Source organism: Anopheles gambiae, chromosome X (genome assembly GCF_943734735.2).
Source record: "Anopheles gambiae chromosome X, idAnoGambNW_F1_1, whole genome shotgun sequence".
Classification (NCBI taxonomy): Eukaryota; Metazoa; Arthropoda; class Insecta; order Diptera; family Culicidae; genus Anopheles; species Anopheles gambiae.
The window spans coordinates 5,630,508-5,691,455 of NC_064600.1; the positions used below are offsets into that span (position 1 = coordinate 5,630,508).

At 50.2% G+C, this 60,948-nt stretch overlaps 1 protein-coding gene across 1 annotated transcript; it reads right to left on the reverse strand.

Annotated features, from left to right (window-relative positions):
* Positions 1-37,617: 37,617 nt before the first annotated feature.
* Positions 37,618-46,296, reverse strand: LOC1271945 (protein big brother). Its single transcript, XM_310806.4, has 3 exons — positions 45,308-46,296; positions 42,705-42,935; positions 37,618-39,041 (listed from the first exon to the last, which is right to left on the reverse strand). The coding sequence occupies exons 1-3, from the start codon at positions 45,470-45,472 to the stop codon at positions 38,745-38,747; spliced, it is 693 nt and encodes a 230-aa protein (XP_310806.3). The 5' UTR covers positions 45,473-46,296; the 3' UTR covers positions 37,618-38,744.
* Positions 46,297-60,948: the final 14,652 nt, after the last annotated feature.

Sequence of the window (60,948 nt, forward strand, 5' to 3'; positions counted from 1 at the left end):
TTTGGTTGTGCGCATTGAACGATTGGTAAAAATGGTTATTTTTGGTCCTTCGAACCGGATTTTTTTTCTCAAAATGTTCAACATTGTTCGCATTGCGTTGGAAATTCGATAAAAAAAACACTAAAGACATAACACATTAATCCAAACACTTTAAAGCCGCATGTATCACTAATACAAAACCGCAAACTGAAACACAGCTGTGATAAAAATCTACAGCTATAACAGCTCGAATCTAATCACAGGGTTTTATGGTTAAACGCGTCAAAAAAAAACCATACCACCCCGTTCAAAACGACGCATTTCAAGCAGATGCTTATTTCGAAAATAAAATCAACAACAATAACAAAAAATACACACTCCAAGACGCATTTCCCAACACACCTTATTCCCGGCTATTTTTTCCGCAGGTGTGTCCTGGCCTGGCCGCAAAGTGAATGCTAATGCGAGCTGCGGTTTGGCTGTGGCGCGCATCTCTCACGCGGGAATGCGGGCAATAACCGGTGCACTCCGGCAACGGTGCCCTCCCTCTTGCTCTCTCTCTCTCACTCACAAAAATAATAACCCTTCCTCCTCGCTGCAGCTAATATTCTTCGCATTTAGTTTTATAGTAGTTTGCGTCGAGCGTGGTGCGTGCATTGTGGTTTTCCCGCAGCAAGAAAAAAAACTCCTTCACGGAACGTTGTTGTTCTGCTGCCGCATTTGTTCCGGAGCGTTCGTCACGATTTTGCCGTGTGTGTGTGTGTTTTTTTTGCCACCTAGCCAATCCAATCCGGCACCACCGGCCAACGGGGGGAGCCTCGTTAGATTATCCTCTTCCGGCCGGTGGTTAGGCTGGCTTTTTTTTTTTTGCAAGTTAGTTCCCGTCCTGGGAGCGTCTTGGGAGCGCTGTTTTTAGCGCTTTTTGTGTTTGTCATGTGTGCCTGTGGTTCCTATTATTGTGGTCACTGCTCTACCATGGGGATGTTTTTGGTCTCCCCCAAAAGACTTGCCCCGCTCATCTGGCAGCATGACATCTTTCGGAGCAGTATGGAGAGCATTATGGCGGGCCAGCAAACAAAACAAACCGCCGACGCTGCAAAGATGTTACCAATCCAACCAGAGCACATTGTAATTTACCTGTCGAGGGAAGATTTGTTTCTTTTCTTACCGCGTCATACTGTACACACAACAACAGCAACAAAAAAAAAAAACCAGTCCTCATCATACCGACTCAAAAGCTGAAGTTGGAGATCCGGACGTCTTGACACCTGGGAGACGCGCTCATGACCCGCATGCCAGTGGCATTAGCTAAGAAGCGCGGCATCCCTTCCCTTCCCCCGCGGAGAGGAGAGTTCCTTCACCTTGCGGCTAACCGCAAAAAGGCAATATATGTGACGTTGTACATCACATCCATGCGTCGGTCGGAATGTAGATGGCGCGGTCGGTATACCGTCGAGCCCGAATGTCACCCGACGTCGCCATCGGGTGCTCCGATGGCTGGCGAAGTGCCGGGCACGAGAGCTCCTCCAGAGTGCTCCCGTCCCCCAGCGGGGCTTACCAACAATGTAAGCCTCCAAGGCTGTGTGTGTGTGAGTACAACGAAACCCACGTCAATCTACATCCCTACATAAGATGCTGCTAAGCGGTAAACGTACACTTGGAGGGCAACTTCTAGAAGTACTACTGGAAACCTTGGAAACTGTCTGGAGAGCGTTCTCGTACGGGGGAGTTTCGGAATTTCGCCTGATTAATTTATAAGCAGTGTGCCCTTTGTTGCTTCATCTTGCTCTTCTTCTTCGACTGTTCCCTTTTTATCTCTAGCAACAACAAAAAAAATGCCCCGTTTTGGTTTGGGTCAGTCATTTTCTAAGCCTTTCTTCTTTTTTGTTGGGACTTTTCGCTCGGTTTGGTTTGGAGCAGCAGATCAAGCAGCGGATGCGGTTGCCAGCGCCTGGAACGTGGTCCCGTTTTTGCTGCAACTCGCTGCAAGGCGCACGGGAAATGCAATGCCAGTGTATCTCTCTCTGTCTCTTTCTCTCTCTCTCTCTCGTTCTCTCTCCCTCTCTTGCATTTGCGCCCTATATTTGGTATTGTGGTGGGAGGGTTGTCGAGGTGGATAGCCAGGGTGGACACCGCTGGGTGCGCATTTTTCTTTCCGTCTTCCAGCGGAACCTCCCGGGAGACGGCAAGGGCAGCACCCGGGAAAACCTGTCCGGTTTGGTGAAGGTTTTTGGGGTTAGGTTTTCGCTGCGGGGAGATCCGAACTCCGACGGCGACGACCAAGAAGAACAGGGGTAGTTGGGGGTAGAGCGAGAGAGCAAGAGTGCTGGAGCGAGTGAGAATGCGCAACATTATAAATAGGTGATGGAGAAGATTCCAACCTCCCAAAAAAGAAAAAAAAGAAAAAAAGCAAAACTGAAATAAATAACAGGGACTTTTGGAGATGTTCGGAGACGAGCGAGAATGTACGAGATCTTCACCACCGGAGAGTAATAGAGAGAGAGAGAGAGAGAGAGAGAGAGAGAGAGAGAGAGAGAGAGCAAGCAAACAGACGTTTTCACCCGACGAGAGCAAAGAAAAGTGTGCTTCCCCTGCAGGAAAATCTTTCCATCTCCAAGAGCTCCCCCGTAGTGTGTGTGTGTGTGTGTGTGTGTGTGTGCTTGGCAGACGATCGCGCGCGCGCTTGCAAGACAGAGAGTGCTATAGTGGTCGGCCCAAAAACCAAAAGAATGGGCGGTCTGAAAATGAGATTTCCGTCGGGCGAAGGGAAAACTCTTCCACACTGTGTGTGTGTGTGTGTGTGTGCAAGCCATCGGCTGATGATTCGGTCGGCGATGGTGGTGTAGTAAGACAATTTTCTTCTCCCTCTCCCCCCCCATCGCTTCACAATATTGAGGGCTGTGTGGGTGTGCATGGGTGTGGTTAAGCCCTTTCCCCTAAAACCGAACCGAACCAGCAAACCCGACCGGCCAGCCCAGCCCATAGGCAGTGTGTGTGTGTGTGTGTGTTTGTGTGTGTGGCTGGGAAGTGGTGGCCGGTGTGACACCTTCATGGGCTACCACGACGTTGGTTGGTTTGCGTTCGGCTTGTTGCTGGGAAAACTGGCCTGGTAAAGGTATATCTTACTACGCTCTTTGTGGTGAACGGCGCGACCACCCAAACCATGGGTTTTGGGGTGCAAGAAGTGTGGAATGTTAAAACAGACTTCCCGCGTCTCCCCCATCTCTAGAAACAAAAAAAAAAAAACAAAAAACCCGGTGCTTTCCGGTGCTTTGGATCGCAAATGATAACGAGCGTCCGGGCGGCCACCAGAGGGCCTCCCAGCTTGCTGGAGCAATTTGGGAAATGCGAAGAGAAGCCGTTTTTAGTGCGAGCCTCCGGATGGCGGCGAGCGGCAGGGTGGCAAGTCATCAGATGGTATTAACATTATGCTGCTGTCGAAAACTGCCACACAAGCATGAGCCGTTGAGCTCACGATTGCACACAACGAAGACTAACCCCGGGCCGGTGCGTCCGCACTTCAAGAAATTCTTCCGAAGCGAAGCTCCAGAGATTAGCGCTTTTAATTGTGCACAGTTTGTTGCACGCTTTGCTTGAAACTGAGCGAGCCCACATCTTTCCCGCCTGCTAGCTAGCTAATCCCGAGGCCGCTTCCCGCTTAAGCCGCTTTTCGCGGAGCCGGCACGGTTGGAAAGACCTCCCAGCTCGAGCTGCGCGCAACCCACACCCCAATTTGTTGCCGATAGTTGTTGAGCCGTCGGGCCGTCATAAAAGCACATCATAGGCATCCCGCTTCAGCCGTGTTCATCCATCTTCATAACCGCCGTCGATTGCCGCCCAAAGCCTGTTCGCGCTCCGCAGATGGGAAGCTCTCGCCCGGTCCCAAAATCGCGTCTATAAATCTCGCCCGGCAAGAGTCGCGGGGCTGGGCGGTGCACCGGGGGCGCTGATACACAGAAGCGTAAAGACATTATGAGCTGGCAGGAGCAACACACCAACAAGACAGAAAAAAAAAAACAGGGAACATCACACGTCGCAGCATTTTTGTGAAGCAGCTTACGGAACTGCCCGTGGCGGTATGGGAAATTGATCGCTCAATAAATAAAGCGGGCTTCGATGTTGGGAGCAGTTTCCTGCCAACTTTGTTGCTGCTGCGAAGTTGTGCGATGTGTGCCCCGTCGATGAAAACCTGTCCGTGTGTGTGTGTGTCAATCCTTTCCCATCACCATCAGTACCGGGCGACGTTAGAAGTCGGGCGTTTGGGGGTTTTGTGTGAACTTAATTTATGGTTGCGCTCATGCCGGCCTGTCATTCAGTGCCGCGCCCCGCCCGAACACCGGCAACTGACAGGCGGTGGCGGTGGCATGTTCGTCTGGCTGGCAAGTGACAATGTATTGACAATGATGGAGATGCCGAAACCGGGTTCGACTTCATCCTAGCGCAAGTTGGTTGTTCGTTGGGCCAGGCGTACCTTAAGCTCTTCAGAAATCGGATCAGCAAACTGCCCCTCGCCGCCTGGATTGGAGATGTTGCAGAGTTGGGCAAAGAAGAAGAAGAAGAAGAAGGAAAAAAGGGCGATTTGAAGTTCATTTCCCATAATGAAGACATGAAGAAGCGGGAGAAATTACATCACTTCTAGCTTCTAGCGTGGTTGACCCCCCCGGTCCGATAAACTTTATCACCGCAGCGTCCCCCGCCGACCGTTGCGGTCCGCACGGAGCACTGCAAAACCCGCGCCCACAACCAACTCGGTTTGGTCGGTTTGATAAGTCGCAGGGGCATCGGAGGCACAGCCACAAATGCCCAGCGCCTAAAGTCAAGAGCAGGCAAAGAAGACTTGCACCCGTTGGTCGTACGGAAGTTGATCAGCTAATCAGCTTACCCCCGGCGCCCGGCGCGCAAACCCTTTGCCTTTGGCAGGACCCGATAAAACGGGGGCACGATATGGCATATCTTCCAGCGTGAGAACGGCCCAGAAACCCCTTTTTTCAGCTCGCTTTTGGGCTGCTTGTGAGTGTTCCGGGACTAATATTTCGTTGCAAGGTTTGATTCGGAGCGACCAGAAGGCGCGCACGTGACCGGTCGGCCGCGATACAATCGAGCCCTGTATCTCGCAATATCTCTCGCGTCGGCTGGACCTTCAATAATAATGGCGCAAGGGTTTTGTGTGTGTGTGTGTGTGGACGTTCTAGGAGCTAACACGTCACTTTAATTAGTATGATTTCGGTAGCATAGCAATGGCTGCTGCTCGGTCGCTCGCGGTCGCTGCAAAATGCGCTAACCACTCTGCCCCTCTGCCGGATGGATGCAAATATCCGTCCCTCTTGTGCTCCAGTTTTTTTTTGTTGCGTTTTTTTTTGCCGTTTGCTGCTCTCCTCCTCCCCAACGGGTTTTGTTTTGCAATAGAAAAGGGAAGGAAGGGTGGTGGGGAGGAGGGGGGAGGGCGGGAAAAAAGAGACACGACCGTTGGCAACCGAATAGCTCGAAACCAATTCCGATAAACCCGATACCCCCCCCCCCCCCCCCCCCCCCCAGTTGCGAAACCCCAAGCGCAGCAAGCGCGCGGCCCTCCTCGCCCTATGGTTCCTGTCCCGGCTGATAACTATAACAATTTTAAATTAATTTTCTACCTGGGTGGCACGGCATGTCAATTAATTCGCCTCGGTGAGTGTGACGTGCACAACGTGGATGTGGTGGGATGTGGGGCAGCTCTTCACCTTTCGCGCCGCCAGGTGTCAGCATCCCCGAGCGCTTGCACTGGTGCGGATTCCTTCGACCCAGGCCTTTCGTACCTTCTCGTCGGCGGTCGTCTAATTGTACCCGCTCCACACGACAGGAGGGGGGTATGTTGCGGCTAGTTCTCCCCTCCATCCCCCCCCCCACCCCACACCGTCATTTGGACCGGAGTTTGGATCATAGTTCGGGAGCGGGAACCGCTTGCTGCGTTGAAATTCAAGCCGTTTTCTTCGAGCTAGACTCTACCCCGTGTGTGTGTGTGGTGTAAAGGTGTATGTATCCCTGTTAGCCGGAGCTAATGGAGGTCCCGGGGTGGAGGTTAAATGCAATATGTGATATGTGTGCAGAAAAAAAGGCCCAGGGGGGAAAAAAACGAGAGAAAAAAAACACCAATAGGAAGGTAAACCCTCTCGTGTTAGTAAGTGTCACACGTGAAGGCGAGGGATCTCGGCAAAGGGGGCTGTAGGAGGCAAAAGGAGGCAACAACAGCAAAAAAAAGAAGGCGGGGGGGGGGGTTTGCTGGAGGGTGCAGAAAATTGATGAAACGAACCGTGCGGGACCGTACAAAGAGGCGAATAAAAAACACACTCACACTCAGAACTCACTCTAGGAACGGGTTTAGGTTAATAGCCGGCAGTACAGTGCGCCCCTTGCTGACTGCTTTTTGTGCAGTGGAGGACGCTGCCAGGGTCCTGCGAGGTTAAAAGATATGGCAAAGAATCACTGCCAGTGACAATGGCGATGGGAGCAGCAGCAGCAGCAGCAGCAGCAAAAAACCTTTTGCACCGTTAGCTCCAGCTGGCAAAAAAAAAACACGCCTGAAGTCCTTCGGAATGGAGGACCTCGGTATATTACGCCGGTAACGGATAGCTGTGCGCTGGCCGTACCTGATACGTCAACTCGATACGCCCGAACCGGATGGGCGACTGCACTCGGGGTGGTGGTGATCCTGCTTGCTGTTGTTGTTGCTGTTTCGCCGTGTTATCGTCGAACCGACGACCCCGGGGTGGCGTGAAGGCTGCCATGACGGGACGATCCCGGGGATATCGATGATACCGATACAGGGCCGGCGCTGTCACCGCAATCCTTGCCCGCGCCGAAATGGGCGCGGGAGAAGAATGAAAAACAAAAACAACAACAACAAAAAAAACAGGATACAATAACGATCCTGTTGCGACGTTGCTGGTTTGCCTTTGGTGTAATTCCTAGTACGCGCGCTTGGGAGACATACACACACGGCAAAGGTGAAGAGTTTGTCAAGCGTTTCCGCAACGCGCTATCGTTTTTGCCTGACGAGATGCGGGCGCCTGGGGGGGGGGGGGGGGGGGGGGGGGCACGATAAGAGGCAGCGATGAACACTGATCTGCTCTTGGCGCTTTTTGTGTGTGTCTGTGTGTGTTGTCTGCTCCTTTCCCACAGTCCCGTTTGGGGAGTGGAGTGGAAAACAAAACCGCCGAGAGTTTTTTGTTTTTTTTTTGGGGGAGGAAGATTGTAGGCATCAATATCTCTCTCCCCACCCGAAAGATTGCTTCTTCGCTTCGGTGTGGATTACGCTGCACTTGGGAAAGGGCTATCACAAACAAACGGAAAAAATGCCACACCGACCCACTACAGGTGAGCTAGGACGAGCGCGTACCCCCGAAGATCCCTAAATCTGATACCTCGGACCTAAAATTCCTCCGGATTTTTGCTCCGGGTTGTTCCACTTGTCCGTTTGCGCTTACTGACTCCGTTCCGAGTATCACGGTACGTCAGTTACTGCTTTAGATGGATGTTAGTTTTTTGTGGACTGTTCGTTGGGCATAGATATCTCATGATGCTGTTTGAAATTTGCTGTTTGGAAATCGAAGGAGAGAAAAAAAGAAAACGCATAGCGCGTGAACGTTTTGGAGCAAAGTCATTTCGCTTCGGTGATGGCGTTTACACGCTTCGGTCGTATTCTTTGGTTGGTTGCAGCTTGGCCTGAAGTTCTGAGCAGATATCCTCACCGACACTGTAGAGCGATGGTTGGACTTTACCAGGCTCCGGTAACATTTAATCCCGGTAATGGTGATGGCGTTTGGAAGCAACTCCAACGCTTTGGAGTTCACCGTTTGCTTACGAACCACGTTCCGTAAATGAAGATATATTCCGGTCTAGCCTGTTCATTAGAATATCATTTCAGGGCTCAAGATCGTATTTTGCTATCCAGGTCCGGTGTCCGGGTGCACTGTGACACCTTCAACAATGCGCGGTTCAGGGTTTTGTAAGCTGCCCCCGGCTCGCCTCCAATTTCCACCACCCCTTCGGGGGCGCACTGCCAATTAAGAAGCTGCACAATTCAATGCGCACCGAAAACGATAATTGGTGAAGTTAGTTGCGCTCGAGCAGTGGGGCAGACCGTAAACACCGGACCCGCCAGCGGTCCAGCCAGCCGAGCGGACAAATCGAGCCTCGCTCTGCTTTCCCCCTTCCCCCCCCCCCCCCCCAGAAATAACCCTAGCAACCCGGGAAGCGAAGCCCGGTCATGCGTGGTCATGCCGTGACCGAAAAACCGGTTGGGAAAACCCGGGGATTTTGCGCCCGTTTACCGCATGGCTGCTCCCGGGCGCTGCCAAATGAACGTGCAGTAAAATTAAATCACAATGCAATGCCGGATGCTCCTGCCCGCCTGCCTTGACCTGCCTTCCCCTTGGTAACCCTTCCACTGGCTGTGGGGACATTTTGCGCTCGTCACTGGACGGGTGTGCAGGTGCGCTAAGGTTTTGCACCTGGCCAGCGCCACCGAGGCACGGTTTTTATTCTCCCCTTCGTCCCACGGCGCACTAGCGGCGGAGGCAATGGTGGCAAATAATTGCTGTTGTGTTTCGTAATGATTAACAAACATTTACACTGAAAATGACATCGACGCGAAACACCCACCTCATGCTTTTTGATGCGCTAGCGTTGATGCTGAGTTGCAGCAGAGTGCGCTCAGGAGACTGTGTGAGGGTTTTTGCTTTTATCTTTTTGTTCGGCGTCCCTGCCGGAGGTTCTGCAGATGTCCGGGACCTGCCAAAATCCCAACGTCCAGTAATGTCCCAACGTCGGGAATTTGATGTCTAACGAATTGGAGGACTTGATTGGTAGAATTCAATATCCTTAAATCCTAGCTCTAATTACCTTCCTTTGCTCCGCTTCACTCATCTATAAAGCACAGGTGTGTATTTGTGTGTCTATGTGCGTCCACAAAAATACAAAACCAGTTGTACCTCATCGGTAGCATTTCACAGGCTTGTTAAACCTCTCAATATACATATATATCTCTCTCTCTTCAATACGCCAGGATTTTGGGTCATTGTTTTGTGCACTGCTATTAGGAACCTTTTCGCTTCTGCCGTCAGCATCCCTTCGCCGTGTTCGCCGTGCAGTACGCAGTGCCGAGTTGACTTTTGCGGTACAATCCGGGCTTCCAAGGGCTTCCAAGCCCTGAGGGAGTTGCGCCCCCGCGCCGTCGAAAACCCCGACGGTTCAATGGTTTTCGATGGATTATTTTCCAAAACACTTTTCACGGGGCTGCTCCGCAGCCCCCGTCGAACCTACCCGGTTGGCCTGCTTTGATTGGTTGGACGTTAAATTGGCACATATTATGATTTGTTAATTTCCGGTGTTATTTTCTCGTTTTCATTCACCTTTTGTACGCAGTGCGGCTCCTGCACCGGCACCCGCGCCCAGCAGTGTTCGAACGTTCCACTCTCTTTTCCAACCGTTTTGCTGTGTCGCCTTCGCCCCGCTAGGTTTTTTGCACCGGGCACTCCGGGCCCAGAGTCTCAGGGTGCAGCGCTGCCGTACCGTCGGATTGATTTTACCGTGCTCCGTTCTTTCGCGTGTTTCTGCCTTCTGCGTTTTTGGGCTGTAATTTCTTTTTGCCCTCGTGCTTTATGCCCGGTGCTGAGTTTAACAAAACATACACACACACACACAATGGGTCCTGGTATCGTGACGGGTGTGTTTCGGCCCACTGACAACTTGATTTCGACTTCGATTTGAATGGGTTTTTGATCCTCGGCTGCAACGCCGCGCTACCTCTCGCAGCTGAGGATAATAATGATGATGATGATGATGATGCTGCTGCTGCCGCTGCCGCTGCTGCTGCTGATGATAGGCTCGCTGGTTAAATCGGTAGCGCGCCCCCGAACCGCAAGGTGTAGACATCGAATGGCCGGTTTGATGTTGGCGATGCGAAAGGGCACGGCCAAAAAGGGGCATCGAATCAAAACAGAACCGAGCAGCGGACCCCGGAGGTCGCCGAGCCGGGGTTGAAATCCAATTAGGAGCGAGCGAGCGCTAGGCGGTGGAAGCTGCGGCGGGTGGGTACGGGCGGGGATCAAGGATCCTGCGGGGTCATACGGCACAACCGGCTCGTGTTACAGAGCTCGGCCGCTCGTCTGCTCGTGCTGATCGATTTCCCATTTGACTTCTGTCAGCAGTTCGCTGGTGCGTTACTGTGAGGAGCACGAACCTTTGCAGGGGGCGTCTACGCGAATGAGTCAAAAGACAGAGGTAATAAGTCAAGTTCGAACTACAGCTTATGTTTATAATACATAGTTATAGCGTATTTTTGTAACGATCAGATGCATGCATTAGTGGTGTGAAAATTGACTCATTTGACTCATTAGTGGTGTAACTCTTTGTTACCTTTGATTCTAGTAAGTCAGCAACGATGAACGATTCCTCATCTTAATATCTCTTTTCAAAGTTTTGGAGCTCTCTCTGAGTTTGAACCCTGTATGTCAACATTGATGTTGATAACTCTTGAAGAGTGAGTTATAGATCCAACCCATCATTATAACTCTTCCGTTCAGAGTTAACTTGCGCTGCTGATTGAATTGAATCAAGCAAAATTGAGTTAATTCTACTAAGGAGTTCTGGATAATTAGTCAGATCTTTGCTGAGAATCATGAGTCTTAGACTTGAAGAGTCATGACCTACAAGGACCAATGCATCGTTGTAATTACTTTGTAATAATACATGTTTGAGAACGATGAATTCTAGACATAAAAAAAAATCATAAATGAAAAAAAAGGCTGATGAATCTTTAAGAGCAGATAAATAAAGGGTCATGATTCTTTCTGAACTGTCAACAAGGCATACGCGATGTAGCGCCACCTATACATCCGGAAGCGAGCTGGTATGTATATACATTAGGAGAACATATTTTGACTGTACACAACATATGCATATAACATTTCTACGAGCATTAGACAGATAGTCGACGAGCATCAAAATCATCGTACGAACCATGTGCCCAGAGAAATCGCACAAACGCGCGCATCGTAAAAGCGGACATGGGGAAAGGTAAAGATTTCCCAAACGCAAAGAAAGCAATCGCAACACTTCCGACCAACGCTGTTCGACAAGATAAGCGGGAAGCAATGGTTTACAAATCACCAGGCAAACTCTCGAGCCCGAGTGCGGCAAACAAGCCGCGATGGCAAGCGCGCAACGAACCGAAACCGAACTCGGTCTATTTACACATCGATTCGATTGATTCGAGCGAACGTTTTTGGGGGGGGGGGCAAAACCTTGTTTGGCTTTCTAATTATCTCGATGCGTTCGTTGTCTTTCGAGCAGACCCTTCGCTCCAGTTTTTGCGCTGCGGAAGCTCACCGATTCCACCGTACCGGGTTGTGCGTGTTGATGCGTTCCTTAGACGCGCCGGCGAAAGCGGCGAACCCGACGGTGCAAAATCAGATTAGAGCCTCGAAATCCCTCACCTCCCATGCCAAAGGGGCTTCCGTGTGTGTACGTGTGGATTGGTGCCTGCGGGGCCTGAACCAAACCGAACCTGGCGTTAAATTGATATTCATTTGAATCGGATTAATGGCTCGGACTCGGGACGGTGGTACGTGCGGCCGTTCGAAACCTGTGTTCGGTGGCCGGGTTTCCGGGGCCAACCAAAAAAAAAAAAAGGGTACACCCCAACCCGATTGGGTGCGAAGGAAGAAGGCCTTGCGGAAGAGTGAATACCACACACACACACACACACACACACACACACACACACACACACACACACACACACACGCAGTTACATTCGCCTTAAGGAGTGAAAAGCAAAGCGAGCGGGGAAAGGAGTCGTCGAGAATCCTGCCCGAAGGGTTTTTCAGGCCGATACTATTGAGCAGCGCGGTCAGATTACTCGGTGGAGTAGCAACAGGGGTAAGAGCAGGGAATGTGTAATCTGAGAAGGAGGGAAGGGACCGGGGAGGGGGAAGTAATAAAATATGTTTTTGAGATTAATCCAAATAGCATTTAATTCGGAAAGCAAACATATGATGTTTCGGGCCACGGACGAGCGGCAGTGTTGAATGAATAAAAAAAAAAAAACGCAGCAAAGGGGTTCACCCCTAACCCTCGTAAGGACGGCAGGCGTCACTCACTCGCATTCAGTCATTCAGCGATCAAATTGCTGTTTTGGCTCTAGTGCATCGGTGAATGAGTTCGTTTTGCCGTTGTTTAAACTCATTCATTCGAGGCTGCCGGGGGATCTTGAACCCTGAAGTTGTGTAGCCAAAAATAACACTGCAGAGGGAGAGCGATACAGACAGACAGAGAGAGAGAGAAATAGAGAGAGAGAGAGAGGTATAAGAAGGTTGACACAAAGGGATCTAATCGGCGGATAAATGGTTGCAAGATGCTTAAGCTTAAGACGAGTCCAAATCCAGACGATGGATTTTCCGAATTTTTTTGTTGTTGCTCTACAGCTTTGAAAATGACCTAACAAACGAACGAAGAAAAAAACTCGCAGCCAACAATTAACACTTTTTTTTTTTGCAACATCCACCCATCCAGGCCGATAGTTCAATTAATTTTACAGCTTATCCCCAGCCTAACCCTTTCCGTTATTTGTTTTGGCGAGCGCTAGCAACTGCAGAAAAAGGGTTCCTCGCCACACACGCGCAAAACCTGGCAGTCCAAAGAACCTTAGCGCCCGGTTGTAAAACTGCAACTTTTCAAAAAATTTAAAACACAAACCCCTCCCAGAGGCTGGGCGCAGCCGAGCAGTGTATTTGCCGTGTCACTGTGTGACGTATTTGCAAGGTTCACTGGCATAAGCTAGACAGCTCCTGCTGGCTGGCTGGCTGCTCCTTTGTCTGCCACCTTGACACGCATTTCGTTTGTTTTTAATACGGTGCGAGCGGTTCCCGGGCGCTAAGCTGTATGTATGTAAAAAAGCCCTCGCGCTGTTGTGCGTGTTTGCCGTTCGGATTGAGCGACAGAGCAGGCGAGAGTGAATGTGCGATTAATCGAGCGTTTAAGAAAGGGGCAAACAAAGATTCCCGTTTCCCGGGCCGGGCTGGAAAAGAACCCAGGAGCAGCGTAATGTTGTCATTAATTACAATCGTGCCTGTGTTGTGTCTCCTGTTTTACTTTTATTTCGTCGGTGTTGTGAAATGCCAGCGATGGTGGTTTTTTTTTGCCAATGGGAAATGCACAATCTGTGTTAGTTTTTCCGGGGCACTGTGGCACCGCGTTTTAATCACTCTAATGCTGGCTCACCCAAAACGGCAGGGAAAGGTTTGGTGTTCTTTGTTGTTGTTAGTATTGTTGTTGCCGTTTTTCCAATATTTGAATTTGATATTGGGATGCTCATTTTACTAATAAGTATTCGTTAAAATGGCACAATACGAGCGCCAAGTAACTATGGTTGGGTGGATGCAAATCTCGGCGCTTTCGTCCCACGTCATTATCCTTGTCTGCTTGCCTTGATTAATCCTGCCTCTGCCCTTTTCGATATATTCAATCGGCTCTTAGGCACTGCACTTGATTATATCCTTTGATCATTTGTTATTCCCTCAGATCTAGTCTCGTGTTCCCGGCTCCGGCACTGTAGTCTAGTATCATCGTTTGCTGCTATTCTTCCCTTTTCCCATTCATTAGCTCGATACCAGATTCCAGAATTTCCAGATTCTGTTATCTTTTATCCCACGACCGGTATATTCTGCATCTTTTATTCGGTTCTTTCACCGTTTGGAGGGAAATATGCGCATATGTTCCCGAACATGATGTATCAAATTCGTACCGAAGCATGTATCGGTATTTTCACACAATTCTTTGAGTTTGTAACTCCACTGTGTATTGCAGCGTGGGTTCTTGGAGCATCAAAGGATATGCTCAATTTGACTAACCATTCGTTCGAACCTAATCACGTGAAATAATGGTGCAGTCCTATTGCAGTTTCCAATCGGTTTCAAATAGGGTTTGATTACATCCGACGTATTATTGAACTAATCTCACGAAATAAACAAAGAATCTAAGCCATACATAGTAAAACAGGTATTAAAATAGAAAACAGTTCAAACAACTCTGAGATAGTGCCGCAATATCTTGAGAAACCATCATCAAGCTTGTCAACGAGCAGATATAGCAGATGATGTCTGAGGCATTGGATCTAAAGATGTGTTGTAGCTTCTGAAAATTATCTCAGGATCCTTTGGTAACGATAAGTTCTTGCTGAAGTAAAGTTATTGCTATACATATACAACTCAAAATTGTTTCCAACAAATAAATCCAACCACCGTATGATGCTCAAGCAACGGTACAAGTATTTGTGACATATTTTGGATATTGGTATCTGCTCTACTGATGTATATCTTCAAAACATTGTACTTCTATCTTCTACCAAAGATTGTTTTCCATTCTGCTACGTTTACTTCATTTCAAGGTCCTCATCGATGCCCTTATTTCCAGTGCCTCTTCCAAGTTATCTATGCTTTTGTTAATTCCAATCGGAAGCCTATTCCAGAATGTTTCCTTGTCTCGGGCACTTTGTCTTAGGTACTTGGTCTATAAGAGTCTAAATCTGCGGTACAACTTGCTATTAGTGTAGCTGTAGTTCATAATATCTTCACGTCTTGGTCTCATTCCTCCAGCACTGATTGCCTCTAGCTTGTAAGATCAGCTTCTTCGCAAATGTATATCTAAATACATTCAGTATCACATTTCTGAAACTTACGCGAACTTTCGTATCCAAATAAGTGTAAATAACAGAAAAAACGTTAAAAAGTCTGAATTCAAAGGAATCTCAAAGACAATGCAAAGTCAGCGTAATATATTAAAAGTTGCTCTCTGCAGACACGAACACTCAGACGGTCCCGCGGGGAAGATTTCGTTGAGAAAACCGCACCTATATCCCGTGCCGCACCAAAGCGGCACACTTACACACGGCTCTAGTAAACCGCGCGCTATCACTCAACGCTCCAAGCAGACTTTTATCTTCCGCTCTGCCTGCCTTTGCTAGATGGTGCTCTGCACCGAACCAGAGTTGTGAAAAATTTCAAAACAAACTTTGCCCTAGCGCTTGCAAATCTTCCACACCCCTCCATCGTCCCGTGTCTTGTCCAAACAGTTTATCTTTCTTTTTTTTCCCCCTCCCTCTGCTCCCCACTTTCACCTAATTGATTGCTCATTACGATCCGACGTGGGGGGCAAAAGTCACTTGTGGATTACATGGAGAATTATGACCTTCTTTGCGCTACTTACCTCGTCGGGCAGCTTATCCTACATTACGAACTTACTTAGCCCACACACACACACACACACACGGGCGGGTTGGTGCGCGTCAGTTCATTTTGTTGGGCCGGTCACACTGGAGACAAAACTTTTGCCATCCCAACAAGAAAAAAAAAACGCTGCTTTGATGTTCGCCAATCATTTGCTGCCCTGCCATGACAGCATAGGAGCGAAACTTCAAACGAACGACGAAGACGAGGAAGAGGAACAGCAGAAGCAGATTCCTCCGCAACTGCAAGTGTAATCCAAACCAGCCCCGCGGGGTCTTTCAGAAGCTAACCTTTTTCAGAAGCGATCCATATCGCTTTCCAATTTACATCCTTTTTCCCTTTTGCCGTTGCTTTTTTTATTCTTTCCCTCTCTCTCGTTGGTGTTTACTTTCGTCTTCTGCTCTGCTCGCCGTTGTCTGCTGACCATGTTGTTGCGCCCCGAAGAAGCGTAACGAATAAAGGGTCAAATTAAGTTACAACTTCTCCACCATCCCGGGGCCCCTGCTTTGTTGGGCGGGAGGAGGAAAGAAGGCTGCGTGCGAGCTCGAAAGCGGGGTAGTGAGTGATTTCCATGCTTTGCACACCGGCTCTGGTAGCAGCCCAACCTTCCTCCTGCCATCAATGCCAGGGGCTACACTGCGCATGACACGCAAATTCGCTGTGTTTGATTTCGATTGTGCAAACCTGCCTGGTTTTTATTTTGTGGAGCACAAAGGCAGGCTCGCAGGTGAAAACATGGGCAGCAGCAATGAACAGCAAAAAAAAAAAGAGGCACAATAAAACAACAACAGAACGGAAGAGGCATGTGTGAGGCATGCATTGCATTGTTCCGCAGCGCAGCTCATTTGCTGCAAATTGTCCCGGGTTCGCGCGCGAAAGCGTGTTGCGTGTTTTGACGCTGCTAATGGCGCTAAATGGTCAGTTCCGCCCCCTCCTGGGGGAGGGGAGAGGGGAGGTGGGAGGAAGGGGCCGGTTTGCAAATGGCCGAGCGGAAGCGGCCGAACGTGTTTGCCCAATCGCGCTGCAATCGGCGGCACGCAAACCTACTGGCATCTGTTCGCAAATTGGTCCTTCGAACCGGATAGCGCACCGCTGCAAACCCCCTCGCTGTCGATGAATAGCTTGCGGAAGCGAAGCGGTAAGGGGATCGGGAGCGGGTGGGGGGTCGAATGCAGAGCAGTATGCAGCCAGTGTAAGTTATAATTGGAGGTCGAGGTTAAGTTTCGTTAGCAAGCTTTTGCCCAAAAAGGCCCTTTTGTTCCGCCACCATCAGGGCATTGTTGCGCTGAACGCTGCCGAGCGCAAATGGTCATGACCTTGCCGAGGTGTTGGACTTTGCTGGCCATGGCGAAGCGGTGGCAAGTGGTTCGGGGATGTGGAAAACAGATTTAAGACGCAATGATTGCCAGGTTAGTCGCACAGCAGTTGTCGGGACGGGCACCATTGGCAAGGCGAAATGGCCGAAACCCGAGCCCGGACCTCCTGCTCGACCTGCTCCGGGCAACGGTCCAGAGCAATGTGGCCCCGTGACCAATCGGGGCCCATCATCAAGTGTACCCGCACCCGCTGGGACACATGGCCGGCGGTACATGATCCGCATGGCATGAGCAAACGATCGGCACACACGCAGTGGGAGTCCTGCCGGCATGTGTGGACGGTCTCTGGGTCGGCTTTTCGTCGAACTTTCACCCCGGCCCAAAACCCCCGGCAAGTGGTCCTGCATTGCTCAATATCCTTTGCGAACCTTGCGGCCTCCCTGCTGGGTCACTAGATGAAGCTATCGCTCCAAGGGCTCCAAGGACAACGGCGCGCTCATCTGTGGTCAAGCTGTCAAGGGTTTGTTCTGCGGCACCAAAAAGGCCTTTGCTGTTGCATTTGTCGCACAAATCTGGAATCAATTTCCAGCAGTGCCAAGCGAAGGGAAGAAGCGTGTGTTCGGCAGCTGTAGTCAGCAATTCTTCCAATTCGGTTTGATGTTTTGGGAAAGAATTCGGGGCCAGAAAAACACCGCCACTTCCGGAGCGCGTGGATCATCATCTTCATTATCGCGATCGTTTCCGTAATGAATCTTGAGCTCGTTCATTTTAAGCGCGTCTCGACGGCACTTTCGCGCTACAAGACGGGACGCCCTGTCAAAGGGGGAAGTGCTTGAACGTGCGCCGTTTCGGAAGAAGCCGGGAAATGAACAGTGGCATCCCAGAAAGCCATCCTTTTGCACCTTGAACAAGGGTCTGATACATTACCCGAGGAGACTAGCAAGAGAGAAAGAGCGAGAGCGCAGCGACAACTACAAAAAAATACATAAACACACGCAAGCACCAGGGAAGAAGGGAGAGATAGAGCGAAGAACACGGAGGCGGAAAAAAACAATCCCTGCACTAAACGTTTGCTGCCCGCTTTCGGGCACTGTATCCGCTTAACCCCTTTACGCCTTGTTACAAGCTTGTGAAGCGTTCTCGAGGACGCTTCAGCCTTTGCCAGAGCAACCATCACCAGGGGACGAGGGGTGGGCAGTAGGGTGGGGAGGTAAGTAGTTGTGCTGATGAAGTATCTGACACGGTTTGGGAAGCGGAGCGGACTGGGAGAGAAGCAGCAGCAACAAAAAAAAAAAAGTTCGACACAGCATAACGGATTGTAGCGCGCAATAGGAACTAATAGGTAACGCACACGGAAAGGATGGGACGGTAGCTGCACCCGTAAAAAGGGTGTGTAAAAGACCTAAATAACATAATAGAGTAAAAGAGTTAATCTGTCACGGGTAGGATGATAGCCTGTCTGCGTGCGTGCATGCGTGCGGGGGGCAATAAGAGAGCATACCTTGGGAAGAAGCTGGGTGTGACTAAGGGACATTGGACGGCTCGTTTCGGTTGACACCTCGGCAGCGGTCCCCACCCGTAGCAAACTAGCGGGGGAAACATCTTCCCACTGGAGCACTTCACTTCAAAGTACCAGCCACTTCAGGAGGGTGCTCGAGCATGTGCGTATGCGCCCGCCGATGCTTCCGTCCATTACAATGTAGCTACATTAGAGCGCATCAACACGCCGCCCCCAGCGGAAGACGATCAAACGTAAAAGGTAAACGCTCTGAGTACACGGCTCTGAGTGCGTTTCCACGTGTACGCGCGCGTGTGTGAAGAATCTTTCCCCAAAACTTCTGGCCCCGGCGCACAGCAACCTTTCAGCTCCTTTCAACGCCCTTGTTTTTCGCTTCGGCCGGGGCATCATCGGTTATTATTTAATGAATTCATTCCAGAGCCATTTAGTCGCCCGACCCCTTTTTCTGTTCGGGTTCCGTGTAGCTGCTGCTGCCGCTACCGCTCTGTGGGCCACGTTTAATGATCGTTCCGCGCGCTTCCAATTTGTACGCTTTCGCGGAAGGATGCTGGGCCGAACCAGCAAAAGGGGAAAAAGCGGGCAAGGGTAGCAATGTTGTTGCGAAGAGAATTATAAAAGGGGTGTTAATTGGATGCTACCGGGTGGTGCGCGCGCGGCCCTGTCATATCGGGCTGTTACACATTCTCCCCCCCCCCCCCTGGATGCTGGTTGTTCCGGTGGAGGAGGGGGGGAGGGGAAGAGCGATAGGATCTCAGAGCAACACTTGCTAGTCAACTGGCAACGGCTGGCGGCGTCTCGAAGACGTCAAATTAGCTGCCAGCCGGGCGGCAACACCGGAGTTCGGAGTTCACAGGCGACGCGCGCGCGTACGCACCCGTCCCGCAGTTGCCAAGCGAACACGCAGGACGCACAGAGACGGGCGGGAGAGAGCGGGACGCTTTTTTTTACGACCCGAGACGAATTGCTGGAATTGAAACGCCTGGCGAGTAGTGGCGAAACGTGCGAACTGCAAAACGATAAGAGGTTCGCCGCTTATTGAATCATCGTGCTGCAGGCTGTGCCTGTGCCAGCAAGCAAGCTAAACGCACTAAACGGGTGCGCCCCCACCCCCGCCGGGTGTTCGGCAGACGGTGGAAGTCAGACCCGGGCCCGGCAGGGAGTACCTTATGCGGCCCTGAGAAGAGATCTTGCTGGCAGAAGCAGCAGCACCGCAATCGAGGAGACGAACCTCATCCTGGTATCTGTACCAGGAACGTCCGAGGCGTTTCCTGGAGTGCCGCACAGGGTCGCCCGGGGCCGAATAGAGATGTAAAGGTTTTTGGTTGGTATGTTGGTTTTTACGTGTTTTTTTGTTGCTTCTTCTTCTTCTTCTGCTTCTTTGTCTTTTCTTCTCAATAGTCGCCCAGTGCTCGAGGTCCCTCGAGCCGGCCCCGTCATAAACACCGCACAGGACCTGCTGGTGGCTGCGGTCTTTGGCAAATGGGAAAGAATGGGTCCTTCCGTAAATAGGAACACCTTTATTTTATGTGACGCTTTTGTGTTCGGCCACCGATCGGCCCCGGAATACCTGTCGTCGGGACACGTCCGAGCGCTACCGAGAACTGCCAAAGGTTGCCAGGCTGCAAAGAAACACACACAGGAGAAGTTACAGGGACCCCGGGAGCCCGAATGCCGTAGCAGTTAATCGCAGCTAGCGTACAGACACACAATTGACCCCTGCGGTGAGCCGGTGACGTGCGGGCGAAGGATGCGGGAACGGCTTCTCCGGCTAAAGTCATCTCTCCCACGCAATTTAGCTCACGTCGGTAGCCCGAAGGGCGGTTAGCCCCGAAAGCCTCTGCCGCAAAACATTACCGAAAAAAAAAATAAAAACCACCGGAAAATGGGTCACCCTCACCCTGGTGATGTTTGAGGTCACCAAGCCACGAGAATGGCCCAAAAGGATCACCTGAAACACCTCATGTGTGTGAGGTGTTTTTGTGTGTGTGTGTGTGTGTGTGTGTGTGTGTGTGTGTGTGCTGTCTTTCTTCGAGGACGGCAGGGGTGTGTTTGCCTCGGTACCTGGGTTGACAACCTCAGCAAAAACGAAACCGTTCCGTGTCCGTAGCGCACGCACGGATCCGCGCCGGGGCGGATGTTAAACCGGCAGATCGATTGCAGTAGTTATCCCCGGGTCCCGATCGGACCGAGCCTGACCCTTCTCCAAAAGCGATAAAACGCACGCACAAGCTCGGTTCGGTAACAGCTGAAGGGCCCAATCCAATGGGATCAATTACAGCAAAGCCCCGGTGCTCAATCGGCTAATGACTGATCATCGACCGAAAATCATCAACACGTATGTGATCTGATTTCGCACCCGGGCGAACAACAGGGTGCGACCAACAAGCGAAGGGTCCCAAGCCTGCCAGCCCGGGGGAAAATAAAGCCAAGCGTTGCATGGGTTTCGGGACATGGGTACGTGTGGAAGTTCCGTTTGTGTGTGTATCGTTTTTGTAAAACCAAACCAATCAACCGATAAATTTATTTATTTATTTATTTATTTCAACAAAGAAGTGGGAAAAGAATTTGCTGCAAAGAGTTCGTTTTTTTTTTATAAAAGAAGAGGACAAACATGCACTCACACACGCGCGCGCGCGCGTTTTGCGTGTATGTTTGGCTGTTGGGAGTAGACTGTACCCACTGAGGCAGGAAGTGGATTGATGCAGCGCAGCAGCAAACCCGGAATAGCCGGGAGGGAAAAAGGTGTGTCGATTTTTTCGGTTTTTGGAGAAGAGAAGAACTACAATAAAAAAAGGTGTCTACACATCCACCGTGCCATCGTGGAGTGTAAATTATCTGCCGGGTAAAATGCGTCCGGATGGTGGTATATAAACATCAATAAACAACCAATTATCCAGCACCAGGTACGTTGAGGTGGAAGGTTCTAGCTGTATTCCTTTTTTTTTTTCGTTGCTCTCTCCTCCTTTAGAGGATATTGTTTGATTGCTTTCATGTCCTTCTTAGCGTTTGTTGAGGTTTTCCTACCGTGCTTCGTAGGCTGCCGCGGGCCGAGCAAAACACTATCGTTCCAAGCGCAAACAGAGTTCCAATTAATAGACCACAATCGTTGGCGGTTACGATGGAGGACGGATTGGTGGTACGGATTGGCCAAAGGAATTTCTTGCTGCTGGTAAGAGATATCATTTTTTTTGGGGTATTTACACAGAACGTAATGAGTTGCGATCGTATAGGCCAGGGGTCTCCAAACTTTTCAGCTCGCGGGCCGCATTGCTTCAAAAATAACTATGTTGGGGGCCATTTGACGCTACCTTTAACTGATGAGTGAACGTTTAAATCTCGTTTTTATAATAAAATACCAACGATACTTGTACAGTTTCGTGTTACTAAAGCTTGATTTTTGTCTAAGAAAAGTAAAAAATACATTTTAATTTTAAAAATTAATAATAACGTAATATTTATATTAACTCTGGCAAGGTCATCGTGGGCCGCATTATAAGCTCTTGAGGGCCGCATGCGGCCCGCGGGCCGTAGTTTGGAGACCCCTGGTATAGGCGATTCTTCCCCAAAATTCAATCAATAACATTACGTTATATCTCTTCAGGGACGTCAGTTTTCACAAGTAAACTACGTTTTCAGGCGTGTCCGACTGCATTCTTGATCCAAATGTCTCCAATGTATGAGTTGGTCCAGCAGACGTACCCCATTTTTTTGTGTGGGACATCTCAAGAAACTATAAGAGATCTTTAATGATGCATAGTTATTCCAATTCATTATTTCTCAATAGTTTTTCTAAGATATTTAAATCCTTCCAGCGAAATAATCTTCCACTCAAAGACAACTGTTGCTGACGAGACTGATGATGCTGTGAGAAGATTGCTATTGATATATGTAAGTTAGCTTGAGTCTTCATATCCTTCGCAAGAGCAAAGCTATATATATAGACCATTACAGTAGGGGAGTTTAAAGGAAGCTGTATCAGACTGCTATTGACATTTTACAAGAGATCCTAGGAGTCTCCTAGAATGTAATATTCTTTGCTGTGAATCTTCATGAATGTGAAAGGAGAAGGAAGTGCAAAAAGTAGATAACATTTTCTAGAGGACTTGATGGAGCTGCATGAGACTTCCATTGCTCTACGAAAGAAACAAAAGCAGTTTGTATGTTCCTCATATGGTTTACCCGTTGTGCACATCTTTTCCCAGTAAAGTGAGCTCATACAGATGGATCAGATGTTTTGCAGGTTTTGCATACCATTTGGTAATGTGGAGTAAGGGCTGCTTAGGTGCTGGCAAGCAGAGTTTCGTAGTTTGGATGTTCATAACATTCTCCTGGAATGAGTCCCAATATAGTGCATACCATGATTTCTGGAATTTATGAGAAAACTGAGGCATGAAATTTGTCTTGTCATCCGGGAGTTGTAAAGGGCTCAACTTCCTGTTAAACTCCAATCAAAAGAAATCCTTTTTGCCTCGATATTGATATCTACCCAGAAGTATAAGCTCCAACAAATTGACAACTACGTCTAGAAATTCTGATGGCAGTACATCAGACTTTTATGGCCTTATTTCACAGAAGTGGGCAACTTAAAGCTCTCTCCTTCTCTCTTTCTCTCTCTCTCTCTCTCTCTCTCTCTCTCCTTCTCTTTCTCTCTTTCCAACAACAACTTTTTTTGCAGAAGATGTCTATTGCTATGTCACCACCAGGCCAATCTCGCACACACCCGTGCCGTCTAATCACAGATATCGCTGTCAATCTGTTTACCCACCAAAAAGCTATCGTTAGCGAGGCACAATTTATGCGGCATTGGCTTTTCGGCGACCGTGGTCGGGCCGGCCTGACCGTTACTCGTACCCGGCCGCGGTTCCATTTGGCACCAGTTGGTGGTTTGGGCGTGCATCTCACGCACGCCACTATATATCATTCCGGCCGCGCGTTATTATATCCGCAATTTGTTTAACACACACACACACACACACACACACACACACACACACACACACACACACGCACCCTATTATTGCGCCTGTCAGCAGCCGCTGGTCAGCCCTGGCTGTGCAGGGCCCGGCTGTCAAAAAATCGCAGCCTAATAGACTCCCAGGTGATCGGTGACCCATCGGTGCCAAAGCAACAACAAAAAACCCAGCCGTGGCCAAGCGGTGGTAAAGGGGTGTTTGCCGAAAGTGGGCGTACGGGCCGTAATAAATTGAACCCGGCACAAAACTGCACAGACATTTCAATGCTGCAAAACCGTAACCGGCCAATTCGAGCAGGAGGGGAGAGCAAGCAAAGGGGTGACACGCTTGCAGTAGCAGTGTCCTAGCGCTGTGCTCCTGCGTCGCTCCGGCTGACCTTACGGGCTTTCGGGCGTCATCGGCCAGCGCTGCCGGTCGGCTGATGCCGGGTGGATTAGCGTGGTTTTATTTGCATAAACTCGGTCCCGGTCTTTCGCGCGCGGGCCAGCACTCTATCAACAGGCAGTTGTACCGGGCGAATGGACTGCCAACTCCCAAAAAACACTGTCCTGGCTGACAGTGTGTGACGCAGCACACACACCCTGCTCGCTGTCGGATAAATGATGATGCTGCCACCGTGTCCATTGGTGTGCGGACACGCCTCCCGACACGCCAGCCCAGGGCCGGACGGTAACTGCCCCCTGGAAAACCCTTTACGACCGTACCGCATTCTCCATTAGCTGTTTGGCCGGTACAATATTTTGCTCTTCAATGCACACACACACACACACACATAGAAAAGAACAGAACCACGCACTCGTAAAATAAATAGCGACAGCATAATAAAAAAAAATCAGAACTTTGTAAAGAAAAGGAGTCTCGGTGGCACTGTAACACCGGCAATAACTGTTCACTTTTGCCGTTGCGCCCGCCTCGTACCCGCCGGAACTAATGTACCTCTTTTTTTTTGTTTTTTTTTTTCTCCAACCGAAACCCGGGTACGATCGGGCACAATCATCACCAGCGTCCGAGAAGGGGGGTGCCGGGCAAAATTAAATTAATAAAAATCCTTTGCCCAGCCGGTCCCTATTTGCGAGCGGGCGACTCGTCTGTGTGACGAAGCGATTGCTTTGCGAAACAACACCAAGAACGAGGTGAACGTTGAACAAAAAAAAACAAATGAAAAACACAGCGACATTGCAACCCCTTTTCCTCCACTGCTGCTGCTGCTGCTCGATCGAAAGGGGTAAGCGAGCGAGCGTTGACAAATAGTTTTGTTCGCACAGATGGAAGCAGACGACGACGGGGCCTGGTTCGGGGCAGAAACACTATTTGCCCGGTTAAAGCGTTGTTGCTGCCTCGAGGCGGCAGCGAACAAAACGATAACGACAACGATAATAACATCACAACACAACGGGCCGCACAACACACAGACGCTCCATGGGCGAGAGGGTGAGAAAGGGAGGGAGAGGGGAAAAACAAAACCCCTCGAAAGAGAAAAGAAAGAAAGCTGGTGTGTGTGGATATATTACGAAAAAAATATGTGTTAATAACACGTGGCGTAGCCTTCTTGCTGCTCCCTTCATCACCCTTTTTTCTCGAAACGATGAGACATCTCATCCCTCTGCCTCTCTCTCTCTCTCGCTCTGTCTCTTCCGGAACTGACTAATGAATTTCGGAACGGCACCAGCATTGCAAATGTGGCAAATGTTCGTTCGCTCCCCTCGTTAGGGTGTGGGATGCTGCCGTGCTGGTTCGAAGACGCCCGGAAGACATCGAGGGGTTCGAGGTGGACCGAGATTTCCCGAAAACCTCGAGAGCCCACGGGCTCATGACATGTCTTCGGTGGCGGATGTCTTGGATGGCAACAGCGGCAGCAGCGGGTGGAAATAATAAATGTGAAAAACTAAACCCACCCCCATCCACACTCAGCTTCGAACGGAACATGAGCGTTCAATATGTGTGTGTGTGTGTGTGTCGTTGGGTTGCAGTCTGGTCGCATTGATTTATGGCCGCACGCAAGAGCAGATAGTGATACGCGGATGGTAAATTTAGTCACCGCCGGTCGTTGGCAATTGGGTGGCCAACGGGTGCCTGGATTGTGTAGCATTTTTGGGTGGGTGAAGCATTTTTTTGTTTGCTCCTTCTCTCTCTCTCTCTTTCTCTGTCTCTCTCTCTCTCTCTCTCTCTCTCTCTCTCTTGCTGAATAAACAACACCCGAAAGAAATCTTCCATTTTGAGCGTGTCAACGTCGTCACGACCGCGCGCCCAGCGACACAAAATGGCCCATCTTTCCCCCTCCTGCACAGCATGCCTGCATCGGTGTAGCGCGTCTGGTTGAGAAGCGTTTCATCGGCACACAATGATGTAACGCCATCACACATCCAACCACTCCAAACTCGCGGTCTGGGCACACTTTACAGCAGCCTTCCCATTCCCGTTAAACCCACTCTCAATTTAATAACGTGCCGGGTTTTGGGTCCGGTACATCGAAAAGGGGGGGAACTCCCGCGCCAGTGTCAACGAAATCAACGCAGCCAACACACACACACAGCAATCAAGACACCCCGGTGCACCTGGGCTGAGCGGTACCAGAGAGCTAACATGCCGGCCAAAGCCAATCACAACGAGCCCCGGTTCGGCCGTACGGCTGTGGCAAATATTTACCGTCTATCCGAAAAAGCAATAATCCAATCAGCGCGCAATTCGCGCACACTGACCGCGTGCGTCTCTCGCCGGGGCGGCTGCCTGTAGGCCTTCCGTTTCCTCGATTTGGAGCTGTCAAAATTGAGGTAAGCCGAGCCGAAGCACTCGATAAGCACGGCACGCGGAAGTAGTGTTGTCAGCGGAGAGGGAGGGGGAGGGGGAGAAGAGAGCGGAGAAATAGTTGTGCCAGTCCTGCACACACACACACACACGCGCCAAACGAGCAAACATTAAAAGAAAGGCTTAGAGCGCGGAAATGAATTAATCAACACAAACAAAACGCGAGCGCAATTTTCATCGAGCTCGTTTCGGACACCCGCGCTCGATAGCGCCGGTACAGGTTTTATTCGCGTTTGTGCGAGCCTCACGGCAGCCTCCCGAACGGTGCAGTGGTTAGCGCGCGGATGTCAGCGCAATAGCGATAGCGGTGGCGCCGCCGCCTTTGGATCGAATCGCCATCAGACCAAACGCGGCAATGGAAACATTTGCATACAGAAATCTTTATTTACGTGGTGCAACCAGACAAAGCGGCATAAACATCATTAAAATCACGATATAAAACACAACACACATCTCTCCTTGGCATGAGAAGTTTGTTTTGTGTATCAAATTGTGGAGAATTGTTGTAAAGCCAGTAGAGCAGAGTAGATGAGAGAAGACCACCACCACCACCAAACAAGATCACACAGACGGCGGCGGCGGCAAAGACACATTTTACTACCGCTACAAACCTCACAAAAGAGCGGAGAGCTGCTGCTACCTTGCTGGGGGCATGTTTTTAGTGTGGTCTCTGAGGTTTTTAACACATTTCTCGCTCCCTTGCTTATCGAGACGTGCTGATAGTTAGTAATACGATCTCCCAACCATGCCTTCCTCTTTCTTTATTGTCTTTTAGTAATAGGAGCAAGCCTTTACTTTTATGTCGCACGAGCAGGGTGGGACTGGCCAGTTTTAATTAACTGCAAAACATCCCCCCCCCCCCCCCCTCATTCCCAGTAATTAAGATGCCGCAGCCAAACCAAAAATATAAACCAACCTAAAAGTGTGTGTTTGCGTGTGCATACTAACTAACCGTTTCGGTTGCGGGAACACACATATTGCTGTTTTTGTCTGGGTTCTGCCTTCCCATGTTTGGTGCTTCTGGGTGGGATTGTGCTGTCTGCTGCTTCGGTTTCGGGCTCGGTCTTCGTCTGCATCTTCGCGCGGCCGCGGCATCCTTTTTCTCGCGCTATTATTTATTTAACCCAGGCCCATTTGTTTATTTATCACAACGACGTGCTGGCGACGTGTTGCGCCATGCTGCGGCCAGCGTCTTTGACCAGCGTTGGCGTGAGATTTACGGCCCGCTCGGTTGGTATGGCGGTATAGCGTTCGTGCGCCTGTGTGGCCGTACTGCGAATATTATCCACACTGCGATAAAAAGCATGCCGTCTGTGTTCGCCTTGTTTACACACCGTTCGATTGCTTCGTCGCTTGGTGGGAGCAGAAGCAACGCAAAAAAGGGAACATTTTCCCAAACGCCATGCTCCACTTGTGCCGTGTGTGCCCCTGTGGTCCGCTCATATTTCCGAGGCCGAGCGCGCTCCATTGCTTCCCCCCTCCCCTTATCCGCCCGGAACCTTCATTTCACTAGCGACTCATCAGCAATTAGCAAGCGACGAACGGCGCACGACGAGCGTAAATGCTCGGGGCTGGCTGCTTTCCTCACACGCACACACTTGACACTAGCGCCACCGGTGCGTGTCGAATGTCAAACGAAGCCTAAAATATTGTCCCTCTCAACCCCTGCACCAAATCCCGCGACGCAGCTCACCCGGCCAACGCACATCCCACCCAAGCCTCGAGTCTCGAGTGCAGCACGTGCGGAACCGTTGTCACCTTTCGTTTCGTTTCTCATTTCCATCTGCCCTTCCACTTCCCTCGCTCTCTTTCTCTCTCTCTCTCTCTCTCTCTCTCTCTGCTCCGGCAGCACCACTTTTGTGTCATCTTTTGTCGACCCGGAAAATTGAAAAACACTTTACACGAAACCCCCGCGCCACAAATTGAATATTTAAATCGATACATACATACACTCACTGCTGCTACACATGTAGAGGGGCGGGTTAATCCCGCCAGCAGGCGGCGTGTGTAATCCTAATCGCGAGACCCTTTCTGGTGCGCTTCTACGAGCGGGCTACGCGGGTAGGGGTGTACGGTCGGCTGACGAAGAAGTTCGCCCTGTTTGCCGCGTTGCGCCGTTAATCCTCGCGTGCCGCGAGCTGAAGTGGATGCGGATGCGTTCCTTTTTTCGTCTTCTTCTTTGTTGTGCAACCGTGTTTTGCAGGCATGATTTGTGATGCAGGCTGCCTACCTTTCAGGCGCATCGGGCGCACCCGGAACTCTGCGGATAATCTGCTTCTAATGAACACCGGCCGCTTTTGTCGCTGTCGGCAAGCGGGGATCGAGATTAGCGACGCGTCAACCTTCTTGCCGGGATACGGGTTTTTTTTTTCTTCTTACGTTTGTCACCTGCAAAACGTGGACGAGTGTGGCTGTGTGATTGTGGGAGTGTTTGCATCTATCAAAGCCATCCCATTACACCGCACTCTACCGCCGAGCTCATTAGCTCCTTCCTTTGCCCGCCGAATGCTTCCCGAGCAACTTACAGCGGGCGCGGCCTGCTATTTGTCCAGCATTAGCAACAATTACCACCGGGATTAAGGAGAGCAGCGTGGGCCCCGTCCCCGTCCCGGTGGCCTTCACATAACGAGCAAGCGCTCCGCAAAGCACTCCCGCGCCCGCAAGAAGTGAATTTAAATTGAAAAGAAATATTTGCCCACCGTCTCCGGGCACAAACGCTTGGCCCAGCTTGGCCCGAGAGCACGTAGAAAGGATTTACAACACACCCACCCGAAACCCCTTTCGCTACCCGCCCGCGCTTCCGCGTGAACGAATGGTAAACAATACCAATGCGCAGCACCGGCCCGCTGCAACCCCCGGGGGCCTGCTTTCACCCACTGAGCTCAATAATAACAACATTCCCGGCATTCTTCACTTTTAGCGGTCGGGCGCACCCTCAACCCCCCGGGTCGGCACTGCCCGAGCACTGCCCGGGTTCAATTAAGGATTGCGCATTCGAGTGGGTCCACTTCACCCCCGCAGCCCTTTTCGAACAATTCCACCTTCTTGGTTTGACCGTGTGGACGTCGAGAGAGTTTTTGAAAAATCCGGATTGTTGCCCCTCTCCCCACCTCCACTAACCCTTCGCACAGGGCCACACAGGGGACACACACACACACACACGGGTGGACGGAACGGACGGAAGCCGGAACTAAAGTTTTTGGTGGGCCCGCGGGGCACTGAAGCGGGTGAGCCCGACCAGCTTGAGCCCTTTAAGGAGTTTTAAACGTCCTTTTTGTACGTATGTGGATATGTGGGTACGTGTGTGTGTACGTGTTTGTGTATATGTGTTGTTTTGAGTTGTCCCTTCCATTCCGCAAGCGTTTTGTTGCGTTTGTTGGCGCGTTGTTTTACAACACTTTTGTCTTTTTCCATCTCTCTCTTTCTCTCTCGCGCTTAACAGGCTTTTCTAACAAAGGAAGAAAGGGTTACTCGAGTGAAGGATGGTGGCCTTTGCCATAAGAACTGTTTGCTTCCACAGTCATTGCTGCTAAATGTAGTCTCTTAGTCGCTTACTTTCGTCTCTAAAGTCCCAATCAACTTCAACATCAGTCAAGTTTGTTCTCAAATTTGTGAATTTAATATAACTAATAAATTGATTGGTAGAATTAAAAGAAAATTAAAATGTTCATCAGGAATTTTGAAAATGTCACAGGAGTCTGCTAAGAGTATACATGTATTTTCGGGTATTAACTATGATGAAATTATTCTAAAAACGTCATTCGTGCAAAGATTTACTCATTGAACTCATTGACTCATTGAACAAAAACTTAAAATAATATTCTTTTTTTTTAATATTGGTAAAATGTAACATAATCTGTAGAGTAGTGTTGGGTAAAGGTGATTCAGATTCAGGAATCTGAATGAATCTTTGAAATGAATCTCGATTTCAAAGATTCATGAATCTTAAAGAATCATCAAACTCAAAGGATTAAGAACCTCCAAAGATTTTAGGATCTCCAAAGATTTAGGCATCTCGAAAGCTGTATTATAGCGAAAGATTCACGAATCTCAAGAGGTTCATGAATTTCAAGGGATTGTTGGAGTAACAACCTACGTGATCATGCCAGCCTAAACTGGCTTTCGAGACTTCTTGACTAGTACCACGCAGCCGGATAGTTCATTTTGCTACGGGGAGACAGGTGGGATCGCGCAAATTCAACATTTTGATAGATACATGAATCCCTGCAGATATATGGATTTTAATAGATCTATCAATCTTATTGATTCATAAATCTTTCAAGATACAAGAATCCTTGGAGATTCAAATCACTCATCACTAAAGATTCATATGAATGAATCTCATCGAAAGATTCGTGAAACCAAACACTATTGTAGAGGTGTGCCCCAAGAATCAGAACCGTACGATTCATTCAGTTCATTCTAAAAACGTTCATCTACTCAACGTTCATCACTTCTTTATAAATTATGATGTACACAGTTGTCCAAAAAAGAGAATGTCCTACCCGCCACAATAAAGAACGTCCCAGTGCGCCGGGTCGTTCATCTTATTCCAATACATTGATGAACGTGAACCATAATACCAGGACGTTGGCGAAAAGAACGTCCTACCCGCCAAAACAAAGATTGTCCTGGTCAACCAAATATTGTTCAAGATCTAAAAAACTAATTAAATTCTTGTTGCGGAATGAAACCACTCACCATATTTTCATCAACTGAAATAAACGAATTAAGTTCATCTAAATGAAAGAACTGAACGTACTCATGAAAATGAACCGAATTGGTCGAACCTAAGAATGTGGCCTGCTCAAATCAAGCCATAAGTGTTTATTCTAACTTCCGCAAGTGTTAACATTGTTGACTTATAGATAAAAACAGAAGCGTTACAGGCACAGCATCGTGCCCACTGTCCAAAACTGATACCACGGAGCCAACATTTAGCTGGCAAAGACTGTATAAATGATTTCAATCTTTCTTTAGGACCAACGCATCGTATCGTGGTGCTCTTTGGTTATTTATTCTAATCATCTTGTCGGAATTTATACGTATCCTGTTCTTGGTTTATACCGCTTTCCACATATTTGCAGTAAGTGTAAACAAATAATGTCACCATAGTCACGCTACAAGATAACTTTTTTCATCTTTTAAACATCCATCAAATCTCGTATAAAATTAGAATAGTTAGCGAAAATGGGTAACAAAATTGCACCATACGTCCCCACTCCACCCAAACCACTTGCCGGGAAACCGCACCGCAAACCCTGCACCAAACCCGACACGGATCAAAGAGACGCGCACGGAAACCTCGGCGAAACCCGTGCTCTCGGGCAGCGTTTTGCCTTTAATGGTTTCCGCTGCTGCTGTTGCTGGAACATTTCCCCCACCCGCACGGCTGAGACCCGTCCATCATTAAGGATGCTCGCTCGGGTTCCCCCTTCTGGCCGTGCCGTGCCTCTGCCCCCCCGTCACGCTTGTCACGGCGCGCGCGCTCATCATCCTTGTTCGCACTCACTTGTGCCGTGTTCTGTTCGCGTAAAAATAATGGGGCTCCCCCCTTCCCGCTACATAAATCCACAGCAAGCGGAAAAGCAGAAGAAGAAGAAGAAGAAGAAGAGAAGCAGCAGCAGCAACAGAAAAAAAGAAGGACGAAATAAAATAAAAGGAATGTTTATTATTATTTCAATCCATCCCCGAAACGTGCGCAGGGCCGGCGAAGCGTGTGCCGTTGCCGGGCGAGTTTACCGCCACTGCCACCGTACCGTACGCGGTGGCCACTTGAAAACTCCCTCCCTTACCACCCTCTCCCTCCCTGTTGCTGCTGCTGTGGAATGTTTTCCATCCCACTCGCACTCCGATTCCGTCTGCGAAGTGTGCGTCCTTGCTTGTGTGTTTTGAGATTTCTGTTGTTTTCGGTCTGTGTGTGTGTGTGTGTGTGTGTGTGTGTGTGTGTGTGTGTCTCGTTATCCTCTGCCCCATTCACCCTGCTACACACTTCTAAGGGCCACTCCGCTGCAGTTCGGGATGACGTTGCGCAGAGCGGAAGGTAGGTGTGCGAGGTCCAGCAAAGGTGTCCTTTTGCACGGGGTTTTAAATACTGGCATTTTCATCATCATCATCATCATGGTTGTCGTCGTATTTCAGAAGATTTCCTCCGCCCCCCCCCCCCCACCCCTCACACACTCTCTTAACCCCTTCCTTCTTGCTGTGGAGTAGAAGAGTATGTGGCGGTTTATTAATTTAATGACGCATTCCGGGTCGAAGGACCAAGAACTACAGGAACAAAACAAAGCAAAAAAAAAAAAGGAAACGAACGCTGACACAATTTCGGTTAGCGATCGCGGGCACTTGGCGCTGCACTTTCGAGGAGCGTGGTTTTTATGCGGTCTGTCAGTTTAAATTGAGAGCCCTGTCAGCGCGGAGCCACTCGAACGCGGAAAGTGGAAGGAACAAGAACCGGCCCGCAGCGCCCTCCCCGTCGTACCCCGTTCATTTTCGTCGATGGCTTTTCATTTGTCAACAAAAGAGGAAAACAACAAAAAAAAAAACAAAAAGAACGGGGGAAAAGCAAAGCAGGGAAAATAGAAAACGGTTTGCAAACGCATTCGATTCACATTCGAACGCCCCCGCCCGTGTTGCGAGGTTATGTAACACAGGGGGTTGTTGTTGGTTTTTTTTTTTGCTTCCTCTTGTTACGCTCGTCTTCTTCTTCTTCTTCTTCTTCTTCCCTTTCCTCTAGTAACATTCGAGCTATCGGGATTCGATTGATTATCCCTCGCAGCAATTGAAGGAGCAAATAAAAATAGGAAAAAAAAGATCACCCACAGCCAAATCTCGTCGCTCGTATCACCTTCAAACGGGGTAGCAGATGGGATAGTTTTGTGTGTGTGTGTGTGTGTGTGTGTCAGTACCGCACACAACTTCGATTGAATAAAAATAGGATATCGAGGATATCCTTATCCCGGGAGCGAGAAGGAGCGAAAGCCGAAAAAGAAACCCAATAAAAGAAGACACCGGTGGCGATGGAAATCAAATTAAATTAAACGCAATCTATTCAACCATCCGAAGCGTCGCAGAGGCGCCCCCCCCAGTTGGTCCTTTTTTTTCTTCTTTTTGTTGTTGTTGCCTCTCCCGCACGCTTATTAAACGCAGCCTTCGGCATTCGGGCGCCCCGGATAGCCGCGAACGTTCTCGCTGTGCCAGGAATGTTCCGCAGGAGGCACCACACACCTTCGCGCTGGTTTCCCGCCAAGGCATCAAAGTTCCTGCCGCCAAGGTTGCACTGGGACAGATGACCTTCTCGCTCATCCCCCCTCGCTGTCCCCCTCTAGTAAACCATTTAATATGATCCCAGAGCATCACACACACACACAAAAGCGTTACGAAAATTAGCAAAAAAGCTAACGAAGGATAACGAAGTAAAAGTGTCGGGCGACTTCCGGTGGACTGCCGGTGTGCGCTTCGGCGCTCCGTATGGAGCTCAGTGCTGCTGCCAGGCAACGGTGTGTGTGTGTGTGTGTGTGTGTGCTCATTCATCCGACCCATTTCGATTTCGGGATTGTGCTGCCGGTCCTGCCGGCGTTTGCTTGTCAACCCCTCCCGAGCCTGGGGAGGTGGGGGGGGGGGGAGTTACGGGGGAGGGGACGGTTGGATTTTCATTCCCTCCCGCATCATTTCCGGTGGTTGCTTTCTTGTTTGGGGGGTTCGCTTTTTGCTTCTTTTCGTCTTCTTTTTTGTTGTAGCAGCTGCTCTCCTCCCCCCTCTCTGTCTAACGCTCCCTTTATTTATTGCTCACAAATAGTCTCGCTACAACACGCCGAGCTACTTCTTCCGTGACGTAGATGATTACCACTTGTTCTTTTTTTTTCGCCACCCTCCCTCCCCCCCCCCCCTCTCTTGGGTCGGTCCCCCCTCCGCCTTTTCGAAAGGACCCGGATATGGTCGTTTATTCTCACCCACGCCTCCCGAATGCAGCGTTGTTCCGGCAGAATTTTGGGGTTCCCCGTCTATGGGGAGAGCGTTTCTTGGTGTTCTTGCTTTCTATCACTCCTCCGCCATTGTTGGTCGTAATCGAATTTTGTAAACGCCTTCAGCACGGCAGTTGGTGGGGGTTCTGGCGCAGAGGTTGAGTTGAAAAGTTGCCTTCCGTCAGCGCCTTCCCCGTCAAAAGCTAAGCGTGTAAGAAATCGTGTCAGACATGGAAAAGTTTTTTTTCTTCTCCCTCCTGTGCCCCTCTGCGGGGATGGTGGATGGTGGTGTCGCTGACAGGAAATGAACCGTGGCAGCGTGTAGTGCGATTGGAGGATGTAACCATTTTGTTACAGCTCAAGTATTAGATGTATCTATCATGACACTCCCCCAACTCCCCCAGCTTGAGCCTTCCGGCGACCGGATTAGCTCGAGCATCGTGTGTGCACTGCTTTTGTTGGGGGGGGGGGGGGAGGGAGAGCGGTACCCGTGTCCAGCAAGCAAGACGGTCGCAAGACGCAAAAGGTTCGCCATTAGTCAGCAATTTCTTCGCTTTCGAAGGCCTGGACAGACAGCCTGGACGGGGGGACTTGAGGCTTTATGTTTGGAGAGGCTCTCGGCTTAAAGGCCCTGTGAATTATACGTCTATTACACCAAGGACTAGGGACACTATCTGCAGCACGTCCCATATGTTTTTGTGTATCTCTCTGTGTGTGTGTTTGTGTGTGTGTGTTTGAAGAACACAACTTGGAAACTTGCAAAACGGTGCGTTGTACCGTGCCCAATGCCCCAGAACCGAATTTCTGAAGTTGTCAATCTCTCCGGCGCTGTAGGTTATTGCGGCAAGTGGATATTGCGGATTGCGTCGAACTACTTCTTCAAACCACACACACACACACACACACACACACGCACATACAAACGAAAGCGAAAATCGACTTCCAATAAAAAAAAAACCCGGCACCCAATGCACACACCGAATATCCCAAGGACCTGCTCAAGGACCGCTGCCGCTAGTGACTCCAAACAACGGCAAAGACGGCATTCGCGGCAATTCCACACACTTCCGGAGGAGTTCCGCTCCTCACATGACGTTTTGACCGACGGCGCCTGTTTTTGGGGAGGGGAAGGGGGGGGGGGGGTGGTGGGTTGGGGGTGCAAAGACCCGGCAAAATTTGAATGTGCGGCCGCGGAACGAAGCAGCCTGCAGAGACTCGGAGAGCAGTCGCGTCCGAGTCCAGTTAGCGCGCCCGTCAATCTAAGAGCCTCCCCGGCTCTGCTGCCGAGGTGGAACGGCATTTCGATTTCCGGTTCGCCGTCTGTTCCGTGCACGCCGCGCGCATACAGCTCAAGAAGGTGGAAGACCCTGCAGACGTCACGTCCGACGCCTAGGACCTTGGTTCGAATGTTGCAACAGCAGTGGTTTTTTTTGTTTTGTTTTGTTTTTGTTTGAGGCGTGAAGACGACTCTTGAAGAGATCTTACCAATGTGCGAGGCTTTGGTTATGCGAGCTATTGCTCGGGTGCTGTTGTCTGCTATCATCGCGCTCGCGTGCCGGCTTGAGGTGAGTGCTGCTAGGAGTGGAAGTTGAACAGGCAAAATAAAAGTTAGTTCAAACATGATGCGCGCCCTTCTTCTTCTTCAACAACAACAACAACAACACAGCCAAAAGGAAGGCTCTACTCGCGTGCCTCGCCTGAGCACCTGACTGACGGAAGTTTGACAGTTTTTCCGCTGGTTCGATTTTGGTGGAGCAGAAGGGGGAGAAGAGTTGGTGAGAGAGAGAAAAAAAAAGGTGAGAGAACCACGAAACCACCACCACCAAGCCCGCTCGGTCGGCCCGTATTCAACCACACACCATTTGGCTTACCAGCTGTCAGTTTTGTGATTGTTGAGCGTCGTGTGCTGTTTTGCTGCTGTTGTTCTTCGATGCATAATTGGACGGATTGGTGGAATCGGCTGTGCCTATTACTCCCGTTACTAGGCGATGGCGTTTTGGTGTGGTAGAGTGACTTGCGAGGGTGGCTAAACGAGGAAGGTGTTATTTTTTTTTTTTTCGTTCTTTCGTTGCTGTGTGTGTTGTTGTAGGTGGTTTTGTAGGAATTGGAATGTTGACAGGACTGCTTTCTGCACCCATAACTTACCCTGCGCTGCCTGCTCATTGCTGTCCGAAGCAAAATTCAAAAAAAAAAAAGAAAGATAAAAACGAAAAACACAAAGAAACTACACCGACACTCAGCTTTTGGGTACGTTTTTCTGCATCGTAGGGTACATAACAAAAACGAAATCTCTATTTTCATTTTTCGTGTGTGTTGTTTTTTTTTTTTTTTTGTTTTGTTTGTTTACGCTTCTTACTAGAACTACAGTTACATAACGCCCAGCATTTTCCCGCTTTTCACACTTTACATCGTTTCCATCCACTTTTGCTACTACTTTGTCTGTGTATGTGAGTGAGTGTGTGTGTGTGTGTGAGTATGTTGAATAGTTTACTTGTGTTACCTATTTGGGCATTGGGAACCCAGGGCAGAGGTTTGGCAGAGATTTCCCCCCCCCTTTTTTTTCGTGGGACTTTTTCTTCACATTTTCTTCCATTTTTTTTTTTCTCTCGCGTTCTCAACCGGGCACTGCTACTACCGACTGTGTGGTTTGAAATTCGGATTTTGCCTTTTCTCTCTGTCGCCGTCACTCTGTGTGTTTAAACAAAAACAAAAAAAACATCTGAAACAACGGAAATAAACAAACAAACAAAAACCCAAATCCGCCGGTGGTTTTCAAAAGGCAAATATATAAAATATATTTTTTTTATCGTGTTCTGGTGTTCCGCAGGCAACTAATAACTAGAATAATATTATTACAAACTAGCGCGGGTGCTTCCTGTGTGCGGGTAACGAGTTAATAATTAAATAAAAAGTAAAACACACACACACACACACAAACACATTGATCTATATCATGTATGTACGCATCCTGGCTCATCCTGAGAGGTGGGCGAAAAAGGTGTAAAGCAAAACAAACGCAAAACAGAATCAAGACACACACACACACACTCTGTACAGTGTAAAACGGAAGAACAAAACAAAAACAATTGAGTTATACTTCAAACATTTTTTTTGATTTTTTTTTGTCTTGTATTTGTGTTTTATGTAGTTGTTTTTTTTGCGTTTTGTTCGTCGTTTTAGTTTCTCTTCATCTTTTTGTTCTTTTTTTGTATTTGCATACTTTACTTTTGGTTATTTGGTTCGTGTTTGTGGTGTCTTTCTGTGTTGCTGACATGTTTCACACGATGTGTTTTGCTTGTTTTGCTTTTTTTTCTAAAGGAGAGAAAGATTTCATTTGTCTACTAATCGATTTGTTCCTTCTAGTATGAGTGTTTTGTGTTTTTATATGTGTCTGTGGTGTTGTTTATAAGTTTCTTTGAGTTGTGCAATCTCAAACGTTCTTCTGTTTTGTTCTCTTTCTCTCTTTTTTCTCGAGTGTGTAGGTGTGTGTTTTGTTTTTATTATAATGTTAGCTTGTTTCGCAGTTTTCCTTCCCGGCTTGCCAAACCCCCCCCCCCCCCCCCCCCCCGGCTTAGCCCTGTACTTTAAAACATCTTTTTTCCGTGTTTTCCTCTCTTTTTCTCTCTCTTTCTTTTTCTCTCTTTCTCTCTGTCTCTCGCTCGTAGCTTTGTTCGTTTTACGTCAATTGGATTTTTACCGCCCCGCTTAATAGTTACTATGTACACCTTGCCGTTCCGCCTGCACAGGACAGTTTGGCATTTTCTATCGTTTTTTTTCTTCTGCCTTTCTTTTTCTCGCTACCTCGCTACCTGCTTTAAACGTTCATCTGCAAAACACGTTTCATTTAAACTATTTCACTACTTTCACTTGTTTTGGCATTCTCGCGTACACGTGGGGAGCAGCGGGATACAGATAGAAAGGGACGTAGTGGGGAGGGAAGGGGGAGGGGGAGGTCGTATAGGGAGCTAAACAATAGTGTGCATAAAACAGCATACCTGTGAGTGTGCGTGTGTGTGTGTGCGTGTGGGTGTGCAAGTGTCGTATTGTGTTGCCGCTGGAGCTGTTCACATTAAAACGATCACCATTTCACTAAAAACAACAAACAAAAACACCTTTATGGCAAACAGGCTCATCTTCTATCTCGCTTCCCCTATCTTAAATCTAATGTATTGCCCCCCCCCCCCCCCTCCTCCCCTTTCCATCTCGGACATTTTTGGTCTTCTTTTTGGAGGCATTACTGTTTTTGTTTTTGTTTCTTGCTGGTGAAAATAAAAACAAAATACAATACACTCACACATACACATACACAGAAGCACGCACATGTTCTCTCTCTCTCTCTCTCTCTCTCTCTCTCTCTCTCTCTCTCTCTCTCTCTCTCTCTCTCTCTCTCTGTTTCCGCAGGCTGCGATTCTCCATTTGACACTGTACACGTCCAGGTGTACGAGGAAAGGAGTGTGCGTGTTTCGCAAGGGGTAACGGTAGGACGGAAGCGGGGGAAGGGGCCGGGAAGGACACATAACTAAGAATCCATAACACAGATTGATTTACAAATGTACAATATACAAACACTTCCAGACAAGGAAACAGACAAGCACAAAAGGTAAACGGAAGGAAAGAACAAAACACAGCACGGCGAGTAACCCTGCCCCTGCCATGGCTCGTGCTTGCTGTGCTCTCCAGCAAGATAAGCGGATTTGTTTTTGTTTCTTCTTTTTTTTCTTCTTCTCTTAACTCACCCCAAACTCCGCGTAGAGAGAGAGAAACACACACACACACACATACACGCACATGCAGCGAGAGCACGTCCGTCTCATTGGCAGCGTTTAGTGGGGGAAGGGTTGGGGGGGTGGGGGTGGGGGGGGAGGGAATTTATCCACCGTGTTTTCTTCCTCTTACTCCGCCCTCTCCTCCACCACCGGGTTGGCACTTTATCGCCGCCACATGCCGGACGAGCCGGCCGTCACGCCCACCCCCATGCCGGACCCGTTCCGGCGCATCTGCTCGAACTCGTCCTGCGTGGTGCGCTGGTAGGTGCGCTGCTTGTCCTCGAAGTCCCGCAGCCGCTGGTTGTACCGCTCGAGCTGCTCCCGCAGGATCGCGTCCTCCTGGGCGGCCCGCTTCTCGTCCATCTCCAGGCAGCCGATACCGTCCAGCCGCTCCATATCGAGCCAGCCCCGGAAGCGCACGCACACACCGTTCATGATGAAGTGCGATTTAATGTGAACCTGCAGGGTGGGAGAGAGAGAGAGAGAGTGGAGAGAAGGAAAGACATCGATTAGAATCGGTTCGTTGCGTTGTTGTCTGTAAGCAATCGTAAGTGTGTGTGTCTGTCTGTGTGTCATAGGTTCATGCTCAAAACACGTTAAACGTTAAAGAGGCAGCCTTTGTCGTGCCGCGTGCCTACCTTTCAGGCGCAACATGATAAACGATCGTGTGACCGCGCGGCGGGCCCGCCGTTGAGCCTGTCGTGACGTGATGTCATTTTTATTGACATACTCTACACCCCCCGCCCTGAAAAGGGCTAAGCGATCCCGATTTATGAGCGTTGCTGCGTGTGCGAGAGTGTGTGTTTACAAGCGCGCTGCTTAAATGAGTGTGTGGCCCCGGCACGGAAGCCCTCCGCTCTATTAGGGACGCCTCCCGTCACACCGTGTGACAAACGACAATGTTTGTTGTACACCCCCACACACACACACACACACACCCTTCGCCCCGGAAAAGGGAGATAATTTACAACGCTTGTTTTACGCTCGTTAAACACGGCAACAACAACGACAAACCGAGAAGCTGAGAAACGGCAACGGAAAACCGACGGCACCGTACCAGCGCGATCGCGATCGCGTCGCCGGTGGGCTGCGCGTGTCACTCGATCGGCAAACCTCGAGCGGCGTGACGTCGCACGGGTGCCCAGGGCCTGGCCAGCTGCTGCCATTGCTCTCAGCCCAGCCAGCCCTGTAATTGGATACTGCTGTGCGGCCTTATTCCCTCTGCGATCGCACGACCGCGCATCGCTTCTGCCGGTACACTGCAAGCCGACGTCCGACCGACGGCGAGGGATTAGTGGGCCTCCTCTCTCCGGCAAACCGATTGGTGCTCATTGTGCCCTACCGTGCCTGATGGGCACAGCAATTAGGCCGCCGGGGCCTCCAGCAGCACGCTTCATTGCTCCTGCGAAAGGGGCCCACCCTTCTTAAGCCACACTTTGTCCACCGCCAATCACTCCACTCCAAACCGTTTTTTTTTTTTGGCACAAGTTGCTGCACAATTAGTGGCACGCGAGCGCGCCTGTCGTATTTTTCGGTTTTTTTTCTCTCCTTCCAAGCGACACTTTGCTGTGTGTGTGTGTGCCAGAGCACCCGAAAACAAAACAATCGCAAAACGATCGTCAGCTGGTTGCTTGTGCTTGGTGCTTGGAAGATGTGGCGCGCACCTCAAGCAAAAAGACGAAAGCAAACCTTTGCATGATCAGTCGGTGGGCGCACAATTACGATCATCGGTTGTCCGCTTCTCCCCACACACACACACACACACACAGCTGGCAGATGGGTGCGCATGCACACACACACACACACACACAAACACAGACACGCAAAAGAGGGTACAATGTGTGCGAAAAGTGCAAACACCCTCCCAGATGGTGGCCGACACCTTCGTCAGGCGCTTAATCATTAGCCGGGCTGCCGCAGCCGGGAAAGACCTTTTTGTCGGAAGACGGATTGCCCGTCTCGTCTCGTTGACCTGGACCAATTACGGTGGCAAGAGTCGTGTAATGTCGTGCACACCGTTTAACCGGCGGGGCCGAAGAACAAAAACAAAACAAAAAAAAAACAAGTACAAAAGACTTTGGGACAGGTCCCGGTCTCCGCCGGGAACTTGCGGAAGCGTTGCGTGGGATGTTGTTCGGAGCCGTGTTTTTGTTTAAATGCACACTCTTCCGAAGTTGCCCCGCACCATGTTCCCTCCCTTTCTGTAGGGGTTCTGAAAGGAACGAAACGGTTGGGGAAATTGACGCTGTAACGCTGTTTACAACAAAAAAGCTATTTACTTTTGCTGGAAAAACGTCCTCCCCCATCGGCTCTAGAGAACACCTACTGACATCCTGCACACACACACACACACACACACACACACACACACACACACACACACACACACACACACACACACACACACACACACACACACACACACACACACACACACACACAATAACCATTGTGCCAATTCTGCTGTCATTCACCAGTCACGGCACGGTTCCAACCGGTTTGTTCCGGTTTCCGGACAGCTTCGGTTCGATCAATGCGTGGCCTTTCCCCAAACCGAAAAACGCTTGCGACGCGGGGGCACAGAAGCAGAACCGGCCGACGCGTCAGCGCGTGAAAACTGCACTCCAACTTGTCAATTGGACACTCTTTTTTTTTTTGTTTTTTTTTTTTGTTCCTATACCGAACCTACCATTTGCCCATCCATACCGGAGGTCTGCAACTGCTAACTGCGATCGCGTTTGTACACTGCCTTCTTCTTGAACTTTCCAGCGCAACGTTCACTTTGCTTTGCACAATTTTGCATCAACCGGGACATCGCCGATGTTGCACCGTATCTTTCGAGCGAGCAGCTCGAAACTGGCGTGTGGCTGGATGTAGCTGTAGCTCACACGCACGCCAGCACGATTCGCGTGGAGGAGTGTCCTGCCAGCCAAAACGGGAACGGTTCGCGCTAAACCGCTTTGTGCGCAGGATCGGACCAAACCAAAAAAAAATGGAAATTGCCTCGTGAAAGAAAAAACCTGCCCCTCAAACCCCCCTTGCTTGGGTGCAGCATCCAGCTGCCGGCTGCCGGCGGTGAGCGGTAGATGACCACCTCTTGAGTGCAACGTCTTTGCGATGAGGATGTGTTTTAGGACATCCGGAACAAATGCCCAGCGGCCCCCTTGCCAAATGGCACTCCAACGAGCCGATGCCGCTCAAGTGCAGGTCCAACAAATCCGCCAGCAAAACCCGGGAATTCCCCGCGCACCAGCCGTCCTTAAATGATGTAATTGGTTGCAAACAAGGAAAGGAAGCAATGCAAAAGCAAAGGAACAATCATCTTGCTGTAGCTACCGGACCGGAGAGGGCTACGGGGGGGGGGGGAGTTTTCACACAAAAGTGAAGGATAAATATCAACACACACACACACACACACTCAAACACACACTCAAACACTCGGAGAGCAAGGGCCGATGGATTGCCAATAGATTTCAATTATCTCCGTTTCTGTCCCTGGGTTTTATGCCAAATCTCGTCTTTTTCTGTCTTTCCTTTGCTCCGTCAGCCAGGGACACACACACACACACACACACACACACACACACACACACACACACACACACACCCGCACTACCCCCGGGACCGGGACCGGGATGGGCATGGCAATTGCATTCGCTCTGCTGCTTATTGGAAATTTACTTTTCAATTATTTCGGGCCTAATCGATCGGAGCGCACTTCGAGCTTCGTCGGCTTCCGGGGGCCAAGGCCAAGGAGTGCCGGAGTGGACCGTTTTGTTAGGTTGCTGTTCTTTTGACGTTCCGTTTGTTGGTCCCTTTTGCTGTGCCCCACGTTCGCACCGGAGCGTAGTAATTCACCAAGCAAACAAGCGCAAAGAACACGGTCGCTGTAGAATTGCTTCTTCCCATCCCATGTGCAGGGCTTCGGTGCGCTTTTGTATGGCCACCTTTTTTTTGGTCTGCTTCGCCCGTATCGCCCTCCGTCATCCGTTTGGGAGCGTTTGGGATTGATTTCTAATTTGTTGCATTTTTTTCTTCTCTCCACTTCTCAAGTAGTTTATCGCGCTATTGGAACACTAACTGACACGCTGCACACTGCACTGCGTAACGGGCGACACCTACCTTGCCGTGCTCCTTGTCGAAGTCGCACTCCTTCTCCAGCCCGAGATGGGCGGGATGGTGATGGTGGTGATGGTGCGGGTGGTGGTAGAGGCCGTGGTTCGGGTTGAAGACGAGCTGCAGGTTGATGCCGGTGGCGGCGAACGACACCTCCGTGTGGCCCTCGCAGCAGCCGGCCCGGAAGCGGCCCCGCCGCTCCTCGATCGGGCGATCGCGGAACCCTGTGTACCGGACCTGCCGGGGGGGGGGGACAAAGAGAGACAGAGAGAGAGAGAGAAAACATGAAGCAAAGCGTACTGGAAAACTTTTTTTTTTTAAATAATAACACTAAAACGCAACCGTTTTTTTTTTGCCGCCGGTTTTTTTGCCGCCCGCAGTGGCAGTAAGTATCGCAAAAAGGCATATGCTGTGTGCTGTGAACGTACATGTATACCACCGGTCCAAGCCACACAGCATCCCACTGCCGCGCGCTATCGCTGTAACTGCGCATCAACACCCCGGTGCAATCGGAGCAAACGGAAGCCATTTGCTAAATTACGTCACCAGGGGAGAGAGATAGAGAGATAGAGAGAGAGAGCACACGGCTGGAGCAGCGGCCGTGATGCGCTTGCGTGCGCGCTCCGTCCCGTCTGGTTGGGGGGAAGTGGCAACCGCGTATTCTTCTCCCGCGAGCGCTTGCCTTCAATTATTGAGGAAGCCCTTGTTTAAAGCCCGCTGCTGCTGATCCTTAAAGAGATGGCCTATAGACGTACCCAAAACGTGCACCCAGGGACGGGGAACGGTGGCCCCGAAGCGGCTAAGCAAACAAAGTCGCGCAATAAAAATGGACCCCCGTGCGGGTTTAATGACTGTTTACCTTTGCCCGCGGTAGTGGCCGAAAGCCATGGCCTCCCCGGTGCCGAATGGCACACCAGCCCGGCATTCCCGCCCAACGGCAGGCCCTGCCCGTACATGTGATGTTTGGATGAGTGATGGTTGAATGTTGCGTAAACAACACCGCACGAAATGCATCCTCCAGAAAGGCATCCTCCAGGGAAAATGAAGCCGGCGCCAAGAAAGTGATTAAAACTTGGTGTGCTGTGTGTGCTGTGTGTGTGTGCGGTAGAGTTGAAACACTGTTTTTTTTTGTTGTTTTTTTTCTTCCGGGGTACCATTAAAGGTACGGATGCGCGGACACGGGTTGCAAACGCTAACGCTCCCGATCGAGATGCGTTAGATGCCATCAAAGCAGAGCTCACTTTGATGTGCATCGGTTTGATTGTTTTCCTGTGTTTGTTTTTTTGTCTGTCTCGTTTGGTTATTTCGTGTACGTCTTCTAGCTTTAGTACACGCTGCTAGTTGCAGTTAGGTTTTCCAATAATACACTATTTTTTGTTTTAACACAGCACTCAAATAAGGGAGTATCTTCGGTGCTAGATCTGGTTTCTAGTTAATTTAAGTTATTTTCACAACACATTTTAATGATTTTAAATCATCTTTAACTAGAAAAAAAAACCATTGCTGACAATAATACTATTACTATTACTTTGGACGCGAGTTTCTTGCATCTCATTGCACGATGATCTAACGCTCCTAATGATCTCCCAATGATCTCCTAATGATTCAAAACAGAAACACGTTTTCTGTACCGAAAAATAGCAAAGCAATCAGTTGGAGTCATTCGGAATTTTGTATTTTTAAAGGAAAGGACTTTCCTTCAACAACAAACATTTCACCAAACATTAAACAAACATTAGACAACACGTAACACTTCGCTCAAAGTTTTCTATTTAATGTTGATTGTAATCAACACATTTTTGTGTAAAGAACTAACACCTAACCAAAAGATATGAGGGATTTACAACGAAATGAACAAAACTTCAGCAAGTTCTTGATATTTCTAAATTGCTACCCGTTATATTCAGTAGGCAAATAATTTGACAAGCTCAAATGAAAATATTACTTCAGCATTGCAAGGCTTTGGAAGAGATGGGTAGATGTTACCCTACAGTAGGCAATATAAATGTCCGATCCTAAACCCAAAAGTAATTGAGCAAACGAATTTCTATCATTCTGGTTGAGTTTGGTGCACCTGAATGTGGAAGAATTTAATTCCTGCAAAAGTTCTTTGGAAATAAAACTTCCAAGCTGCACTTGGAGATGGTTTTGTATGTTTCTTTTCCTCTTCACTGAATGATTTTGTTGTAAAGATGAGTTTGAGAGTTTAGCATCACTTGAAAGATGGTTAAACCGTTTGTATGTTTCTGTTTTGTTTGCTTTTTTTTTTGCTATTGTACGTTTTGAAATGAAAGATCACGTTTGAAGCAATGCTTTCGTCGGTGTTGTCTGTTAGTTTTAGTTGACATCATTAGACAGGACATCTCCAAAACGCTGCAGATCATGGTTTATCAAAGTTTTTAGCAGATCTTCTGTTTTGTTCACGTGCTGCTGCTTTAGCCTGTTTTCCAATGATTCTACGTTTTTAGCCATCAACCCGCCAGCACACTTTCCACCAAAGTGCCAATTCTTGAACTCATTTCAAACCCATTGGATATGAATCTGCATATCCGTTGCGGAAAAATAGGCGACAACCCTTACAAAAATCCACCCAAAACCGATGTGCTTACCTCGCTGTCGCGGCTCAGCTTCTTGAACAGGTCGTCGCTCTCGAACTTGGACTTTTGGTCCGGCACGACGCGCGGCATCTTGAAGATGAACCGCGGCTTTGGCTGCTCGTACAGCCCGATCGTGTCGAACGGGATCATCCCGAGGGCGGCCGGATCGTTCATCATCGTGGCGGCAGCAGGTGTTTGCGATGCGATTTGATTGCGCGCCGAGTTACGATTAGTCCGTCCACACACACACACACACACAGTAGCACGCTCCACACTCAGTTCGCTCTCAACATCTAGCAGTGGCAGCGCCGCTTATCGAGACGTGTTACGGGGAAGCACTGTTTCTCACGCAGAAAAGCATTAAAACACCCGAGCAGAGCCTGCAGCCTCTTTCTCCAGCACGCACGCAGTTGCCGGTGGACGGGCACGGTTATCACAACAGCGGCACCGCTCGGTTGGGTTTTTGTTGATAGTAGAGAAGTTTGTTGCTTGTGGTTCAGCCCGTTGGCAGTGGTCGGCCGATTTGCGGTCGTATCCGTACTCGTCGCGTTGGTCCGGAAAGGAGCTGTAGGAGCGGAGGGGAGAACACAACTGCACTGGTCACTGATACCCGGTCGCCTCCCGTCTACAGAGCGTTCCGCTGGCTTATCTTCCACACACAAACACACGCACTGGCTTTTTTTTCTTCTTTTTAGCAACAAGATAAACCACTTATTTTCCCACCACTTCCAAATTAAAAACAGTCACTGTGTTTAGCCCACACTCTGTCCATTAAACACACGTACACGCACAAGTACACTGCCTATTCTCTGCTGTAAAGCGACGGTTGTAGAATTCGCACCTTCCAATAAAATCGCCTTCCAAAAGCGCGCGCGTATCCTGACCGACGACGACGACGACGACGACGAAAAATGCGAATGCGAAGGGTGTGCGTGCTGCAGGCTTCGGAGAAGCAGTACCGACTCCGCTGGCTGGTTGGGATGGAATGAAACCGTACCCGTGCCGGCCGTCCGCAGCAAGCGTCCGTGTTTGCCGCTTGCTTTCAGGTCGGGAGAAAAAAAAAATGGAGAATTCCGTAACGAAACTGCTCGAATCGTGGCCCCGATTGGTGGTGGTTGTGGTGGTGCTGGTGGTGGCGGCGATGGTGCCGTTGCATGCACGCGCTACGGAAAGGGGCGGAGCTTTGCTGGTGCACACGTGCTGCGAGGTGCCGTTGCCCGTTCGGGCTCGATTTTTGGGGCCTAGGCCACGCCTTTCCGCTGCTCGAAACGGCTCGCTTGCTCGACAAGGAGTCTGGTGTCGGGCGTTTGCTGCTGGTGATGTTACCATTTGTTTGTTTTGATAAGCGGTTTGGAGTGTGATGCTTTTTTTGTTGTTGTTGTCTTGAAGTGGAATAAGTGATGTTTCATCGAAATGGAACATGCTACAAACTCTGCATTTTTCAATGTTTTTGTTTTTGAGTTATAAAGCATGATATGTGTATCAGTCAACCAACAAAAAAAAAAAAACAAACCGAACTCTCTGGAAAAATCCCGAAAAGAACTTACTTTCCTTTCCATTCCCGGGTTTCACTTTCACCCAACGGATTCGCTACACTTATTCCACCCTTTTCCCTGCATCCTGCTAGCTCCCTTTCGCTCTCACACTCGCTCGCTCTCTCTCTCTCGCTCTCTTAACCGAGCATCAACATCCCGACCGGGAACCGACGATGGATTAAGGAGATTATTCTCCGGGCGCGTTTGATGTGATGCTGCTGGGTGGTTTTTCCCTCCGACCCCTTCGGTCCTGCTCACTCTTTCTCGCGCGCTCTCTCTCTCTCTCTCCTGCTCTTGCATTCCCGCGTTTTCCCCCATTTGCGTGCGGGCTTGTGCGCCGCCGTACGCGCAAAGGGGCCGGGCGCGCAATATGGCGGTTTGGCGGCGGTTGTGGTGCCGTTTTTTGGCCTGTTTTTTAGCCACCGAAAGCCGGCGTACCACAATCGTACCGGTTTTCCGCTCTCCATCCCCACCTCGCAGTCTTCTGTGCTCTGGCCCTTGGTCCCGTGCTGGGTTTGGTTTTGCTGCGTGGGCGGGCTGCGATGGAGATCATCGTACAGGGTGGTGTTTTCTTTTTTCTTTTTCCTGCCGCTGCTGCCGTTCATCCGCACGCATCTTTCGGGTCGAGGTTTCTGGTCGTTTAGACTTTGCGTTGTTGCTGCTTTTTTTTTTTGTCTTGCCTTTTTGGGGTATTTTTATTGAAGAATTTCAATCATTTGAAGACACTGCACAAGCGAAAGAGATGCAGAGTGTGTTCCGTGTGTGTGTGTGTGTGTGGGTGTGTTTTTGAGGAGGGGAGGGTTGAAATAAAAGGATGCGCACAAACTATAATCACCTTCAGCATGATTAGAGCTGTTTTACGAAATTAGATTTTCGGGTCGCCCTTTTTCCGTCGCCCCGATCGAACCTCCTGCCCAGGTACTTTTGCTCTTTATCACTGCGGCCGTGCGGGAAAAACCCCTTTTTCGAGGGCAACCCCTCCCCCCCCCCCCCTTCCCCCACCGGTACGTACATCCAATTTGCATAATTTTTGGAAGCTTTTTGCTTAATGAGCTCTCGCCGTGGCTTCCGCCCGGGTTGAGCACGAGCTAAAGGAAGCTAGTGCGATTATTTATAACTACACACACACACACACACACACACACACTATGAAATTGTGAAGGTGTCCCTGGAGGGGAAGAAAGGTGTTAAGTGACAGGCGTGGAGACGAGGGGAACCTTTTCATCTTCCCCCGAGATCTTTCGTGTCCTTTTTTTTATGCTGCAATGAAAAGGGGTTTTAATTCTAGCGATTTTTGTTTTTTTTTTACATTTTTACATGTAGCTGCACCTCCCCCACAAAATCATCCATTCGCGGGTTTTCAAACAAAAAAAAAGGAAGAAAATCAAGCACACACACGCGCGCCAAACAAAAAGGACATCAGCGGGGAATAAAAATCAATTCCAACGGTTGGCGTCAGTGGAGTATTTTGTACCTTTGAGTGCTTTGTTTCACCCACTAACAAACCCAACAGCCCCACCCGTCCACCCACCCACACAGTTGCGTTGTCTCTCTCTCTCTCTCTCTCGCTTTCTCTCTCTCTCGAAATCCCCCAGCAAACAAAATAAACTACAGCGACCCTCTTGAGCAGGAAAGAAGGGAAAAGATCAAAATCACCCAACTCTTCCTGCCCAAGCCTTCACCGACACGCCACGATGCGTGTCCTTTTTACGTGTGTGTGTGTGTGTGTGTGTGTGGGTGGGTGGGTGTGGTAGTATGTGTGGTAGTCGTGTGGCACTGGTCTACTATTTGCAACCGAAACCAACCCCAATGAATCAACCGACGAACCAACCACTTGTGTGCGGCCGATTGTGGTAGGCTGTGGCTTCCTACCAGAGACTGCCTTGCTAGAATGGGCTGGGGGGGGGGGGGAGAGGGGGAGTGCTTGGTAAGGTGAGGACAAAAAGAAAGAGAGAGAGAGAGAGCGCGCGAGAGACAGAGAGAGGGAAACATAAAGGAGTTCTTTTGCCGCTTCTTCTGTTTGCTTCGTGGCACAATTATGTACCACTTGTAAAATCCTTCCCCGCCTGTACCCTTCACCCAACAACCCCTCGATTGTAGGCAGAGGGAAAAATGGAGGGGAGAAGGGGAGGTAGTGGTAGCGTTTTGGTCCTTGTTGCTCTCTCTTTTTTCCACTCTCTCTCTCTCTCTGGGGCGCTGACTCCCAAAAGTCCTTGCTGCTCGCTCTATTTACTGTGGTTTGGGGCTGCGGGACCAGGGTCCTTCTTCGAACAGACGCGCGCGTGTGTGTGTGTGTTTCAGCCGAACAGCAAACCCGGATTTTGCCATCGTTTTGCGGAAACGGCGCGTGATGATTTTACCGGCGAGGTTCGTCGCCTTCGTCGCGCACGACAAGGATGGCAAGATATGTGCCCCGCACACGCACACGCAGCAGTGTGCAAGGATGCTGGCGAAAAATGGTGACTTGCAATGCAATGCAAGAAAGAAAAACAAACCAACGCTGCCCCACACATTTTCTCACGTCACGCCGGGTGAACATTCTTGCGTGCCCCAGCCGGAGAGATTGGCGCGAAGGCGCGAAACCTGCCCGGTGCGCGCAGGATGTGATTTTTGCTGTTGTTTTGGGTTTGGTTCCCATTTTTTTTCTTTTTTTTTCTTTTCCTTTACTTTCCTTCCCGACAGGGTGCGTAGCTTCTTGCGGAAAACGAAGCAACCGAAGCGCTTCGTAAAACCGTAAAGACCAACGCCCTCTTCGGGAGGAAATGCGCTGGCAGAGCGCTATATATCCCGCCGGCAGAGTGTACAGCATAAGCCGTTTCGGTCAGCTTCCGAGCAGCGTTCCACTCGCCTCCCCCCCCCCCCTCCCCCCGGATGCCCCACGCCCGAAGGAAAAGAAGGATGGTCAGTTGGTTGGGGTTTTATTTATTTGCTTTTTTCTTCCCATGCTTCTTCTTCCGTTCTCGAAGAAAGGTTCGTGGAGGGCGGGAGGGCGCGGTTTGGTGCATGGCCACAGGCCACGGTAACCAACACACAAAGGCAATATACTCGGCCACGACCGACCAGCCCACAAAACAGCCAACATCCGTATCCTGGGAGGGAGCGGGGGGGGGGGGGGGGGGGGGGTGAAGAACGCCACCCTTCCCGCAACACCCTACCCCGCAACCAGAAAACCGCTCAAAACTAGCCAACAGACGCAACCCGAAGTGTGTGGCCTGTGTAAAACCCAACCCCGAGAGCGGGGGGGGGGGGGGGGAGGCCTAGGAGTGGGTCTTGGGCCCCCAATGGAAAAAAACCCACCCCCGAGCAGGACCGAGATCGATGCTGCTGCTCGTGTGTGGATGCGAGATCCTTTGCACATCCCGGGCGAACTGGTCCTTCCCTGTCCTCCAACCCTCCCGCCCCTCCCGATCGACAGACGTAGAAGAAGCGAGCCAGCACTACATCAACCATTGGGAGGTCGCCTAGCGGCCGAGCTCCAGCAAGGGGCGAGCGAGAAAACGTTTCTCGTCCTGGCAGCTGTGTGCTCCAAACTCCGAGCGCGCGAGAAGACATTATTTGCCCCCCCCTCCCCCCACTCCCCCCTCACTCTCCCACCACCCACGGGTTTGCGTTCGTGTTGAGCATGTGCAGCTGTGCCTGCACTGTTGAAGCCTTTCGAAAAGGAAGAAAGAGAGAGAGCGAGAGAGGGAGAGAGTGAGAGAGAACGAGCGAGCAAACGAATGAGATCGGTACACACACACACACACCAAGCGGGGAACCGCCAGTATGTGGGAGCCGAACGCGATTGGGAGCCCACGAAACAATGGTATGTTTCTGGGCGTGCGGCAAACTTTGGGGTGGGGGTTGCAGAGGGGTGGAGGAATAAAACCCACAAATCCGCACGCTTGTCACCAAACGATGGCGGCCATTTTGCGTGTGCCATTTGTGGGCACACTTTCTGAGGGGAGCCGCCGTAAAATGTTGGAACCGACCGGCGCGACCGGCTCGATGTGTGTGTGTGTGTGTTCTCTGTTCCTTTTTCTGCTCGCAGCTCGAGGGGGGGGGTGGAGGGGAGGGGTTCGGGGTAGGTGGAGCAACCCTCATCACCACCGCCATCGAGTGGTGAGCCAGCGAGAAGTGGTTTTTGGTGTGCAAAATGAACCTACCTCCTACCACACCCCTCTCCGCCCATGTTTTCTCTTCCATTCTGACCTCCCCCCCCTCCCCTCCCCCTTCTCCCTTGCTCTCTTGCGCCCCCTAAAATGTGTGTGTGTGTGTGTAGCACGCTCCATTGCATAATTCCCCGAAATGACAAAGCCTGGAGAAGTGAGGAGTGGGGGCGCTGGGGTGACGTTTTTTTTCCATTTTTAGTGATTCTGTTTACACACCGAGTTTCGGCTTTTTTATATGTTCTATGTTTTCAGGGTACAAATGAAAAACAGCAACAATAACAACGCGAAACGTTCCGAGCTAACAATGAGCTGACTTCTGACCAAGCTGGGGGAGCCAAAAAGAGGGGGGGGGAGGGTAACTCAGAGAGGAGCTTGGAACAAAAAGGTTGACAAGTTGCCACCCGGACGGTATTATTGATTCGTTGACATTTGCACACACACACACACATACACACACATACACATACACACATCCACAGCCATTCTGAGGCCGTCCGCAGTTTCGCCCGCAGTGTGCGTTGGATTTCACATCTCGGCGAAACCAAAACAACCCCTTCGGCCGTCGGTACATTCGGGGCGGGTACGATGGGCTACGACGAACTGCTAGCCGACGACAGCAAGCCCCACGCTCGACGTGCGATGTAATAAACACTTATAAATGTCACCACGGTGCGTGCGTGGGCCAAACTTCCGGCCTAGTTCTACCTGGAGCTGGACCAAATATGAGGGTTTCAAATCAAACGGGAACTACATCTCAGACCCATTTAGGCCACTTAGGCAGCAACGCTCGGATATGGAGGGTCATGCTTGGGTGTAAAACCTCGGACCAAAAACCTCAGAACTCCAACCATTGACGACCCTCACAATGGAGTCTCGTGTTGGGAAGGAACAGACGGCCTTTTGGAGGAGCCTTCAAGCAGGACTCGTATAGATATCGAGGTTTTGATATCTATACGGATCTATATAGGTTTGTATATATCTGTATAGGTCCGATATCAATAAAACCTCGGACCAGAAACCTCAGAACTCCTCTCATTGACGACTCTCAGAATTGGGAATAGCCCGTTTTGGGAAGACACACACGACCTTCTGGAGGAGCCTTCGAGCAGGACTCGTATAGATATCGAGGTTTTGATATTTATACGGATCTATATAGGTTCGTATATATCGATATAGGTCCAATATCTATAAAACCTCGGACCAGAAACCTCAGAACTCCTCTCATTGACGACTTTCAGAAATTAGCCCGTTTTGGGAAGGCACACACAACCTTCTGGAGGAGCCTTCGAGCAGGACTCGTATAGCTATCGAGGTTTTGATACAAGGTTTTGCGGCCAGCCAGAATGTTTGCATCGATGCGGCCGTTTTTTGCCGGCTCCACACACACACCACACACTCGAAGGAGGCGACACGACGCTGCGAGAGCTCCACACAAAAATCGGTGAACCTCAATGCCGCGGGTCGTCGGTTTTGGGGCCTGACTTCGGGGGTTGGGCATCGACATGGAGGAGGAGAATTGCGATTAGCTTATCGGGTTGAGTTTTGCGGTATCTCCTGCCTGGCCTTCCCTTTCCCAGGATGGCTCCGCACGCCGCACGCCAAAAAGTATAGAAATTAATCAATGTGTGGTCACAGACGCCCCCCCCCCCCCCACACACAGAGACACACAGATAGGCACAGATCCAACCACCAGATGTTAATTTAGTGGTCGCAAAGTGTGCTCTTGCGCGTGTGTTTTTGTGGGCTGCTTTCTTTTTTTTTTTTTGTTTTGTTTCATTGTCTGGGGGGTTTTGTGTCACACACCCCGGATACCTCTAGAAAGTCCGGGAGGGGACAAAGGGGAGAGCGGAGCATTGCCAGTATCAACAATAACCATTTTCCAACCCATCCAGGGGGAGAAACCGTGTGTGGAATTAGAACCTGGAACCGCACCATCCTGGGCGTAGTAATTTTTCCACAAATTGCTTCACCACTTGATAGCCCACTATCAACACAAACAAATCAACCAAACCGACATCAAGCGGTTGCGGGGAGGGGCAGGGGGCAAGGGATTGGAGGGCCGAAGAAGAAGAAGAAATAAAAAAAGAACAGTAAACGAAGCAACAACATACACGCGCGCCTAAACCTAGCAAAGAGCGCTAAAATTGTGTGGTTTCTGGTGCGCGGCTGTGTAATGTACAGCGCAATGTATAGCCGACCGAGGAGCGCTGTCGCCACCAACAAATTTCCCACCCATTGGAGGCTTTTCCCGCGGTTTTTCGCACGGCCCCTCCCGCCGTGCGTCCTAGCGACGGCCTAGCTCTCGGTTGTGGTGCGCATCTACATCCAGCGGTCTCCCCGGTGCAGACGGTCTGCCGGTTGGTTCGGGCAACGGCTTGCAGCACACGGCAATGCTAGATATATATACGTCACGGGATGGTGCGGTTGCCGACGCTTGCGTGCGTAAGGATGCGAAGGCTATGGATAGCGCTTTGCTTCAAGATGTTTTTTGGTGAGCGGGCCTCGGGTTATTTTTTTTTTCCTGGGCCGTTATGCTACCCTCTCGACCATGAAGATAGATATCGTTGCAGCAACCATGGTCACTCGTTTCTCGTTTTCGGCTATGTCCTTTTAAGCAACCAGAAGAAGAGGGAAAAAAAACCCACTAGCCAACCATGTTCTGATGCCGGCGGGATTTTTGCATCTTACGCACACGGGATTGGTTCAGCGGCAGCGACAGGGTCCGGAACTGAAACTGGAGCTCGTGCTGACACCCGCCGGTTCAGGGATGGCTCTGCACACACATAATTAGATGCATACGCCTGCCAAGCGGGACATCCGGTTGTCCGACAGCAATGCTGGACACGTGTAGGTTGCGTTTAGACACACACACACATACACACACATATTGCAGCTTGACCGGCGGCACCGAAAGAGTCCTATTGCGTCCAGGAAAAGGCCTGGTTTCAAGTGGAACCACATTGAGCCACATTGAGCATTGGCCGGGCACGATCCAAACGATCGGCCTGGTTCTAATTACGGACATGTGTCAGACGTCCAGACCAACGTCATAGGACTTCGGCGTGTCTTCCGAGATTCGTTGTGGTGCCGGCAACTGCGTGTCTACGACAAGAACGCGCGTAATACGGACGCGCTTCAAGGAGTTGTTGTGCCCCTTCGAGTCCTCCAATTGCGATCGCTACACTCCTCGAAAAGGCCTGTTGTTCGGTCTAGTTGTACCGCACAGTGTAGTTCTAACAGCACACACACACACACACCGGTGGAACAATAGGCTCCGCTTCGTGAGAGGCACTGCTGGTGGGCCTTCCGCACAGTGCCCGTCGGCCGCCCAGCCCGTCCGCGAAAGAACAATCAGTTGCAAAGTTGGCGCAACACGCACCCCGGGCCTGGTGTGTGTGTGTGCCATACCATATTCCCACATTTGTGTCCCCTAATCCTTTTTGTGTGCCCCGACGGCTTGCGAGTCTGGAGATGCGAGACATTTTAATTCGACGAATTAACGGCTGCCCGCTGGTTCTGTTTGTGCTCCCGGACGCGGACCGTTTTTTGGGTTGATTAAAAAGCGCGCCCTGCCGCGTCCGTTTGTTCAACTTTGACCTTTTTTTACTCTCTCTCTCTCTCTCCCTCTCTCTTTGTTGCCATTGCTTGTATAGGGATATATGTGTGTGTGTGTGTGTGTGCCGACATTCTCACGACGCGATGCGTTCGCGTATTGTTACAAATGCTGAGGTCTCCTGATTCGTCCCACCAAGTCGTTTCCAAGTTTTCATTATATGTGTGTGTGTGTGTGTGCCCTCCTCGATTGTCAAATCGAGGCAGAAGGCTCGGGGGTTGTTTTTTATTTTATTATTTTGTTTCTTCTCGCTAAAAGCAATCACACAGACCCTTCACAGTACCGGTGATGTTAACATATGGGCGATGATGTTTGTTGCGTCGGGCGCTCAGATTTGTCTGGGAAATGTGTTCCTGGGCAAAACGGACACAACCAACAACAACCAAAAAGCCTCACATTTGAAGTAGTCAATCATAAATCGCAGTTGCGACTGCTAATAACGTTCGCATTTTCGATCGAAGATGAGCAGCTCTTGGCGACTTCTGGAATGCAGCTCGAGACGCTGCCCTAGAAATCAGCTCCACGAGCGTACTCAATCACAACCTAGCGCACAAAACTGTGGAACTGATCCAACAGCAACCCTTCTCCTCCCGTGTGCGCGTACCCGGAGGAGCGCCTAAACCGGGGCGTATCCTTTAGCCGAACGTAAAGCCTACAAAAACAGAGCCCGGCCCGGCAACGGTGCCGAGCTGACAACCGGGCCAGCCCGCCGGCCATGAAAGCATGCCGCCCGCCGGCGGGCTGATGCGATGTTTAACAAGCGATCAATGCGGCCCCTTTCGGGTTGTCTTGCGGGCGGGGGCAATTTTTGGGCTCGTGTTGCGGGTGTAATTCGACGCGATACATCTAAACATCCTCTCCCAGAGACGGGGCGGCTGGCGAGCGCTGTGTTGTGAAAATATTTGTCCGTAATCGGAGCCATCCCTGGTGACGTGTGTGTGTGTGTGTGTGTAAGAGTGTGCTTACTGCTGAGGGTTGTTTTTTGTTCTGTTGCCGTTTCCTACTCTTGTCTTTTGGTTTGTCTTTTGGTGTCCCGGAGGTGTTGCTTCCCGGGGTCGGGAAGGCTTCCAAAATCGGGAGGCTGCCAACAATCGGGGCGATGATTACAACGGTGCTTTTGTGCTGCACACCTGATAGAGAGCCGGGCGCAGATCGATGCCACCAAGTGGCCCTCCGTTTCGTCCCAGTCCAAGCCCGATTTGCCGCCTGATCGACGCATCTTCGACCCCACCGAGGCGATTAGCATAAGCGCAGCTTAAGACGAGAGCGCTGCTCGGATGACAAGCTAATCCGATTTTCCATAAAACCCGAACCGTTTGCCGCAGGCTCCGCAGCAGAAGCTGGCAGCCAAACTGGCAGCAGCAGTAGTTCGATTCGAGCGTAGCCAAATTTGGCCGGAGGAAATTTTGCATTTTTCGCCGTGCCGTGCTGTGAAATGAGCTGTCCAGCGGTCCAGGTAGGTGGCCCCGCTAGGAAGGTTCACTGGATGCGAAGCACTCCGCAGAACCGGCATTCAGTTGCGCAAGTGTTCCGTGGAATTGCTCCGACGCGTTTCATTAGCCGCCGCCCAAAAGTACCTGGACCTAATGTGTGTGTGTGTGTGTGTGTGTCTGTGAGTGTGTAATAGGATTCGTGCCGGTCCCGATCACTATCACTGCCTCAACCCAGGACAGGATGTGGGACGGGCAACTTCTTCAGAAGAGAGATATAGGCTCCTCAAGCGTAGCTAGTTCTGTATGTGAGTATGTATTTGGCGATTGTTTCCTCTGCACTACATCTTCCTATCCCATCTTGGACTGTGTCACCCAGCGTCACCCAGCACGTTTTTATTTTCCTTCCTCTTCTCCAAAAAAAACTCAAAAACCGCCTAATAATCCATCCTTTGCAGGCGCGCTCAAGCGCGCTAATGAAATCAAATCACCGTGCAGCAGTTGAACAACAGCAATCATCCACACAACAAAAAATCCGGCTCGAAGGACCGAAACCGAAACACGTGGGAGCGAAGTTGGCGCGTAATGCGCCGCAAGTCCATTATTATGCGCTCGGCCGCACCGCGTGGAAGCGGCTTCTAATCCTGGTCTGTTGTTGGTTTTTTTGTTTTTTTTTTCGTTGTTTTCTTTGAGAAAATAAAAAAAAAGTCCGTAAAAAGAAAATTGCAACATTGGGAGAAGCGCACATTCTCGCTCCCGCACTCACTACGGGCGTTCTGCAGGCAAGAGTGTGCGCTGGCAAACAAACCATTTCTTCGCCAAAATCCCACTTACCGCCGGAACTGTTAATAATAGAACAACACTACGCTTGCTGCTGCTGCTGCTAGTCCCGGTCATCCTCCAGTGCCCAAGTGCCATTGTTGTTCACCGTCCTCCTCCTTCGCCACCTTTCTTCTTCTCCCATTGCGCATCAAATTCAACCCATGGGACTATTGCTGCTCTATTGAACTTTTTTTTCGGGTGTATGGATCGGTTGTTTTCACCTGGTACTTAACTTCAATTTGGGTGCCCCCGGGGTTGCAACATTACGACAATGGTGATTGCATGTCCTGCGAGAGGACTCCCGAAGGGTGGAGTAGGGCAGTGGCATGTAGGAGGGGGGGGAAAAAGAAGTAGGATGATTACGATGCTAATGCCATTGTTTCCAACGATTCGCTTCTGCCCCGAGACGCGCAGGCTTTCCAGTTCGGGTTTTTGTTGCTGTTGTTGTTGCTGCTTTGTTTGTGTTGTTTTTTGTTACAGGATTACGCATCAAAGCATCAAGAGGAACCATTCCCGGGAACGCATTAACGCAGTGCGTCGGCGAGCGATCGAAGAGGCTCGCCCAGGGATGATGCAAAAATTTAAGGCTTATTAGCCGGGCCGCGAAACAATGCCAGCAGGTCATGTGTTACAATAGCTCGGCGGAGATTCCGAGAGAGAGAGAGCATCTGATCCTGCATCTGATTAGCTAATGGGATGGGTATTGTAGCACCTTATCAGTAGTCTTTGCTTAGGCCCCAAATCAGGCACCAACAGCTTTTCCCAACAAACTTTGAATGCGCCCAAACACAGCCAGCGTCGGGTGAGTTAATGTCCTTTGTCCAGATTTAAATGTCCACTCCGTGAAACCCCTTAACCCACACACACACACACACACACACACACACACACATCTTACATGACTCTGCGTGTGTGTGTGTGTGTTTTGGTGCTAATCTTCTTAGCAAACCACCCCGCACAGCAGCAAAGGTAACAAGCCGGTGTGTTTGTTTGCGCTCCCTTCCCTACCAAATAAAAATTCCCAAAACAGCGGAAAGTGATTCCGACGAACGATAGGAGTCATTGACGGCATTGTTTTGTCGTTTTCTCTACTATTGCTGCGATTGCGACACACGCACACAATCCCAGGCGGCAAAGGTCCGTCCTTATAAGCCGCGCGACGCCACAGGAAGTGCGGCCCAATCCATCCATCTACGCCCATTTTCGGCCCAGCTTCCGGCAGCTTGTTACGCTTGCCCTTGTGCGCACCACACGCGGTGCAAACATCTTTCTTTCACGCCCCCTTTCCTCCCGCTCCTCCCCCGCTGCTCCAAGGCGTATTTTTTCCACCCTCTGCGGGGTGGCAGATTGATTTCGTTGCTTAATCTTGCCCCACTCAATGCGAAGCGAGCGAAAGCAAAAAGACATCACCCGAAACCCCGCTCCCCAAAACCCGGCTTGTTATGCAAATGCGCTCGGGCACAAAATCTCTCTGCTTCCGGCCACTTCTGCCACCAACAAAAAAAAAAAAGACGAAAAAAAAATGGGAAGCGAAAGCAAACGTCAGCACAGCCAAACTGTCAAGGACAGCCGGCGGGCACACGCACACCAGAAAGGAGGAAGAAATTGACTCGCACTCTTTGTGAGCCTCGCTCGCCGTGTCCCCCCTCCCCCCCTCCCTCAATCGACAGCCATGTTTGGGCAAGCGTGCTGCCGAATTGTGCGTACATGGGCCCGCCGCTTCCTCCCCCGCCACACCTCCCCTCAAACCCGGGTTTTCTTCAATTACGCCAACAAATAGCAGGACGGAAGAAATCAACACTCGACGGTATCATCAACTGCTCGTTATCAACAGCTATCCATCGAACCTTTGCAGAGCCGCAGGGCGGAAGGTGCGGGAAACGGCGAACCATTTCACCGCCCGAAAACGCCTCCCTCCCCCCCCCCTTCCCCCCTGGGAGAACGCATTTCTTGCGCGGTCGTTCGCCCGCCCGTTATTATGGCAAGCCGCATGACAAGCAGCTTGGGCGGTACACGGGGGCTGCGCTTTTCGACAAAAACAAGACATCCGCCATTGCCACACGCTCCCTTACCCGTGACGGCCACCGTGGTACCATCTCGGAGCTCGAGAGCTGGTAAGGTGGGGGGGGGGGGGGAGGGGGAGGGGGAAGGGGAGGATTTTCTGTTTTTTTTTGCTTTCTTCTCGGTCGGTCGTGTTGTTGCGTGTGTTTGGATTTCCATTTTCTTTCGGTTGGGAAGGGGGTTGGGAAGGGGGTTGGGAAGGAGTGGGTGGGGTTTTTTTTCTCGGGCGTTTCTTCTTCTCCCTCGGGGAAACTCAAGATGGTGCGGGTCGAACCATTTTCCAAACACAGATGTTGACAAGGGGGTTGGGTTGGGTGGGTTTTTTGGATGGAGGGTGAAGATGTGAACATGCTCGTGCTGTGTGTAAACGAGAGAGAGAGAGAGAGAGAGAGAGAGAGAGAGAGCATGATCCGAACAGGGAATGTGAAACCCACAAGTCATGAAGTTCATCTTCCCCTCCGCCGGTCCTCCCACTTCGTTTGCCGTTTTGTCTTGTGGGTGGGTGGGGAGTGGGGCCGCCCTTCAGAATGTAACAATGCAAAACGGAAGTCCCCTTCCGCACCATTTTGCAGTGTATTGGAAATCATGTATGAAATATGAATTACTTTGGGCAAGGAAGGGGATGGGCGTGGGAGGGGAGGTTTGGAAAATTATTAAAAATGCATCGCCGCCGCCCCCGGGAAAAGCAGGCGGGGGTGGACAACCGGTTCCGGGCAGATAAAATCACAACCCAACATGACCCTGCTTTCCCGCCCCCTCCCCCCCTCGAAATAGCCTCCAAAGAGAAAATAAATGCTGCAATGGGTGTGGGAGGGGGGGGGGGGTTGGATTTAGAAAACAATCGATATGAAATATGAATGTTTCATATGTTTTTTCTTCATCCCACACACACACACACACAGTGTGTTCTATTTTGAGACAATCTTCCTTGTTTTTCCATTTTCCAACACGGCCCTGGAAAAGTCGCACATTTCCCCCTTTCCAAAAAAAAAACAGATTGGACCATCTTTTACTCAAAAGTCCATAAAGCGGTGTCATAAAGAAGATGGAGGGTGGTGGGAGTTAGGCCTATTTTCCCCATTTTCCACCCAGCGAAATGGAAAAGCGCGAGAGAGGGAAGTGCGGGAGAAAACAATGTTACGTGTTTGCCGAAAGTGTGGCAATGGGACCGTGTCAACCGCCAACAAGACGGTCCATAGCACCACCCCTCCCACCGGCAAGGATTTATTGGGGGAGGGGTCCTGTCAGGGAAAGAAATGGAATTGTCTCAACTTGTCCACCCCTCCCCAACCCTTATTTTCCACACGAACACAAGATGTGTCAGCGATGGGAGGGGCGGAGAGGGAGGGGACGCCCAAGAATTTCTTCTTGGAAAAACGGTCCGCCAGTACACATCTCGCCCTCGGAAAGGCCTCGGAGGACGATTGAACCAGGTCTCTGGCACACTCAAACATAACTTCCTGATGGGCTGACACGTGGAACCACGTTGCCGCCCTTCCCCCGATCCGAATGTCAAATGCTCCGCTTCCTTCTGGTGCACACTCAAGGGTCGTTAGTCCCGTGTCGCGTCCTTCTTGAGAGATCTTCCACCCCCCCCCCACCACCCCGCCCTCCCCCTCCCAGGCGGGTGCACAAGGCGATAAAAATGCAGCCGTCTCAAAGCTTATGGAACCCCCCCCCCCCCCCCTTAAAAAACTGCACTTCAGTTGCATTCGTACGACTTACCCGCCCCATAAGGCGTCATCCATCAATTACGTAACGCAAATATTGCAAATTTTCGACTCGCTCCTCCCCTCCCTCGCTAGTGTAAGAAACGTTGTAACGTTGGAAGAACCTCGCCCCCCCCCCTCCCCCAAGTTACGTAACCCCACCTCCCCTACAAATAGCTTTGTTTATTGAAGAGTTAAGAGAGGAGTCGAAATCAAAGAGATAGTAAAAGTGGTTAAACAACATGAAACAGGATAAAAGAGGATCATTGAAAGTATAAAGAATGTGACGTGTTTCAATTGACAGATGATCACGTGGACGCAGAAGCAGAAAG

Bases quoted from the DNA above. Each gene is read 5' to 3' on its own strand.
- LOC1271945 (XM_310806.4), bottom strand. From the start codon at position 45,472: ATGATGAACGATCCGGCCGCCCTCGGGATGATCCCGTTCGACACGATC. The intron at 42,936-45,307 runs GTAAGCACATCG...CCCCCCCGGCAG, and splicing joins AGCTGAGCCGCGACAGCGAG to GTCCGGTACACAGGGTTCCG. The intron at 39,042-42,704 runs GTAGGTGTCGCC...CCCACCCTGCAG, and splicing joins TCGACAAGGAGCACGGCAAG to GTTCACATTAAATCGCACTT.